The sequence below is a fragment of the Stomoxys calcitrans genome, chromosome 4, assembly GCF_963082655.1.
Source record: "Stomoxys calcitrans chromosome 4, idStoCalc2.1, whole genome shotgun sequence".
NCBI classification, from domain to species: domain Eukaryota; kingdom Metazoa; phylum Arthropoda; class Insecta; order Diptera; family Muscidae; genus Stomoxys; species Stomoxys calcitrans.
The window spans coordinates 75846448-75907395 of NC_081555.1; the positions used below are offsets into that span (position 1 = coordinate 75846448).

The window sequence follows — 60948 nt, forward strand, 5'->3', positions numbered from 1 at the left end:
ATTTGCCAATTTGACCATGAACATTCCATTAAAGAATATAGAGAAACTTCTCACATATCGATGAGTGGTGTCCGATTCATGTTTAAGTTCTATGATATGGAACCAACTTTTATATCCGAACGGCGTGCTGCGGTGGGACACCTCCTTCGGGAGAAATGTTTTGTTGCTTAAAGACTCCAAAACTTGTGACCTGATTTTCTCCAAATTTTTGTAGGCGATGAAATAAAATTTTGTGGTTGATACAGGCAACGCAACCACATCTCTACAACCTTTAAACTACACTGCCACTCACTTGATTAGAAAGTGCTCAATTAATACACTAATCTTATTATACTCTCCACCATAGGATGGGGGTATTATAATTTCGTCATTATGTTTGTAACATCTCGAAATATGCGTCTAAAACCCCACAAAGCATATATATTTTTGATCGTCATGTGATTTTAAGTCGATCTAGCCGTGTCCGTCCGCAATTCTCAACCGATTTGTCTAAAATTTTGCACGTGGTGTTTTGGTATCACTTTTAACAACTGTTCTAAGTATGTTTCAAATCGGTCCATAACCTGATTGAGCCATATAAACCGATCTGGGGTCTTGACTTCTTGAGCCTCTAGAGGGCGCAATTCTCATCCGGCTTGACAGAAATTTTGTACAACGGCTACTCTCATGACCTTCAATATACGTGTCTAATATGGTCTGAATCGATCAATAGCTTGATACAGCTCCCATATAAACCTATCTCCCGATTATGCTTCTTGAGCCCCTACAAGGTGCAATTCTTATCCGAATGAACTGAAACATTACATAATGACTTCTACAATAATCAGCATTCATTTATGGTCCGAATCTGACTATAACTTGATATAGCTCCAATAGCATAACAGTTCTTATTCAATATTTTTGTTTGCCTAAAAAGAGATACCGCGCAAAGAACTCGACAAATGCGATCCATGGTGGAGGGTATATAAGATTCGGCCCGACCGAACTTATCACGCTCTTACTTGCTATTTTCTCAAAATGGATTTAGCTGCCGAAATCAAGCAAAATTTCTGATATGTCACATTTAAAACGAATGTAAATATATGTTAAATCACCCTGAGATTATCTTTGCTGCGATCGTCTTCGATTTTTTTGTGTTAATGTGTTAAGTTAGGCTAGGTTAGGTTAGGTTAATAAGAGGGTGCTGATATTAATCCTCCCCATGCCACTATGGGCCTACGCCTAAGCCAGTTATCGGATTGTTGTACGCTCTAAATACTAAAAAGTAACCTCGAAAAAAAAAATCAAAGTTGGGAATTCCGAGCTATTTATAAAATCCTTAATTGTTTTCCATACCACGCCCCTAAGTTGGTTCATGTACGGTATCTAAGTACCGGTGTCTGTTGGCCACGAAAGCTGGGCAATGAAATAGAAAATGCTATCACTTGCCGCACCGATTTTACATAAGTAAGCTCGCAGTCCTGTTATGATACCGAAAGTTATAATGACCTTCTGCTTGCTTCCTTTCATTAATAGCCTAGTTTTCTCACGATCCAGATCTCCCCATAGGATTTTCACCGTCCTACCGACCGTTTCGCTATTACACAGTGTTACATTAGTGAGCTCGCAGTCCTGTTATGATACCGAAAGCTATAATGACCTTCTGCTTGCTTCCTTTCAGTAATAGCCTAGTTTTTTCACGATCCAGATCTCCCCATAGGATTTTCGCCGTCCTACCGACCGTTTCGCTATTACACAGTGTTACATGTGCGCTCGTAGCCCATGCCCTTAATTTGAATATACGTGTCAAATATGGTCTGAATCGCTCTATAGCCTGATACAGCTCCCCTACAAACTGATCTCCCTATTTTATTTTTTGAGCCCCTATATTTAATTTCGTTATGATCCGAATCGGACTATAACTTGACATAGCTCCAATAACTTAGCAATTCTTCTGTTTCATCCTCTGTTTGCTCAAAAATAGATACCGGGAGAAGAACTCGACAAATGCGATCCATGGTGGAGGCTTTATACAAGATTCGGCTTGGCCGAACTAAGAATGCTTTTACTTGTATTACCTTAACGTTGCACTTCTTCTCCATAGCACTCCACCAAACTACTGAGGCGTAACGAAGTATTGGTCTAATCTCGCTTCTATAGAGCAGTGGACTTTAGGCCTCATTTTGAGCCTATGTCCCGTCCACATAACGCCCAACATCTGTGAGTCTTCTCGGTACGCTCCTGAATATGACACTTCCACTTCAGTTTCCTGTCTAAGATCACTCCTTAGTATTTGACCTTTTCTGATGTCGAAAACGTTCTATTAGGGAAAAGTGGTGTGTTAAATTGGCCAACCTTTTTCCTTCTCGCGAACAAGCAAATTTCGGTCTACACTGGGTACGTCGTCTGCAAGACCTTTTCGGCCCTTCTGCAAAGCTGCTTCGGATCCTTACCCCTTCAAAGTATTAAAACATCATCTGCGTAGCAGGCGTGTTCAAATCTCTTCTCAATCAGTGGGTTGTCCTCCATAGCAGTGACGATAAAATGCCCCGCTGTGCACTTTTTCCCTTATATTTATGTCATGGGACCTATAATTTATCCAACTGTTTATTGGCACCCGCTACTGGTCTAAGGATCAGTGTTCGGACATTGTTAAAAGCTTCTTCGATGTCAATGCATACCGCCAATGTGTACGTCTCAAACGCGTCGAAGGATTCTTCTATTTTATGCACAACCTCGTACAAAGCATTTTCCACCGACCTCCCCTTGGCATGGGCATGCTAAAGGGTGATTTTTTTGAGGTTAGGATTTTCATGCATTAGTATTTGACAGATCACGTGGGATTTCAGACATGGTGTCAAAGAGAAAGATGCTCAGTATGCTTTGACATTTCATCATGAATAGACTTACTAACGAGCAACGCTTGCAAATCATTGAATTTTATTACCAAAATCAGTGTTCGGTTCGAAATGTGTTCATTCACCGTAACGTTGCGTCCAACAGCATCTTTGAAAAAATACGGTCCAATGATTCCACCAGCGTACAAACCACACCAAACAGTGCATTTTTCGGGATGCATGGGCAGTTCTTGAACGGCTTCTGGTTGCTCTTCACTCCAAATGCGACAATTTTGCTTATTTACGTAGCCATTCAACCAGAAATGAGCCTCATCGCTGAACAAAATTTGTCAAAATTTTAACACATTTCGAACCGAACACTGATTTTGGTAATAAAATTCAATGATTTGCAAGCCTTGCTCGTTAGTAAGCCTATTCATGATGAAATGTCAAAGCATACTGAGCATCTTTCTCTTTGACACCATGTCTGAAATCCCACGTGATCTGTCAAATACTAATGCATGAAAATCCTAACCTCAAAAAAATCACCCTATATTTGAATTTGAGAAGATTGCTGGATGTCCCACTCTTTATCATGGTGTCCACAATATGTTCAATGGTTTTGAGTAGAAAGGACGTATGGATTATAGGCCTTTTGGTTTTTGGTGTTGCTGTTTATATTTTTGGGCTTAAAAATATTGTATTATAGAGTCTTGATGACTTTATTTATTAAATCCGCAATCGTCGAAAGGAAAATCACTTTATTAGATTTGGGGTGAAAATTTCAGCACGAAAATTCTTCTTTACATATGGCTTTCGTCGTCAAATCTTGGATGTAACACCAAAATGTTGCGATTTTGAAGTGACCACAGTATTTTCCTGATTTAAATATTATGGAAAAAGTATAGTGGTTGTTGCCACTTATACGTTTTAAGTCAGAAAAAATCTTATTTAAAAAATTACTTTTTGAAGGAAAAAAACAATTCTAGTTTAGCATAAAAGCCGATTTTCTAAGAAAGTCAAAATATTTTATATCAACAAGTAAAAAGGCCGGGCCGAACTTTGGATACCCCCCACCTCGGGTATATATGTAAACCACCTTCCACCAAAATCCCGCGAAAATTGCATGCCTTATGTCCCATAGCAGTTATATAGAAATATGTTCACGATCCAGATCTCCCCATAGGATTTTCACCGTCCTACCGACCGTTTCGCTATTACACAGTGTTACATTAGTGAGCTCGCAGTCCTGTTATGATACCGAAAGTTATAATGACCTTCTGCTTGCTTCCTTTCAGTAATAGCCTAGTTTTTTCACGATCCAGATCTCCCCATAGGATTTTCGCCGTCCTACCGACCGTTTCGCTATTACACAGTGTTACATGTGCGCTCGTAGCCCATGCCCTTAATTTGAATATACGTGTCAAATATGGTCTGAATCGCTCTATAGCCTGATACAGCTCCTGATTTAAATATTATGGAAAAAGTATAGTGGTTGTTGCCACTTATACGTTTTAAGTCAGAAAAAATCTTATTTAAAAAATTACTTTTTGAAGGAAAAAAACAATACTAGTTTAGCATAAAAGCCGATTTTCTAAGAAAGTCAAAATATTTTATATCAACAAGTAAAAAGGCCGGGCCGAACTTTGGATACCCCCCACCTCGGGTATATATGTAAACCACCTTCCACCAAAATCCCGCGAAAATTGCATGCCTTATGTCCCATAGCAGTTATATAGAAATATGTTCCGATTTGGACCAATTACTAAAAAATACAAGTCATTGTTCAATTGTGTATACCAAAATATTGGTATTTTTAGTAGCTATATAGCTAATACAACTCACTGTCCAAATTTCAGCAAAATCGGATAATAAATGTGGCTTTTATGGGCCTAAGACCCTAAATCGGAGGATCGGTCTATATGACAGCTATATCCAAATCTGGACCGATCGGAGCCAAATTGACGAACGATGTCGAACGGCCCAACACAACTCACTGTCCCAAATTTCAACAAAATCGGATAATAAATGTGGCATTTATGTGCCTAAGATCCTAAATCGGAGATCTTAGATCCTAGATATGGACAAAAAAAGAACCTGTGCAAAATTTCAGATCAATATCTCTATTCTTGAAGACTGTAGCGTGATTTCAACAGACAGACGGACGGACATGTCTAGATCGTCTTAGATTTTTACGCTGATCAAGAATATATATACTTTGTAGGGTCGGAAATGGATATTTCGATGTGTTGCAAACGGAATGACAAAATGAATATGCCCCCATCCTTCGGTGGTGGGTATAAAAATGTACCACTTTTGGAATATGAGGAAAAAACTTCGCACTCTACAATGCTACAATGATAATATTAGACTTTAACTTTCATGTCTATACCAATTTAACTTAGCATGTTCTATTCAAGTGCCCCAAATATATTACTTTGCGGCGCGTTCAGCGTCATATGCGGACATGCTAACCTCTACCCAACGGTGGCCTCAAAGTTTTGAAGATAACGATATAATTTACTTACACTTTCTACTACAATTTTGGGAAAATAATTAAGGTTATTTAAGCGTATAGACCAGTGATGGATTAAAAGTGATAGGCGTATGGTAAACTCGGTAATTGACAATTTTTAGGGTTTCACCACAAGTACGTCCAATGACAAAAATTACTGCAGCAGTATGAAGGCTTTTAATATAATTGTGTATCATAACATCGAAATAAATCATAGTATATTCTGAAAAAGTTTGAATTACAAACTTAGATCTGGTTGTAATTGGTAATAAATTGAGTTAGAATCTTATATATAACAATCAATTTGTGTTTGTTTGTTTGTGTGTTCCTTATAGACTCAGAAACGGCTGAACCGATTTTCTTGAAATTTTCACAGATTGTGCATAATGATCCCGTGGTTAAAATAGGGTACTACATTTTTTGATATCTGAAGGGGCGGCGGACCCTCCCCTTACCCTAATTTTCAGAAACGCCAGATCTCGGAGATGGGTGGTGCGATTTAAGCGAAATTTTGTGTGGTCTCATATAGTACCCTAAAAATAAAAACTTGGTATCCAAATTTCGGATGGGGTACCTAGGGGGGCCGCCCCACCCTAAAACCTACCAAACATTTATTTAGACCAATCACGACAATATGGGATTCAAATGAAAGGTATTTAGGATAAGAAAACGTATCTGATATCCAATTGTCTGACCATGTGCCATCCAAAGCCCCAAAACACCCCTAAATCGGACATATTTACCGACCATGTCAATATGGGACTCAAATGAAATGCATTTGCAAGTAGAATACGAATCTGATATCCAAATGTGGGACCACGTTTCTGGGGGTCCACCCCTTCCCCAAAACACCCCCCAAACTGGACTTATTTACTGACCTTGGGAATATGGGGCTTAAATAAAAGTTATTTGAATGTAGAATACGAATCTGATTTCCAAATATGGGACGAACCAAAAACATCCCCCAAGGGGGACAAATTTGCGACTATAGCAATATGGGGCTCAAATGAAAGGTCTTTGGGAGTAAAGCACGAATTTGATATCAATATTCGGGAAAAGTGTCTATGGGGCCACCCCACCCCCACAACACCACCTAAATAGGAAGTATTTGCCGACTATTGCAATATGAGGCCCAAATAAGGGGTTTTTTAGGGTAGAACACGAATCCGATATATATATTCAAGGCCAAGTCACTGAGTGGCCGCCCATCCCCCAAAAACACCTCCCAAGCCGGTCATGTTTGCCGACTATGGAAATATGGGGCTCAAATTAATGGTATTTGGGAGTAGACCACGTATCTGATATCAACATTAGGAACCAACTGTCTAGGGGACGCCCCGCCACCATAACAACCCCCAAATAAGACATATTCGCTCACCAAGACATTTTGGGTCTTAAAGAGAGCGTAACTTACAAAAACACCCCCAAAGGGTAACAATTTTTCGACCATGCCAATATGTGGCTTAAATGAAAGGTATTTGAGATTAGAAAACGAATTTGATACCCAATTTTTGGACCATGTGTTTGGGGGGCGCCACATAGTGCTAAGCCAATGGCAATATGGTGTTTAAATAAATAATTTTTGAAAGAAGAGCACGACGCTGATATTTTTTGCAGTGCCAAGTGCCTAGGGGACCACCTAACCCCCGAAAAAAAAACCCCTAAATCAGATATCATGAGAGTAGCGGGCTGAAATAAAGTATTTTAAGAATGGAGTACACCTTTCATCCAAACTTAAATTCGTATACCAATAAAGATCATATGGGATTCGGACAAAGGCACTTATATTGTTAAGCAATTAGTCAAGCGATATACTAATATGTTCGTAGCATGGTATTTCACTAAAAGCTCTTTAATTGTCGCAAATAAATATTCCAAGGAAACTTTTGTTCCATATAAAGTAAAAGAAGGCGCAGCAGAGCGGGCCCGGGTCAGCTAGTTGTGTTATAAAATTAAATTGAAATCTGCCAAATCTGGCCCGATCTGGGGAAAATTTAACAACGATGTCGAAAAGCCATACATTACTTACTGGCCCAAATTTCAGCAAAATTTTACAATAAATTCGCCTTTAATGGGCCCAAGACCTTAAGTCGAGAGATCGGCCAATACGACATCTGTATCTAAATCAGGACCGATCTAGGCAGTATTGCACAAAGATGTAAAGAAGGCCTGACACTAATCACTGTAACTGCACTACACCACCACTGTGGTTCAGGGTATTATAAGTTAGTGCATTTGTTTGAAACACCCAGAAGAAAAAGAGATAGACCCATCAATAAGTATACCGATCGACTTAGATTCGATTTGATTTAGATATGGCCTTTTGACTGTCTTTCTGTCCGTCTGTCCATGTTAATTTGTGTACAAACTATAGGCCAAAATTTACATCCGATCGTCTTCAAATTTGGCACATACATTTATTTTGGCTAGGAGACAAAGCCTATTGAAATTGGAAAAATCGGTAAAGATTTGGATAAAGCTCCCATATATAAGTTCGTCCGATTTAGACTATTTTAGAAGTGAAAATCGGGCTTAATACGAGGGTTGCCTTTTATATTTCGGGGTTAGAGAACACAAAAACAAGTAAAAGGGTGATAAGTTCGGCCGAGCCGAATCATGGTAACCCACCACCATAATATTCATTTTCAACAGATGAATACAAAGTAAATTTATTTGAGAGACATAATTTTATTCTACATACCAAACTTCTGTCAAACCAGTAAAAATTAAAGCTTCTAGGAAATGAACAAGGATGATCGAGAGACTGCTTCATATGGGAGCTATATCAGGCTAAAGACTAATTTGGACCGTATTTGGCACAATTGTTGAAAGTCGTAACAGAACACCGCATGCAATATTTCAGCCAAATCGGACAAAAATTGAGGCTTCCAGGGGCTCAAGAAGTCAAATCGGGAGATCGGTTTATATGGGACCTATATCTACATCCGAACCGGTAGGCCCATTTGCAATCTCCATCGACCTACTTCAATATTGAGTACCCGCGCAAAATTTCAAGCTTCTGGCTTCAATATAAAGTATCCGCGCAAAATTTCAAGCTGCTGGCTTTACGCGTTCGACCGCTATCGTAATTTCGACAGACGGACGTACGGATGGACATGGCTAGATCGACTCAGAGTTTCGAGGCGATCAATAATACATATACTTCATGGGGTCTTGGACGAATATTTCGAGGTGTTACAAACGGAATGACTAGATTAGGATACCCCCATGCTGTGGTGGGTATAAAAAGAATATACATATACATTATCATGACGTTAAATTGATTTATATGGAAAAAGAAAACTAGTTGAAGGTTAGGATAGTTGAAGTTAGGATAGAAGTGACAGTCTGCCATCAGACTCACTTAGACGTTTTCATCCATTGGCATACCACAGGTACAGAGGAGGAAAAATTCCTTCTAGTTCCTACCCTTGAACCATCCAGATCGCTTTAAGAAGTCCAACAACTTGCGAATGTTCACATCCGCTAAATCAGACAGGATCTCAAGGAAAAGAGAACCTAAAGTGGAACTTCTACTGACTACTAGTGCGGGACACACACACAGAAGGTGTTCTATAGCCTCTTCTTCTTCGATGTCCTCACAGCTTCTGGTAAAAGTCGTTGTTGGCAAACTTCTTGTCACCCAAAGGATTTGTTCTGAGCCTTTCTTAGCTCGCCCTTATATTTTCTTAGCTCAGCCTTATAGATGTTCCAATCGTGGTGATGGTGCTCTTGTGGCTTTTGCTCTGTTTTTTGCAGTCCTTCCTTAGACCAATCAGCTCTGGGGTTCACCATGGCGGACGCTGTTTGCCCCTTAAACCCCAGGCTTGGCACTAGCGCCACAAGCGAGTCATTCAGGGCCTTCGTGATGCGCTTGACCATTTTGTCAATATCCTCCAGAGATTCCACTTCCCTTTTTGGTCTGGAAGGGCTGGACGTGCAGAATTTGTGCCGAAATTTACCCCAATCAGCCTTTCTTCTGTTCAGCTGAGGGACTACTTCTGCAGTATTTTCTCCAAGGTTGAAACTAATAAATCGATGATCAGAGAAGCTATAGTTATCCAGCACTTCCCTTTCGCATATTCTTGAGCTTATATTTTCCGATACAAAAGAAATAACTAATACCTCCTGTCTATTCCTGGTAATAAAGGTCATTTTATCCCCTTTAGTACAAATCGCCAGGTTGCAACTTATAATATATTTTATAAGCAGCTCACCCCTTTCGTTGACATCCGAACTTCTTCATATCTGGTGATGTGCATTAGCATCACTTCCTACAATGAGGCTCTTCTTCCCTACAGAACTATCTATCAAGAAATTATCGCAAAAAACGTAAATTCAACGTTTTTTAGAAAAGAAGTTTACTTGGCAAAATTTTCTTTTATTTGAATCGAGCTATTTTTTGCGTGTAAACTCGAAAAAATAAAAAATCACAATAATGACAATGTGGAACTCTAATGAAGGGTTTTTTGGAGAACACAACTAATCTGATATTAATAATAGGGACCAAGTTCCTCGGAGCCTCCCAGAAACGACCTAAACAAACATATAGATTGGTCGGGATAATATGGGACATAAAATGAAGGTATTTGCACAATTAATAATGTGTCATAAATCTTTTAATATGTTGGAGGCTCCCCCTCATCAGCTCTTCAAATTGGACATGAGAACATAGAGGGTACAGGCAAAAAGTAATTCACTAGCCATAAACGAAATTTTCAACAAGTAATCTTCTTGTGTAAAAATGTTGGGTCTTTGTTAACGACAAAATTTCATGTTTTATGATAAATTCATGCAAGAATTTGTGGTGAATGCATAGCATGTCAAAACAATACTATTGTAATTATTCCTGATAAAAAAAGACATATTACTAATAATTTCATCTAGTTTTTCTTTATATATACTAAGACCATCATCGACTGTCCCAATAATGGGAAGACTAGGATAACCGAAGATCCTGCGGTGTCGAGAGACTCACCACAACCTAACGAACAGTGACCTAACGATGGAACCATCACCGACTTTCTCAACATTCGGAAGACTAGGATAGGGTAAGATCCTTATATTGAAACTCACTGGCAGTGAAGTGACAGATATATAAATGCAGCCTAACGAACAGGGAGTCGACGATGAGACCATCACTTACTCCCAAGAAGCTCATTTACTTAAGATTTGAAAGACTGGGATAGGCAATGAACCTAATATTGGAACATCACGCAGTGCAGGGGCAGGAGACTCAATGCAGCTTTACAAACAGGGAGCGGACGATGAGACAATCACCCACTCCCAAGAAGCCGATTTACAGGAGGACCAATGATTGACATCATCCAGATAAACCTCCACCGGAGCGGGATAGCTAAATACTCTCTGATGGAGAAAATCAGCAAGAGCCATGGATCCATCCAATAAACTTCCGTAATAAATCGAAAACCAGCTGGGCAAAATTCGGAAAACTACTCACAAGAAGGCTTGGGCAAGATAAATTGGATTGGTTAAGCATAGAAGATATTGACGACAATGTCAAAAGCATTACGACTGCACTAGTGGGGTGTTTCAAGATAGTTGTCGTCTTCGAGAAAGGAAATCAGCCAAAGAAAAACCCTGAATGACCGGGGAGATACGTAATATTGGGAAAGAGGTCCGCAGATTTTATAACAGTGTTGTCTTTTCATGCATTCGTCAGACAAAAATAGTTAAAGTTAATATATAACTCAAAAATTTGAACAGATGTATATTTGAGTGTAAGATAGAAAAGAGTGAAGTATGGTTCAAATCGGTCTATATCCTGATGTAGCTCCCATATAATCTGATCTCCCGACTTGACTTCCTGATCTCCTGGAAGTCGCAATTACTATTCGATTCCGCTGAATTTTGCACGATGCCCTCTGCTATTAGTCGAAACAATTACAACTAGTATAGCTAAAATCGGTTTATAACCTCACATAGCTTTCAAATAAACCTATCTCCCAATGTAACATCTTAAACCTCCAAAGGGTGTAATTATTATCCGATTTGGCGACTTTATCCCTTAATTGTGTTTTCCGTTTCACTGAATTCCGGCGTTTATGTTACATTTTGGGTTTTGGTGAAGTCAGTGGACGAACATTTTTGTAGAATGTTTTGATATGCTAAAATCCCATTTTAAAGGAGTTTTTAAATATAACACAACATACAAAAATGGGGCGGGTATGGACTGCTGATTGCCCAACGATATTCTAGAAGAGTTTTTTACGACTCATAGGGACGATTATAATACAACGAGTTGTACAACATACGTCGTGAAGAGTCGATAAAACTTCTGCTCACGCAATGGATTGCCTAATGATATTGTAGAACAGTATTGCACGACTCATATGGACGATTATAATACAATGAGTTGTATAAGGATCGATGCGAAGAGTTTGAAGTGTTTTTTTAAAAGATTATGAAAAAATTGCACAATAGTTTTTAGTTTTGATTTTTATCCACCGTGTATGATAAAAAAGCGTAAGTTTTTTTCTAGGAATATGTCGTCTTGCAGACGACATACGACTCGACTAAACCTAAGAGTCACAATGTTAACCCAGAGAAGACTGAAACCTGCTTGTTCAAGAGGAAGACGAAAGTGGGCCATTTTGACGCACCACGTTTCCTCAATACAACGATTTCTTGGACAGGAAAGTGAATTGGAAGTGTCACATTCAGGAGCTTACCGAGAGTTCTACAGGAGCATGGTTAGACCAACACTTACTTACGCCTCAGTAGTTTGGTAGACTGCGATGGAGAAAAAATGCAAATAAGGATAATACAACAGGTTCAGAGAAAATATTTATATTGACCCATAGACAAACAAATTAAGTGTGAGGCAGCCACTGTGGTTATGAGACTTAAGGGAAAAAATAGATAAAAAATCTAGTAAAAATATGCCGTGTGAGAACGGGACAGAGCTAAGGTATTAGCTAGATTGTTTGCAAAACTTCAAGGGCCTAATTGTCCGGTGCGTTTTGGCAGGCCCTAAAATTGCTCACCTCGGTATTTCAAAAATTTATTGGGGCTGCCAAATCTCCATTTATGGTCTGATTTTCAAAATTCTTTTCTTCTCTTTTTTGCTGGTTAGTACTCAAAAATCCCTACAAAAAGTCCGCTTGAGGAGGTAAATTTTACAATTTACGAAATATTGTATATATTGTGCACCAAAAGCGGATCATTTCGCAACACTATCCAAAAAAAAATTTTTTTTTTGAAAATCGAACCATAAATGAAAATTTTGCAGCCCGAACAATTTTTCGAAATGCCGAGGTGACTAAACTGCCAAGGGACGCCCGGACAACCTAAGGCCTTGAAATTTTACACACAATATATCTCTAACCGTTCTCACGCGGTGTATATGTTACTAGTTTTTTTTCGATTTTCTCCCACTGTGCGTTGGGAGAATGGATAGAGAATAAGAGCTGGTCATACCATCGCGATGTAATCGAGACGACGATTGGAAACTTGGAGGGAACGGAGGAGGTTTCCGATCAGATACCTGAGATGACACTTGAGGTCGAGTGCGAGGCATTGCTACAAGCGGTACAGTCGTGGATTGAAGAAACTCTGATATTGTCATCTGGAAGATCAAGCTACGCAGCTGGAGGACAGAGTGAGCCTGGGGACAGTAAACTGGTCATCAGTTCATGAACAACCATGACGGGACACATAGTTAGGACGACGAAAATCTTATGGGGTAATCCAAATTGTGAGAATACGAGTTTATTACTGAAAGGAAGTAAGCAGGAGGTCAGTATAGTTTTCGAAGTCTTAACAGATCAAATAGGACTACTAAGCACTACAAAATCGTTGCGGCAATTAACAGCGTGTGTAGGGCATGTGGGGAGGATAATAAGACGGTGGACCATTTCTTATGTCATTGCCCAGATTTTGCGGCTAGCAGACATAGGCACATAGGTGGGGGTTAAAACCATACATGAACCAATCAGTCCATGCTTTGATGTAGCTGCAATATAAACCGATCCTTGATCTTGAATTCTTGAGCCGTCGTTCTTTGTTATGACTTTCAACAATTATGCCAAGTATGATCTAAATCGGTTCATTGCTTCCACAGCCTAATATAGCTCTGATTGCAGAGCAATTTTTATACCCACTACCGAAGGATGGGGTATATTCATTTTGTCATTCCGTTTGCAACATATCAAAATACCCATTTCCGACCCTATAAAACATATATATTCTTGATCAGCTTAAAAATCTAAGACGATCTAGATATGTCCGTCCGTCTGTCTGTTGAAATCACGCTACAGTCTTTAAAAATAGAGATATTGAGCTAAAACTTTACACAGATTCTTTTTTTGTCTATAAGCAGGTTAAGTTCGAAGATGGGCAATATCGGACTATATCTTGATATAGCCCACATATAGACCGATTTTGTCGAAATTTGGGACAGTGAATTGTGTTAGGCCCTTCGACATCGTTCGTTAATTTGGCTAAGATCGGTGCAGATTTGGATATAGCTGCCATATAGACCGATCCTCCGATTTAAGGTCTTAGGCCCATACAAGCCACATTAATAATCCGATTTTGCTGAAACTTGGAACAGTGAGTTGTCTTAGGCCCTTCGACATCCTTCGTCAATTTGCCTCAGATCGGCCCAGATTTGGATATAGCTGCCATATAGACCGATCCTCCGATTTAGGGTCTTAGGCCCATAAAAGCCACATTTATTATCCGATTTTGCTGAAATTTGGGAGAGTGAGTTGTGTTAGGCCCTTCGACATCCTTCCTTAATTTGGCCCAGATCGGTCCAAAATTGGATATGGTTGCCATATAGAACGATCCTCCGATTTAGGGTCTTAGGCTAATAAAAGCCACATTTATTATCCGATTTTGCTGAAATTTGGGACATTGAGTTGCGTCAGGCCCTTCGAAATCCTTCGCCAATTAGGCTCAGATCGGCCCAGATTTGGATATAGCTGCCATATAGACCTATCTCTCGATTTAAGGACTTGGGGCCATAAAAGGCGCATATTATTGTCCGAGTTCGCCATAATTCGGGACAGTGAGTTGTGTTAGGCACTTCAACATTCGTCTTCAATTTGGCTCAGATCGGTCCATAAATAGACCGATATCTCGATTTCAGGTTTTGTGACCATAAAATGCGCATTTATTGTCCAATTTCCCCGAAATTTGGGACAGTGAGTTGTGTTGGGATCTTTAACATTTTTCTGCAACTTGGCCCAAACGGTCCTGATTCGAATATAGCTGCCATATAGACCGATCTCTCTATTTAATATTTTGGGCCCTTAAAAGGCGCATTTATCGTCCGATTTCACTGAAGTTTGACACATTGACTTATGCTAAGCTTTTCGACATCCATGATGTATACGGTTCAGATCGGTTTATTTTTGGATATAGCTACTAAAAAGACTAATATTTTTTGTTATATACAATTGAACAATGACTTGTACTTATTAGTATTTGGTCCAAAACGGGTCATATTTCGATATAACTGCTATGGGACATAAGGTATGCAATTTTCACCGGATTTTGATGAAAGGTGGTTTACATATATACTCGAGGTGGTGGGTATCCAAAGTTCGTCCCGACCGAACTTAACGCCTTTTTACTTGTTATCCATTATCCTTTTTTTTTGCCTATAAAGAGATATAAGGCATAAATCTTAACAAATACGATCCATGGTGGAGGGTATATAAGATTCGTCCCGGCCGAACTTAGCACGCTTTAAGTTGTAAATATTTAGAACGCACAACAAGCCGATTTTTGGCTAGGTGTATGTCCATAGTGGCATGTGGCGAATAAATATCAGTGCCCTCTTTTCACCCTATCCTTATCTAACCAAGGTTTGAAATAAGTCATCGGAACTACTAGATAAGTTCGGCTGGGATATTTACTACAATATATACATACATACTTTATCTAGGTCTTGGCATACCGAGTTCACGAGCCAGGGAAACTTTTAAGTATTTCGAAAGCAAAGGCTTTACAATTATGCACATAATTTTTAATTAAATAATTTACAATTTTTTACACTTGTGTTGTACAATTGCAATTTTGTCCACTAAAACTCCATTAAGAATCATGGAGCAAATTTCTCACACATCGAGTGCTATTCGATTCAAGTTTAAGCTAAATGAGAAGTGAGCTCCTTTTTAAAACCGAGTCTGAGCGCCTGTCGCAGTCCGACCCCTCGACGGATAGAAGATTTCACATGGCTGACATACCATATTTTCAAATGACACAGTACCTCACAAATGTCGGCAGCATTAGAAGATTTTTCAAATTTTCTCGCCAGGACTCGAACCCAGGCGTACGGCATCGTAGGAGAACACGAATACCTCTGTGACACGGTGGCAATCAAGCATTTTTATTGTAATTTAAAAAAAAAAATTACGAAAATTAAATATATGGCGGGAAAATCCATGAAAGGACCATTACATAATATCTGAATAACTTCTTACTAGAAAATGTCAAAGTAACAAATTTTACGGACTATGTAATTTAGATTGTACCTAATGTGTAGCGGGAGTCAAAACAAAAATTCACATACAAAATTTCATCTAATTGGAATGATTTCATCTAATGTCAAATATAGCTGCTAAAGAACGGCTTATTACAAAGAAGTACCCGGATTGATTCGTACATTACATAGCTTAGATTTTGAAAATCATAATATATCCAAACATGCAAAATATCAGGCAAACCCGATAGAAATTGGCAGGTGTTCAAGAAAGCAATAGGGATCCGGAATACGTGAGCTATATCAGAATATTTACCAATTTGAAGTTCTAAGAGAATTTAACCCAGGAGACCACCATGGCGCAGAGGTTAACATGTCCGCCTATGACGCCGAACGCCTGTGTTTTAAGTTTTAAGAGAACTTTACTCTGGAGGACACCATGGCGCAGAGGCCTGTTTTTATCGTTAACATCCATACATTTTTCAGCAGTGATTATTTCCTTACTTGTGCTGGCTACAATTGTTAGGTATCCTGCCATGTTAAAACTTCTCTTCTATGTGGTGTCGCTATGCGGCACGCCGTTCGAATTCGGGCATAAAAAGGATGCCACTTTTCACTAAGCTTAAAAATTAATCGGACTGCACTCATGGAATGTTTATGGGAAATTTAGTATGAGGAACCCCTTCAAATTGCATAAAATATATGCGTTCCAAGTGTTAACAAGTAAAAAGGCGTTAAGTTCGGCCGGGCCGAACTTTGGATACCCACCACCTTGGGTATATATGTAAACCACCATTTCAAACCTTATGTCCCATAGCAGTTATAAAGAAATATTCCGATTTGGACCAAATACTAATAAGTACAAGTCATTGTTCAATTGTATCTAAAATAAACCGATCTGAACCATATACAACATGGATGTCGAAAAGCCTAACATAAGTCATTGTGTCAAATTTCAGTGAAATCGGATTATAAATGCGTCTTTTTTAGGGCCAAGACTTTAAATCGAGATATCGGTCTATATGGCAGCTACATGCAAATCATAATCGATTTAGACCAAATTGCAGAAATATGTGGAGGGGCTTAACTTAACACCCTGTCCCAAATTCAGGCAACATCGGACAAGAAATGCGCCTTTTATTTCCCCAAAACATTAAATCGAGAGATCGATCTATATGGCAGCTATATCCAAATCTGGACCGATCTAAGCCAAATTGAACAAGGATGTAGAAGGGCGTTACACAACTCACTGTTATAAATTTCGGCGACATCGGACAATAAATGCGCCTTTTATGGCCCCAAAACCTAAAACCAAGAGGTCGGTCTACATGGCAGCTATATCCAAATCTGGACCGATTTATGCCATATTGCAGAAGTATGTCAAGGGGCTTAACCTAACTCACTGTCCCTAATTTTGGGGAAATCTGACAATAAATGCGCCTTTTATGGGCCCAACACCTTAATTCGAGGGATGTTTGTTTGTTTGTTTATTGATACCAGACATCACAAGATAAAAATCTTATAAGTGACGATGCCGGTTTAAGGAATGGATTACATCGAATATGTGTTAAGAAAAATATAAATAAAAAAGTAATTATATTATAAAATTTATCATAAGAGAAATTTTTTTAGGAATTATACTTTAAATATAGTGTTTGAAGATTGTTTTCTTGAAAAGAGTAGCATTACTTATGGTTTGGATGTTGGATGGCAAATTGTTCCAAAGACGAATACTGTTGATTAAAAATTGTTTTTCGGAGTTTGAGGTTCGGAAGCGTGGTAGAATGATTTTTAGTCCTCTGCCAGATCGAGCAAAATGGAGATGATCATAGAGATATTTTGGCTGCTTAAGATAGATTATTTTTTGCAGTAAAATAACGCATTTCGCTTTGAGGAGGTTTTCGAAACTAATGTCGAATATTTTGTGGGCGAATTGAGAAATTCGGTCTCTCCTTTTCTTATTAAATATGTAGCGAGCAATGTTATTGTAGCTTACTTTTAGTTTGTTGAAGTCTCTCGAATCACAATTTGCGAAAATTTCACATCCATAAAGTAGAGTAGGTATAAGGTAAGATTTCGCTAAAAGCATACGTACTTGAAAAGGTGTAGAAGTCCGCACAGACCACAAACTTCGCAGCATTCCTTGAACTTTACCAACAGCTTTGTTTATATGATTAGTCCAAGTCAGTTTGGAATTGAATATTACACCAAGGTTGCAGGATGTATCAACAGTTTCTATTACCGAGTTGTTCAAAGTAGCTCTTACAGGAGGAATCTGGGTGGTTGATCGTTTTAAAATTTTCATCAGTTTAGTTTTTGACGGATTTAGACAGAGACTATTTTTACTCGCCCAGTTCTGGATTTCATTCAGATCGCAATTAATATTATTTATACATGATTGTACGCAATTTGGTTTAGCGCTGGAGAAAAGCTGAACATCGTCAGCGTACATTTGCACATTACAATGCATTGGAATATCAGGTAGATCATTTATGTATACAGAAAAAAGTAAGGGACCAAGGATAGAGCCCTGCGGAACACCTCTAGGTACATCAAGTGCCGCAGATGTTGTATCACCGACATTGACGGATTGACGGCGTCCGGTAATGTATGATGAAATCAGTTTACAGGCCGGTTTGGAGAAAAAGAAAAGTCTGTCAAGCTTCGAGATAAGAATATCATGGTTCACTGTGTCAAAGGCTTTACTGTGGTCCAGTAAAACCAGAAATGATACCATATTATTATCCATATTTTGTCTCAATTCTTCCACAACGTCAATTAATACAGTAGAGCAGTTTCTTTTTGTTCGAAAACCAGATTGTCTATCATTCAAAAGACCTCTGAAACTCAGGAAGGCATCTATTTGAGTATTTATAATACGTTCCAAAGCTTTAGAGAAAAACGGCAGGATAGCAATCGGACGAAACTCTGAATTCTGTTTGGGTATCGGTATAGTTTTTGCCAATTTCCAGTCTGTTGGGAACGTTGACTTTGTAAGAATGTTGTTATAAATGTGTGTAACAAATGGAAGTATTTTCGGCAGTACCAATTTGGCAAATCTAGGATGTATGCCATCAAATCCCATTGCGTCAGACTTTATGGTTGCAAAACTTTGAAAGACTTCTTCGGGACTAACACATCTAAACGAGAATGTGTCTTCAATCTGTGCTGTAGAAATATTAGAATAAGTGTTTGTGCCAGGGTCCACAGTATTTATTTTCAAAAAGTTTTCATTTATCTCATCTAGGTCAGAGATAGAAAGACAATCAGTGTTGGTATTGGATTTCGATCCAATTCCGATGTTCCTTATTTCTTTCCATTTTCGCTTACTATCAATTGCATTTTCGAATTTCCTTTTATAGTACTGCTTTTTGGACTCGTTAGTCTTTTTGAGCACATCTCTTCTAGCGGATTTAAACGTGTCATACAGTGTAGGCAGTCTATAACGTTTCCATCTTTTATATGCCAAATTTCGAACGCTGATCAAGTGCTTGATTTCAGGAGTAAACCATGGCTGCCGTTTTCTGTTAGTATAAATGACTTTGACAGGAACGCATGTGTCGTAAATTGAGCAAAGGTTATGATTTAGGAAGGAAACTTGTTCGTCAACACCTTCCATATAGAAAATCTCTTCCCAAGGTACTTCATCTAAACTTTGATGCAGAAGTGGCCAGTCAATGTTTTTGAAGTCGCGATATGTCGATGTACAAACAGTGGGATTAATTTCGAAGTGGTATGTGACGAAAAGCAAATCATGCTTGGAGAATGCGGGGGCATCTAGCTGATTGTAGAGAGATATTTTGGACAAATGGCTGACAAAGAACATATCTAGCAGACTCGCGTTACTTCTTGTGAAGTGAGTTGGTGCGGAATCATTCACAGGAAGTAGCCCTAGGGTTTGCATTGAGTCGGCAAGACAGCGCTCAACAAGCAAGTTGCTATTAAAATCACCAGCTACGATTATATTGTCGTACTCGATGGAAATTATATCAATAGTTTCTATTAATTCTTCAAAATCTATTGATGAATTTGGTCTGTAGACGCAACCCAGCAGTAATCTTTTCTTGTCATCAGATAAAAGTTCCAGAAATAAGTATTCAATGCGGGAAGAGCGGTTTGACATACATTTGAGAGAGCAGCTTATACCATGTTTGATATATATAGCTACCCCGCCGCCATGAGTATGACGATCCGCTCTAAACAGTTTGTATCCCGTAACATGAAAAATGCTGCTATCGATTTCAGGATGAAACCACGTTTCAGATATACAAATGGCGTCGATGTCGGAGTTAATAAATGTATCGCGAAACTCATCCATTTTGTTATTAAGACTTTGGGCATTTATGTGCACCAGTTTTAGGCCTGTTTTTTGTTTTGATAGTATTCGTATCATGCATTTTAAGTTGTCTTTGGAACATTGTTTTGCTCTATCTAATATTATAAGAAAAATAAGTAATGCTACAAAGGTTTGTATAGTTACTTAGGACTACAATGTGAAATTTACTTAAAGTAAGTGGTGTAACATTTATTTTTTCTATGCAGGAAATCAGTGAGTAACAATTTATGTAAATAATAATAAAAAGTTCGAATAATTTATATATTGAGTCATGAAATATTTTAATTTTGATCATTATTATTGCTGGAATATTCTGCTGGCATGTTGATTGGTTCAGGACCGCCGCGAAAAAGATTGATTAATCTATATGGCAGCTATATCCAAATCTGATCCGATCAAGGACAAATTGATGAAAGATGTCCCAAATTTCCGCAAAATCGGATAATAAATGTGGCTTTTAGGGGCCTAAGACCCTAAATCGGAGGATCGGTCTATATAGCAGCTATAACCAAATCTGGACTGATCCGGGCCAAATTAACGAAGGATATCGAAGGGCCTAACACAACTCACTGTCCCGAATTTCAGCAAAATCGGATAATAAATGTGGCTTTTATGGGCCTAAGACCCTCAATCGGAGGATCGGTTTATATGGCAGCTATAACCAAATCTGGACCGATCCGGGCTTAATTAACGAAGGATATTGATGGGCCTAACACAACCCACTGTCCCAAATTTCAGCAAAATCGGCTAATAAATGTGGCTTTTATTGGCCTATGACACTAAATCGGCGGATCGGCCTATATGGGGCGGATCGGTCTATATAGTTCGATATAGCCCATCTTCGAACTTAACCTGCTTATGGACAAAAAAAGAACCTCTGCAAAATTTCAGCTCCATATCTCTATTTTTTAAGACTGTAGCGTGATTTCAACAGACAGACGGACGGACATGTCTAGATCGTCTTAGATTTATGAAAGGAAGTTGAAAGAAGTGACAAACATAATTTTAGACAAACAGGATAAGAATTGGGTTCTCCAGAGGCCCAAGAAAAGTCGGGAAATCGGGTTAGTGTCCTTCGCTTACAGTATTTGATTGCAAACTTTTTACAAGTTCGGTATATGCTGTGAAATTTAGTTATACTTAATAGGATGACTGATGCAACAACAATCGAATTAGTAGTAGTTATTAGTTTTCATGTTTGTGGAAATGTTAAAGCCAAAAATTTCCGGAATGTCTAGAATGAAGAATTTTTTTTTTAGTTTTTCTTGGTGTGGAAAAGGCCGGAGAAAGTAAAACCCTTATTATGTTCAATTTCTTTTTCAAATCAGATAAAAATGTGTCTTTTATAACCTAAAAGACTAGCGTAACTCCAACAGGCAAACGGACGATTATAACTTTATATTATAAAGCTCATATTTAAATTTTTTTATCATCAAGTATATATTGTATATACTTTGTGAGACTGGACATAGATATTTCAATATATTGCAAACGGAATGACAAAATGAGTACGAGGACTGCTGTATATATTTCTGTCGTAGGCAAAATTTTTGATGAAAACCAGTAAGGATCGGCAAAAGTCGGGCGGAGTCGACTACATAATACCCTACACCACCGAGTCAACATACATACTACTTTCAATATATGAAACCTATGTTGAAATATAGTCAGACCTTAATTTTGCGTACGTATTGAAAAACTGAAAAGAACCTTGTAAGATTTTCGATAGAACTTAATTGGTCGCTACTACAGACTTTAAGGACCATATCGGATGAAAGATATATCGGAGATATATCTAAATCTGGCCCGACTGGACTAAAGTTGTGGCTTCTACAATCTTAATAGATCAAATCGGATGAGAGATATGAATGAGTCCTATATCTAAATCTGATCCGAATTGATTAAGTTTTGCATATTAAGACGTCACACGAAACATCTCATCCTAAATTTTGTAAGGATAAAATAAAAGATCTTATCGGATGAAAGGTATATATGGGAGCTATATCTAAATCTGATCCGATTTTGATGAAATATTGCACACATATTGGGACGTCAAAAAAGCACTTCGCGTCACATTTGGCAAAGATCAGACCAAAATTGTGGTTCCTCCAGCTTTAAAAGGCAGGTCTATCTAAATCTGATCCGATTTTTTGCAAATATTTCTGAACGTCACAAAAAGCACTTCATGCCACATTTGGAAAAGATTGAACCAAAATAGTGGTTCATAGTTCATCCAAATCGGATGAAATATACATATGGGAGCTATATCTACATCTGACCTGATTTTGATGAAATTTTCCACACGTTTGTAAGGTTTGTAAGGGTCGAACAAAAATTGTGGATACATAAGACTTACAAGGCCACATCAGACAAAAGATAAATATGATGAAATATTGGGACGTCAAAAACATACTTCGTGCCAAAATTGGTAATAAGCAGACCAAAATTGTGGCTTCTAGAGCTTTAAAAGTGCATATCGGATGAATAATATATATGGAAACCATATCTAAATCTGGAAAAGCAAAAGCGTTCGTTCTTAAACTAAAGAAGGGACTTGTGAAAAATTTTATGAAAATCGGAGAACAAGTGTGACCCGTACCTTGATTACAAGAATACATGGACAGACAGACATACAGACGAAGCGAAATTGAATCAGAAGTGCTTCTAAGCCGATCGGTATACTTATCAATGTGTCTAGTTCTTCTCCTTCTTCGTGTTGCAATCAAATGCACAAACTTATAATACCCTGTACCACAGTGGTGGTGTAGGGTGTAAGTACCACTATGGTGGTGTAGGGTATAAAAACATAAATTTAATGAAGTGCTAGAAAACAAATTTTTATTCCCACCAGCGTAGGATGGGGGTATACTAATCTAGTTCTTCCGTTTGTAACACCTCGAAATATTCGTCTAAGACCCCATTATGTACATATATTCTTGATCGTCTCGACACTCTGAGTCGATCTAGCCATGTCCGTCCGTCTGTCGAAATCACATAGCGGTCGAACGCGTAAAGCTAGCCGCTTGAAATTTTGCACAGATACTTAATGGTTAGTCGTTGGGGATTGCAAATGGGCCATATCGGTTTAGATTTAGATATAGCTCTCGTATAAACCGACCTCCCGATTTGACATCTTGAGTCCTTACAAACCACAATTTTTGTCCGATTTGGCATGCGGTGTTCGGTTGCTTCCAACAACTGTGCCAAATAGGATTCAAATAAGTCTATAACCTGATATAGCTACCATGTAAAGCGGTCTCTCGACCTTCCCTGTTCGGTTCCTAGAAGCTTTAATTTTTGCTGGTTTGACAGAAGTTTGGTATGTAGAATAAAATTATGCCCTTCCATGGTGTTGGGTTTGTAAAGTTTTTATACCCTACACAGGGTATTATAGATTTGTGCATTTGTTTGCAACGCCAAGAAGGAGAAGAGCTTGACCCATTGATAGGTATACCGATCCACTCAGAATCACTTTCTGATTCGATTTAGCCATGTCCGTCTGTGAGTCCATGTATTCTTGCAATCAAAGTGCAGGTCGTATTTATTGGCCGATAGTTACGAAATTTCGCAGATGTCACTTTTTTAGCCCAAGGACAAACGCAATTCGTTTTAAAAAAATCGGGTCAGATTTAGATATAGCTCCCATATATATCTTTCATCCGATATGGACTTTTAAGGCTGTAGAAGCCACAGTTTTAGTCCCATCTTTACAAAATTTTGCGCGAGGTGTTTTATTTGACGTCCTAATATGTGTGGAAAATTTCATGGCAATCGGTCCAGATTTAGATATAGCTCCCATATATATCTTTCATCCGACATGGGCCTTTAAGGCTGTAGAAGCCACAGTTTTAGTCCCATCTTTACAAAATTTTGCGCGAGGTGTTTTATTTGACGTCCTAATATGTGTGGAAAATTTCATGATAATCGGTCCAGATTTAGATATAGCTCCAATATATATCTTTCATCCGATATGGTCGTTTAAGGCTGTAGAAGCCACAATTTTTTACCGATCTTTACAAAATTTGGCATGGGTGTTTTATTTTACGTCCTCATATGAGTGCAAAATTTTATAAAAATCGGTTGAGATTTAGATATAGCTCCCATATATATGTATCGCCCTATTTAGACTTCAATGGTCGTAGAAGCTCCAATTTTCCACTGATCTGCACAAAATTTGACTCGGACTGTTTTGTTTTTGATCTTAACATTTCTGGAAAATTTCATCAAAATTGGTCCAGATTTAGATATAGCTCCCATATATATATAGAAGCCACAATTTTGGTCTGATCTTTACAAAATTTAGCATGGAGTGTTTTATTTAACGTCCTCATATGAGTGCAAAATTTTATAAAAATCGGTTGAGATTTAGATATAGCTCTCACATATATCTTTCATCCGATATGGCCGTTTAAGGCTGTAGAAGCCACAATTTTGGTCCGATCTTTACAAAATTTTGCATGAGGTGCTTTATTTGACGTCTTCATAGGAGTGCAAAATTGAATAAAAATCGGTTCAGATTAAGATATAGCTCCCTTACATATCTTTCATCCGATGTGGCCTTTTAAGGCTGTAGAAGCCACAATTTTCGTCCGATCTTTACAAAATACAGCATGAGGGTTTAATTTAACATCCTCATATGTGTAGATTTAGATATAGCTCCCATATATATCGCTCATCCGATATGGCCTTTTATAGCTATAGCAGCCACGTTTAAATTGACGTTCCAATACGTGCACAAAATTTCATTAAATCGGTCCTAATTGAAATATAGGTCCAATGTGTATATTTCATCCGATATGGACTTTTAAGGCAGTAAAATCTAAAATCACATCTTAGGCAGTAAAATCTAAAAATCACATCTCTACAATATAGGGCGTGAGATGTTCTATTTCATGTCCCAGTATGTGTCATTAAAATTGACACAGGTTTCGATATAACTCCCATATAATCTTTTATCCGATTTGGCCTTTTAAAGATGTGGAAATCCACATTTTTTGTACTATGGTAGGAAATTTTACAAGATTCTAAATTGCTATTTCAATTGTTATCCAAATTAAAGTCTAACTAGATTTCGAGATAAGTTATACGCATAAAAAGTACTTCATACACTAGTTTATATCTCACTAGCTGACCCGAGCCCGCTCCGTTGCGCCTTCTTTTACTTTGTATGGAACAAAAGTTTCCTTGGAATATTTATTTTCGATAATTAAACAGCTTTAAGTGAAATATCATGATACGAAAATATTTTGTTTATCGCTTGACAACCAGTTTAACAATATAAGTGTCTTTATCTGAATTCCATATGATCTTTATTGGTCTACGAATTTAAGTTTAGATGTAAGGTGTATTTCATTCTTAAATTACTTTATTTCAGCTCGATATTCTCTTGCTATATGATTTAGGGTGTCTTCGGGGGTGAGGTCCTCCAGACACTTGGGCCTAAAAAAATATCAGCATCGTGCACTTCTTCCAAATACCATTTATTTAAACCCCAATTTACACGATGAGGTGTCCCCCAAACACATGGCCCAAAAAGTTTATCAAATTCGTTTTCAAATCTTAAATACCTTTCATTTGATCCACATATTAGCATAGTCGAAAAATGTTTGCCCTTTGCGGGGTGTTTTGGGTTAGGGGTGATGCCCTAAATACATGGTCCTACATTTGGATATCAAATTCGTATTCTACTCCCAAATACCTTTATTTGAGCCCAATTTTGCGATGGTAAAAAAATTGCTGCTTGTGGGGTATTTTGGGAAAGGGGTTGACCCCCAAAAAATTGGTCTCGAAAGTGGGTATCAATTCTTGCTCTACCCCCAAAAACCTTTCATTTAAGCTTCACATTGACATGGTCGGTAAATATGGCCGATTTAGGGGTGTTTTGGGTGGTCGCCCAAACACTAAGCCCGGAAAATATATCAGCAACGTGCTCTATTCTCGTATATCTATATATAATTTTTTGAACCCCATTTTGCCAATGGCCTCAAAATTGGATATCAAATTCTCTTTCAAATCACATTAAAACTCCTTATTGCAAAAGTCAGCATAAATGTCCGGTTTGGGACATTGGCCCTAAAAACTAAAAATTGATAGTTCCACTCTCTTTACGACCCAAATTGTCTTGGTGAGCAAATACGGCCTATTTGAGGGTTGTTATGGTGGTAGGATGTCCCTAGATAGTTGGTCCCTAATGTTGATATCAGATGCGTGGTCTACTCCCACATACCTTTAATTTGAGCCCCATATTTCCATAGTCGGCAAACATTACCGGCTTGGGAGGTGTTTTGGGAGATGGGCGGCCACTCAGTGAGTTGGCCTTGAAAATATATATCGGATTCGAGTTCCACTCTAAAAACCCTCTTATTTGAGCCTCATATTGCAGATTTAGGGGTGTTTTGGGTGTTGGGATGGTCCCCCTAGCACTTGGTTCGACAATTGGATATCAGATACGTTTTCTTATCCTAAATACCTTTCATTCGAGTCGCATATTGTCGTGATTGATCTTAATATATGTTTGGTAGGTTTTGGGGTGGGGCGGCCCCCCTAGGTACCCCATCCGAAATTTGGATACCAAGTTTTTATTTTTAGGGTACTATATGAGACCACACAAAATTTCGCTTAAATCGCACCACCCATCACCGAGATCTGGCGTTTCTGAAAATTAGGGTAAGGGGGAGGGTCCGCCCCCCTCCTTCAGATATCAAAAAATTTAGTACCCTATTTTCACCACGGGATAATTATGCACCATCTGTGAAAATTTCAAGAAAATAGGTTCAGCCGTTTCTGAGTCTATAAAGAACACACAAACATACAAACAAACAAACAAACAATCAAACAAACACAAATTGATTTTTATATATAAGATGTTTGGGTGATTTCTGTCAGGCGTTCTGGGTTTGCGGTTGGTTTTTATATCCTACACCACTACTGTGGTACAGGGTATTATAACTTAGTGCGTTTGTTTGTAACACCCAAAATGAAGAGAGATAGACTCATTGATAAGTATACCGATCGTCTCAGAATCACTTTCTGATTCGATTTAGCTAAATCTGTCTGTGTCTGTCTGTGTACAAACTACAGGTCGCAGTTTTCATCCGATCGTCTTCAAATTTAGTATGGGCATGTTTTTCGGCCTAGAGACGAAGCCTATTGATTGAAAAAAATCGGTTCAGATTTAGATATAGCCGTCATATATATGTTCGTCCGATTTGCAGTAATACAGCAATGAAATGGTCATTTGTTAACCGATTCTCTCGAAATTTGGCAAGAAGGGTTTTCTCATAAATTTCGATATCGACCAATCTTCCCAAAATTTTGTGCAACGCTTTCCTCGACGACTTCCACAATATCCATAAAGTTTGGTCGAAATCGGTTCAAATTTAGATATAGTTCCCATGTATATGTTCGCCAGATTTCGAGCAACTTGTTGACATTTGTCAACCGTAGTTATTACATAACCTAATAACCTCTCTGAATACATCCGCCAAGGTCCATCAAAATTGGTTCAGAAATATTTATAGGGTAGGTGTAGGGTATTATAAAGTCGGCACCGCCCGTCTTTTGCCTTTCCTTACTGGTTTTTAAGTTTAAAGGTATGTGCATTGCTGATACCCTACAATACATATGGACGTGTGTTCGAAAGACACATGAAGCTTATAAAAAAGCCATTCAGAAACCAAGCTTCGTCGACTAAGAGGTACAACTATTTTTCCTCTGTTGGGTCTAGCGAATGGGATTCTATAAAGAAGTATTCGTCCAATAATAATTCCATGAAAAAAATTGTAAAGATCTCAATTTGAGAAGGGAATTGGTATAATTGAAGACATATTGGATTCTTCTGAAGCCATAGACACTTCGTATTATGGCATTAAATGCAACATTTTATTTATGCCGACTCAGTGAGTCACAATTCCCAGAGAACTCACAACCATATAACAGCTATGGAACCAAGATGGTTTTAGCCAAAAGACCTCGTATTCTAAGTGGTGTGAATGAATGCGTGAGCCACCTAAACAATTTCATTGTGATTTTCTTATTCTTGTGTATTATTAAAAACTTTGATTTGCTAGGGTTTAAGAAGAGACCATTCGTCCGGGCCCATTAACACGCATTACGCAAATCAATATTGAGATACACGATGGACAGATTAATATACTTCAGTTAGCTACTCAAGTAAATTTGAACGTCGCCTGAATACATATGCACTCGACTGTGAGTCAATTGATCAGGAAGATCATAAGCATACATTGAAAAAAAGTCGATCCTTGATGAACTTGTTTTTTTTACTGCCAATTGTTGCGATCTCGATTTCCCTACGTGCACCGATTGTGATCTATTATTGAGGTAGGTCATTAGAAGTCTAGTGGACGTAGTAGAAAAACCGATAAAATTAGGTAGTTTGAAGAATATATTCTGGTGGCCAACGCTTTTTCTAGTAACTATATTCTCCTCTGCACCACTTTTATGGTACAGGGTATTATCTGTATAACCAAAATATTCCCTATTCTTATCATATTATCCAACCAATGCTGTTTAGCCTGATGGCCAAGTTTCAATTGTAATGAACTTATTAGGCCATGCAACATGGTCATATGGTCTAATTTTTAAAAACACCAAAACAAAATCTTTTTTGTATAACAACAGACGTTAGACGAAATTTATTCACTAACATAACAACACAACTTTCGAAGAAACAAAGTTGCTTATAATTCACTACTAAAGGATTCAATACAGTTTAAATATCACATAGTCACTAAGCATTAGCATTGTATTTTGCATGGCCATTGGTGGTCATTGGATGAGAAAATCACCAGCCACCACCACCTCCAGCGGACCAACCGCCACCGCCACCACCTCCAGCGGCCCAACCACCGGCACCACCGCCGCCATAACCACCACCGCCGCCGGCGCCTCCTTCGGAAATAACCTTGATGATTTTAACATGGCCACCCGATGAACCACCGCCATGACCACCGCCATAGCCGCCGCCATGACCACCGCCATAGCCACCTCCATGGCCACCACCATGACCGCCGCCATGGCCGCCGCCGGAAGATCCTTGGGAGATGACCTTGATAATTTTAACTTCACCACCAGCTCCACCATCTCCTCCACCATAGCCGCCTCCACCGCCATAACCACCACCACCTCCTGCAGCCCATCCACCGCCTCCGGCGCCGCCGCCATAACCGCCACCACCGCCGCCTCCACCTTCATGGATTACTTTAATAACAGTAGCAGCACCACCTGCACCGCCTCCGCCATAGCCTCCTCCGCCACCGCCACCATAGCCGCCACCACCACCACCACCGGACCAGCCGCCATGACCTCCAGATCCACCGCCTCCGTAGCCGCCACCTCCACCACCACCACCGCCACCTCCACCACCAAACAAGAAGCCAGCATTGGCAACGGCACAAACTGCCAACAAGCAAACAAATACCTAAAATTTTTTAAATAATTTTATAGGATTAGTATCTTTTCCAAAAGGTTTGTCCAAAGGAGTACTCAGCAGACTATAAAGAAGAATTATGCCCATAATCCACGGTGCTGGGTTAATAATTTCCCACTTTATAGACTTTATAATACTCCTCTTTGCAATTTTACACACCTTCATCTTAGACTGTGACCCAAATGAGTTGTTTGTTCAAATCCAATGAAATCTAAACCGAGATTGATGCTGATCCCAAATACTCATCGTCTTTATATACCAACCATCGGAGCTAAGAAAACCTAAAAAGCATGGTTAATTGCTTTTTTTCTCTTTATGGCCTAAACTAGGGGAGAAAAGGCCTGATAGAAAACGCATCCAAAAGCAGAAGCCAAATAGATTATGATTTTTTTTTATTGTGGTGCGTGAATGCTATTTTTCTTTTTTATTAACTTCGTTATAAACTATGAGCAAGTTTTAAAGTAGTTTGAAAATGACACCGGCATGATTAAGCGATTTTACAGCCGCGAATTTTTTAAAAACTTTTTTTTGAAATAGAGGGCTTACATTTTGTGGGCTAGTACACTAATGATATACAAAAAAATGAGTTAAATCAAATCTGCTGACAGATGTACCTGGACATTGAAACATATATTTTTAATAGGTTTAAGATTGACTTAAGCTCTTCCACTCAAACATGCTTCTCCGAAAGGAATATTACCAAGCTCTTTAAAAAACTAGATAACCTTCATTTAACTGTATGTTATTTTTAAGCCCCACACATTTTGTTATTTACATATTTTAAATATATCTTGGCTTGAAACAAACAATGCGTATAAATAAAATTTAAAATGTAAAATGATTTTACAATACAATACCACTCTTCAAAGCATAACAAAAAAATAACAAAAATTCAGTAAATTTCCTATACAGAACTAGAAAAAAAATAGTTCAGAATAGTTTCCACATTATGACGACATAGAGCAAATATTAGCTATAAACTATATTCTCAGAAAAAAGTATTCCACAAAGTTATTAAACTTGCCCATAGTCCTACCCCCGATTACTGGCTTGTTGTGCTGATCCAAATAATCAACAAGAAAAGCGTGTTAAGTTCGGCCGGGCCGAATCTTATATACCCTCCACCATGGATCGCATTTGTCGAGTTCTTTTCCCGACATCTCTTCTTAGGCAAAACAAGTAAAAGCGTGCTAAGTTCGGCCGGGCCGAATCTTATATACCCTCCACCATGGATCGCATTTGTCGAGTTCTTTTCATGGCATCTCTTCTTAGGCAAAAAATGATATAAGAAAAGAGTTGCTCTGCTATTGAAACGATATCAAGATATGGTCCGGTTCGGACCACAATTAAATTATATGTTGGAGACCTGTGTAAAATTTCAGCCAATTCGTATAAAAATTGAGCCCATTGGGGCTCACGAAGTAAAATAGAGAGAGTACGATTTATATGGGATCTATATCGGGCTATAGACCGATTCAGACCATAATAAACACGTTTGTTGATGGTCATGAGAGGATCCGTCGTACAAAATTTCAGGCATATCGGATAATATTTGCGACCTCTAGGGGTCAAGAAGTAGAGATCCCAGATCGGTTTATATGGCAGCTATATCAGATTTGAACCTTATTTGACACAGTTGTTGAAAGTTAAAATAAAATACGTCATGCAAAATTTCAGCCAAATCTGATAGGAATTGCGCCCTCTAGAAGCTCAAGAAGTCAAATCCCCAGATCTGTTTATATGACAGCTATATCAGGTTATGAACCGATTTCAAAAATACTTGGCACAGTTGTTAGATATCATAACGAAATACTTCGTGCAAACATTCATTCAAATCGGATAAGAATTATGCCCACTAGAGGCTCAAGAAGTCAAGACCCAAGATCGGTTTATATGGCAGCTATATCAGGTTATGGACCGATTTAAACCATACTTGGTACAGTTGTTGGGTATCATAACAAAACACGTCGTGCGAAATTCCATTCCAATCGGATAAGAATTGCGCACTCTAGAGGCTCAAGAAGTCAAGACCCAAGATCGGTTTATATGGCAGCTATATCAGGTTATGGGCCAATTTAAACCATACTTGGCACAGTTGTTGGATATAATAACAAAACACATCGTGCAAAATTTCATTCCAATCGGATAAGAATTGCGCACTCTAGAGGCTCAAGAAGTCAAGACCCAAGATCGGTTTATATGGCAGCTATATCAGGTTATAGACCGATTTAAACCATACTTGGCACAGTTGTTGGATATCATAACAAAACACGTCGTGCAAAATTTCATTCTGATCGGATAAGAATTGCGCACGCTAGAGGCTCAAGAAGTCAAGACCCAAGATCGGTTTATATGGCAGCTATATCAAAACATGGACCGATATGGCCCATTTACAATACCAACCGATCTACACTAATAAGAAGTATTTGTGCAAAATTTCAAGCGGCTAGCTTTACTTCTTCGGAAGTTAGCGTGCTTTCGACAGACAGACGGACGGACGGACGGACAGACGGACGGACATGGCTAGATCGACATAAAATGTCACGACGATCAAGAATATATATACTTTATGGGGTCTCAGACGAATATTTCGAGTAGTTACAAACAGAATGACGAAATTAGTATACCCCCCATCTTATGGTGGAGGGTATAAAAAGATATAAGAAAAGATTTGCTCTGCTATTAGAGCGATATCAAGATATGGTCCGGTTTGGACCACAATTATATTATATGTTGGAGACCTGTGTAAAATGTCAGCCAATTCGAATAAGAATTGCGCACCGAAAAGAAGAAGTAAAATAGAGAGATCGATTTATATGGGAGCTGTATCGGGCTATAGACCGTTTCGGACCATAATAAACACGTATGTTGATGGTCATGAGAGGATCCGTCGTACAAAATTTCAGGCAAATCGGATAATAATTGCGACCTCTAGAGGCTCAAGAAGTCAAGATCCCAGATCGGTTTGTATGGCAGCTATATCAGGTTATTAACCGATTTGAGCCTTATTTGACACAGTTGTTGAAAGTAATAATAAAATACGTGTTGCAAAATTTCAACCAAATCGGATAGGAATTGCGCCCTCTAGAAGCTCAAGAAATCAAGTCCCCAGATCTGTTTACATGATAACTATATCAGGTTATGGACCGATTTGAACCATACTTAGCACAGTTGTTGGATATCATAACAAAATACTTCGTGCAAAAATGCATTCAAATCGGATAATAATTGCGCACTCTAGAGGCTCAAGAAGTCATGACCCAAGATCGGTTTATATGGCAGCTATATCAGGTCATGGACCGATTTGAACCATACTTAGCACAGTTGTTGGATATCATAACAAAACACGTCGTGCAAAATTTCATCCCAATCGGATAAGAATTGCGCACTCTAGAGGCTCAAGAAGTCAAGACCCAAGATCGATTTATATGGCAGCTATATCAAAACATGGACCGATATGGCCCATTTACAATACCAACCGACCTACACTAATAAGAAGTATTTGTGCAAAATTTCAAGCGGCTAGCTTTATTCCTTCGGAAGTTAGCGTGCTTCGACAGACAGACAGACGGACATGGCTAGATCGACATAAAATTTCACGACGATCATGAATATATATACTTTATGGGGTCTCAGACGAACATTTCGAGTAGTTACAAACAGAATGACGAAATTAGTATACCCCCCATCCTGTGGTGGAGGATCACACAATTGCTATTATTTCACAAGTCCATGGGCCTGCTTGGGATATCTTGTATACGTACACAATAATTTGAGTGAGTATTTTTGCCAACCACTGGTATATACGCTCAAATACACAAACTTTATCTCTATGAGGAGAGACACAAGAGAATAATTATTTGTCCAGTACACGAATAATCGTTTGCAGCAAAATGCAAATTTGGCCATGAACATTCCATTTAGGAACTTGGGCAAACTTCTCACAAATCATTAAGTGCTGTTCGATTTTATTTTAAGCTCAATGATAAGGGACCTACTTTTTATAGCCGAGTCCAAACTGCTTTCCGCAGAGCGACACCTCTTTGGGGAGGAGTTTTTGCATGGCAAAGTACCTCACAAATATCGCCAGCATTGAGAGGGGATAACCACTATTGAAAATTTTTCTGATGGTCCTGCCAGGATTTGAACGCAGGCGTTCAACGTCATAGACGGACATGTTAACCTCTACGCTGACCTCCAATCGTTTGCGGCTATCAAAATAATTGAAAAAGTTTTTATTTTTACAACAAAAGAAAGGTTATTTTGCCGTAGACGAAGCTGCTAAATGGTTCACAATAAACAAAGTAAGTTACGTTCAATAACGCAACGTTTAAGGTTAGTTTGATATGTTGAAGTGAAACGTTACTCGGTTACAATAAAATAAAAACTTCGTTATAAAAGTAATTTGTTTGTCGTTAAAAAAGACCCAAATGTTTTATTTGTTTGTGTATGGTTTCGAAGAAATGTGATACGTAGTGTTAAATAATGCCATTCAATCCATGGTGGTGGGTTCCCAAGATTTGGCCCAGCCGAACAAATTTTTTCTTGTTTTAATCACATGTGTTGACCAATTTTTGGTTTTTATACCCTCCACCATAGGATGGGAGTATATTAAATTCGTCTATCTGTTCGTAACACACCGAAATATTGATCTGAGAGCCAACAAGGTATACATATTCTTAATCGTCTTGATATTCTAAATCGATTAAGCTATGTCCGTCCGTTTTGATGATTTTCGAAAACACTCTAATTCTTGATGCTTGCAATTTTATAGAAATATTATATGGGTTCGAATCCTGGTAAGAGCATAAAAAAAAATTATCAGCGGTGGTTTCCCCTCCTAAAGCTAATGAGCTATCGCAGAGCGGCACGCCTTTCGGACTTGACTATAAAAGTAGGCCCTTTATCATTGAGCTTAAATTTGAATCGGACAGAAGTGAGAAGTTTGCCCCAATTCCTTAGCGGAATGTGCATGGCAATTTGCATTTATTTCCTATCAGTGTAGGTCGATTGGCATTGTAAATGGGCCATATGTGGTTCTACAATAATAGATACATAACCTGATATAGCTCTCATATAAACCGATCGGCCAATTTGATGTCTTGAACCTTCAAAAGGCGCAATGCGGGAAGCCCTACGTGCAACAGCGATTAGACGACCGAAAATGGTCTAGGCATAAATCCGTGCAAGACGAAAGTAGTTCTTTTCAGCAAGAGATACAATTTGCCTACAGTGGAACCTGTCTCCTTGGGAGGAGAGAATATTCCATTTGCAGAAAGCGCAAAATATTAGGGTGGACAGGAAATTGAACTTCAAATCCAACAGATTGGAAATGTCAAGAACGGAAACTATTGCCTTATACACCTGCAAGAGAGCCATCGGCAAAAGTTGGGGGTTAGACCGCGTGTCATGCATTGGGTATAAACTGCAGTTGTCAGACCAATAATGCTATATGGTGTTGTGGTCTGGTGGACGGCGACTCAACGGACACTATGTTATCCTTGATACAATATCCGATGTTCCAGGGAGTGTGGATTACACCCTACCTGAGCCGCTTTTTGATAAAAATTATTGTACCACTATTCCTGATAGAACCGATTGGAACTACGATATCTCTGGTAACAGAAGTTACATAGACTTCTTTACGGATGGTTCCTGGTCATATCGAAAATGTTACTCGACCTTCCTTGCAATTAAGGAAGTGACGGAAGAACTACTCTACACATAATGGATAGAAGAACCACTGGAATCTGTGGGAATGCCTCCAGCAACATGTATGCTAAGTTTTCAGGACCAGGCCCGAAAGATAACGAATGATAGTTGGATAGTCTCAATCAATATGTCCGTCATAACAGGTCACTGCATAATCGGAAAACATGCTGACAGACTGAAGGTTGCCAGCAACGACTTTTGCAGAAGCTGTGGGGACATCGAAGAAGCAGAGACTATAGAACACCCTCTGTGTGTGTGTCCCGCACTAGCAGTCAGAAGGAGTTCCACTTTAGGTTCTCATTTCTTTGAGAACCTGTCCGATTAAGCGGATGTGAATAATCGCAAGTTATTGGGCTTTTTTAAGCGATCAGGATGAATCAACTGTAGAAACTAGAAGGCATCTTCCTTCTTCTGTTCTTGTGGTATCACAATGGATGGAAACGTCTAAGTGAGTCTGATGGCAGACTGCCACTTAAACCTAACCTAACATAAAAGACGCAATTACTATACGGTTTGGCACATTGACTTCTCCAATAATTTTCAACAAACGTGCCAGGTATGGCCTGAATTGGTCTATAAACTGATGCAGATCCCATACAAACCCACCTTCCGTTTGCATTTCTTGAGCCCATGGAAAGCGCAATTCTTATCCGATTTGGCTGAAATCCATTATCTTTGGTTTGCCTTTAAACAGATGAAAGATCCTTAACTCTTAAGAGGCGTTTTATATACCCTCCACCATAGGATGGAGGTATACTATTTTCGTCATTCTGTTTGTAACTGCTCGAAATATTCGTCTAAGGCATCATAAAGTATATATATTCTTGATCGTCATGACATTTTAAATCGAACTAGCCATGTCCGTCCGTCTGTCCCTCCGTCCAATCGTCTGTCTGTCGAAAGCACGCTTTTTATTAGTGTAGGTCGGTTGGGATTGTAAATGGGCTATATCGGTCCACGTTTTGATATAGCTGCCATATAAACCGATCTGGGATCTTGACTGCTTGAGCCGCTAGAGGGCACAATTCTTATCCGATTTGGCTGAAATTTTGCATGAGATGACATCCAACAAACGTGTTGAGTATATGTGAAATCGGTCCATAACCTGATATAGCTGTCACATAAACCTATCTGGGGTCTTGACATCTTTAGCGTCTAGAGCGCGCAATTCCTATCCGATTTGGCTGAAATTTTGCAAGACGTGTTTTGTTTTGACTTCCAACAACTGTGTTACGAATAGTTCAAATCGGTCCATAACCTGAAATAGCTGCCATATAAACCCATCTGGGGTCTTGACTTCTTGAGCCATTATAGGACGCAATTATTATCCGATTTGGCTGAAATTTTGCATGAGGTGTTTTGTTATAACTTTCAAAAACTGTGCAAAGAATAGTTTAAATCGGTCCATAAACTGATATAGCTGCCATATAAGCCGATCTGTGGTCTTGACTTTTTGAGCCTTTACAGGGAGCAATTCCTATCCGATTTGGCTGAAATTTTGCACGACGTGTTTTGTTATGATTTCCAACAACTGTATTGAGAATGGTTCAAATCGGTCCATAACCTTATATAGCTGCCATATAAACCGATCTTGAGTCTTGACTTCTTGAGTCACTGGAGGGTGCAACTATTATCCGATTTAGCTGAAATTTTGCATGAGGTGTTTTGTTATAACTTTCAACAACAGTGCTAAGAATAGTTCAAATATAGCTGCCATATATACCAATATGGGATCTTGACTTCTTGAGCCTCTAGAGGTCGCAAGTATTATCCGATTTGGCTGAAATTTTGTACAACGGCTTTTCTCATGACCTTTAACAAACGTGTCGAATACGGCATGAATCGGTTTATAGCCTAATACAGCTCCCCTATAAACCGATTTCCCTATTTTCCTTCTTCAGCCCCAATACACAATGACTTCTACTATGGTCTCCAATATTCCGTTCAATTATGATCTGAAATGAACCATAACTTGATATTGTTCCAATAACATAACAATTATTTTCTTTCATCCTTTGTTTGCCCAAAAAGAGATACCGTGGCAAGAGCTCGACAAATGCGATCCATGGTGGAGGGTATATAAGATTCAGCCCGGCAGAACTTAGCACGCTTTTACTTGTTTATATTCGTTTTTGGCAAAAATTTTGAATAATTGGACGTCTTGTCTTGGTCTCAATAAAGACAAATTTCTTATCGGCTTTCACTGATCGGCATTACAGTGATTTGGTCCATACATACAAGAGTCCCTTTGAATCGTTAAGTGGAGCCCAAGTTTTGTTATTTTGCACCGCAAGAACTTTCTGCAATTCGTAACAGGTACTTATTTTCGGAAAAAAAATGGTGGAGCTGCTTCGCCAGGACAAGGTCGAACCTATTTTATCCTCGCATGCCCATAATTTGCTTAGGCCAACGGATTTCTCTGACAGTCCAATATGCTCTTTAAGAGATTGGAATAGTAAAATGCGCATCGCTCGCAGGTTTATTGAGGGGCTTGGCGCGAATGATCCTAAACCACTCACCATTAAAGAGAGGGGCTCTCTTAATTGCGCTCAGAGATTCGCTGCACATGCTACCCCAATGGCTACATGTCTATATTCAGAAACGGCTCCGCAATCAGCCAAAGGCTGCGGTCACATGCATGACATGCCATCTCCAAAAGAACTAAGGCGAACAGTACTAATATAGATTCAAGAACCTTATTTATTGTCGCTAAGGACAGCCCGGTGATGGAAGTTTTCGACAACGGAGAAAAACAGGGCTGCATACCTAGAAACAATTGGAGTGGGATAGTCAATGGAATGTCATCTGCATACTCCGATGAGGAATTCCAGAATTGCCTGGACCTTCCCCATTTTGGGAGCATGCAAGCTGGTATCGGGCAGATAAAAACCAAATGCTTTCGTGGATCAATTCTCTATTGAAATGTAAAAAAATTGCGAGATTTGGAGAGGCTAAAGATTTTCGTTCTGATAGAAACACATCAAAGGGCATCGAGAGAAAATCAATGTAGGCGACCATTGATTTTCTCTCTATGTCAAGGAATATACAGTGGTAGCATTTGACATTGAATGTGTTTTAAAAAACGTAAAACCGACGTCAACCATGAAGGAGCTGGAGTTTTTATGCATCAACACTTCCTCACGAAAGTTTATTAATAACTTACTTAAAGATGGATGCATTACGGCAGACTTTGAATCTGTTAATATGAAAATATTGCTAGCAGAGGATGGTGATACTGTCTGCTCTACCTTGGAGTATAGCCATTAACAATATTTATTGTCTCTGGAAAAAAAAGGTGTAAAAAAGGTCGCTTATGCTGATGACGTGGCTATTAAGGTTATGCGAAAGTTTCCTAACACTCTTACAGATATACTTTAGGCAGCATTACATTCGACAGCGAAATTGGCTACCGAAAGTGGTCTAGGTGTATATCTGTGTATGACCGGAGTAGTTATTGACTATGGTGAGACCCCAGTGGAAAGTAACATGGTGGTTCTAGTTTGGACTCAAATCGCGAGTAGAGTTCAACCGTGACCCATAGATCGGAAGGGGTTTTAGAAAGTGCTCCACTACTAACCAACGGGGAAAACACGTACACAGACGTCTCAGTCATTGGGCCCATCATAACGGATCATTGCCTGATCGGAAAACATGTTGACAGAGCAAGTAACGAATTTTACAGAAGCTGTGAGGACGTTGAGGAAGAAGAGAATAAAGAACATCTGCTGTATGTTTCCATACTTAAAGAACTTGTCTGTGTTAGCGGACGTAAATATTCGCAAGTTTTTGGGGTTTATAACGCGATCTGGATGGTTCAACGTTAGGAACTAGAATGCATCTATCTTTCTGCTCCTGCTCCTGTTCCTGAGGCATCACAATGGACGAAAACGTCTAAATGAGTGTGATTACAGACTGTCACTTAAACATAACCTAACTAACTAGAGACGTTCGCCTTGCATGTTACTGGGTTTTTCAAAGGTTATTGAACCATTTTTGCGTAAAAGGAAATTTCCCAAAGTTGTTTACAATATCCAAAATCTGCCATAATAACTTGTAACCCAAAGACAATCTTTTCTTTCCACCAATTCAAGATTTATTTTAATTTTTTATGCAAATTTGTAAATCGTGTTTTGTGTTTTTACGACTAAATACATATGAAGGGTTAAGTCGTTAATTACAAATGTGTCATACTTTTGTGCTGAATATTTATTCGTCAACACCTTTGGAAGAATTTAATACGCATATTCAATACAGCATATTTTAAACCCTAATGCATATATTTACCATCAAGTGCTCACATAAATATCTTTAAGACAATGCTATCAATGCTAAGTCAGCGCTCAAATGCTAAGCGGTTAAGTTTTTTTCGGATTAGAATTGAGCGTAGCAGTTGAGTGAAGCGGACGTGTTTTTATTTCCCTCCTCAAAGAAAAAAAATATATATATTCGAATCTCGGTATAGCTACTACCTATTACGAAAAAAATTTTAAAGCCTTTTGGAGTAGGCTAGAAATGGACTCCAAAGATTCAATATCTGCGATGGTGGTGTCAGACCGCAGCATGCTGTCCTCCTCTCCTTGTAGTCGAGAGTAATGCTTCAAGCGCACAACTAGGCGTCATACTAATAAATGAGGAAAAGACGGATAAACCAGAGGGATGCACAGTTCGTCCCCAGCCTTTAAGTAAAGGTGGAGTTTCTGACTCGGATTCAGACAGCGACTGTGTCAATGAAACAGTCATCGCAGTCATATCAAGAGATGAGGGCATCGGGATGACAGCAGAAGTGAGCGATGGCTTTGCTAAGCTCACAAGCAGACCGAGAAAGCGATCTGGTGCACGACGAATGAGACAGAGGAGTACGGCAGCGGAATCGGGCAAAAGTGCAGGATGCTGGAAGGGATAGAACTGACATTCCAAGCACTTCTACGGAAGCTGGAAAAAGAATCAGATCTCCCGAACAGCATAACACTGCTAAAATACTTAAGAAGAAAAAGATCTCCCCGCTTTCAAGTACTCTGGGAAATCCAAGCCAGCCATCCCGCAATGGAGACTCCAGACTGTGTCATGCGGAGGTGGACAAAGTTGGAACAGGAACGAAGGAAGCGCGCACGGCCCCTGAGTCATCATGGAGTATTGCGGAAGGGGAAGATGGTCGCTAAGAATGGTAAGGAGCCGCCCTCTTACGCCAGAGTGGCAAGGAAGCACAACAGAGATGAGCTGACTTATGCAGTCATCAATATCGGCTGTGCATCCGGTAGGATTCCACCAGATCATCGGTCCCAAGTGGAGGATCTGGTTAACGATCGGATTTTTGAACATGAGTGGAACTCTGTAGAGGGTCCATCTTTACGCTGCGTTTTGCTTCGGCGGAATGTATTGATGCCGTCAAAAAGCTCGTCAGAGGTATTCACGCTCCCTGGGAGGGCGCAAAGCTCGACCTTGTGAGAAAGGTGGGTATCCCCCAGCTTACAAAGGCTACGGTCTTCATCAAGGGATGGGGCAATAAATTTGCGACGGAACGCATGTTGGGATTCTTGGGCAAGCAAAACGAAGGTTTGGTCGCAGAGAAGTGGGAGGGTCTTCCACAGGGAGAAGAAGGAGGAAGAACTCTCTTTGTGGTTGGCATTGATCAAGTCTCCGTGACGAGTTTGGCTAAGACCAAAGGCATGGCGCACTACGGGAGCAAAGCTGTCTTTTTCAAGACTAAGAAGACTAGGATGGGCAGAAATTTTCATTCTGCGACACCAGGCCGTGCAGTGGCAGGTGACTCAACATCGCCCAACAAACGAGACAATCACGGCATCTCTCAATATTGGAAAGACTAGTAGAAGCAATGATCCTAATACTAAAATATCAGGCAGTGCAGTGGCGAGAGACCCAAAACAGCCTAACAAACAGGAACCCGACTTAAAGATTCGGAATACTGGGATAGGTAAAGATCCCAATTTTGAAACATTAGGCAGCGTAGCTACAGGAGACTCAATGTAACCCAACGAACAGGGAGACGCTGATGGTACCATCACCTACTCCCAAGAAACCCAATAAAGCTTAACGAACAGGGACCCGACGATGGAACTTTACGACTTTATAAAAAGTTGGAAGACTAGACTAGGCAATGAACCTAAAACGATGACATCAGGCAGTGCAGTAACAGGAAAGTCAATGCAGTCTAAAGGACAGGGAGCAGACGATGAGAACATCACCTACTCCCAAGATGCCCATTTACTGGAGGACCAATGATTGAGTTAATCCAGATAAACCACCACCGGAGCAAAACTGCTACACACGCTCTGATGGAGAAAATCAGCAAGGACAAGATTCATTTTGCTTTAATTCAGGAGCCATGGACGACCTGGAACAAAGTCTCTGGACTAAACCATATCAACTATCAATTATTCTATGCTATCACTGGTACTCGGCCGAGGACCTGCGTTATTTGTCATAGAAATTTGAATTATATATTTTCCCCAGAGTTGTCAACGTCGGATGCAACAGTGGTGAGACAGGGAGAAGGTGGAGCATACATGGGATCACTTTATCTGCCTTTCGACTTTCCGACTCCGCCACCAACGTCGGAGCTGCAACGGCTGGTGAGGAAAGCAAAACAGACAGGTGCTAATTTCGTGGGGTAGCACCAACACAATTAAGCGGGGCTAAGCCCTGGCAGAGTTCTTGAATACTAACGACCTAATAACACTTAATATTGGTAACATCGCTACCTTTGTAAATAGGAATAGGGCGGAGGTATTAGATGTGACGATATGTTCCGAAAATCTGATCGATGAGGTTCAGGATTGGAGGGTCTCCATGGAACACTCTTTCTCTGGCCATCGCTACATAAGGCTTAGAATAGCACGGCCAGCGCCGAATCCGATAAGTTTCCAGAATAAGTTGAAGACCATCTGGACAAAATTCGGAAGGTTACTTAGAAGAGGACTTGGGCAAGATAATGTAGATTGTCCAAGCATAGAAGAGATTGACGAGAATGTCAACAGGATTACGACTGCACTGGTGGGATCCTTCGAATATAGTTGTCCTCTTCGGGAAAGGAAATAAGCCCAAGAAAAACCCTGGATGACCGGGGAGATTCGCAATATTGGGAAAGAGGTGCGCAGACTTTTTAACAGAGCAAGTCGTAAAAAAGCGGAAGTTTATTGGGATGTGTATTACACACGGCTCAAGGAATACAATAGGATTACCAGAGCGGCAAAACGTGGCTCCTGGAAGCTTTTCTGCGAACAGGTCGATAGCGTCAATGACGCCGCCAAGATAAAAAAGTTTCTCTCAAAAACCCATGTCCAAACTGAAACTTTAGTAGACGATATGGGAGTGAGAGCAGAGACAACGGAGAACATGTTGAAGCTTTTGATGAAAACCCATTTTCCCCAAGATACGACGGGACACGCGGAGACACCGGAATCTTGGAATAATGACGTTGATCGAAGGTTTATAATAACGGAATTCATGGTGAAGGAATCCTTGAGGAGCTTCGCCTGGCCAAAATTTTCACAGAGTGCCTAAGACTTTTATATTCTCTGAAAGCCTGGCAGTAGGAAAGGGTGGTGTTTATACCTAAGCCCGGCAAGGCATGTTATGCGACACCAAAAGCCTACAGACCCATAAGCCTTACTTCCTTTCTACTCCAAACCATGGAACGTATTGTGGACAACATGATAAAGAGTGTGACATCCAGCGAACTGCTCAAATACAAACAGCATGCCTATGTCAAGGGAAGGTCGGTGGAGACTGCCCTGCACGAGGTTGTGCATAAAATAGAAGAACCCCTCGATGCCAAGTCGTTCACATTGGCGGATTGCATTGACATCGAGGGGGCGTTTAACAATGTGCGGACTGACACACTGATCCAATCCTTAGACCAGTACCGGGTGAACCCGGTCCTTAGAGACTGGATAAACCATATGCTAAGGAACAGGTGGATAATTTGTGTGTCCAATGGCATAAATATAAGGGAGATATTGGTACAGGCGCACCACTGGGGGGCATTTTATCGCCACTTCTATGGGTGACGACCATTAATGACCTATTACGAATGCTGACTGAGGAGGGATTTGAACCCGTCTGCTACGCAGAAAAGGTCTTGCATATGGCATATGACTGGGCTAGACCCAGAGGTCTCAATGTTAACCCAGTGAATACAGAAATATGCCTGTTCACGGGGAAAACGAAGGTGGACCAATTTAACGCACCACGTTTCCTCAATAAGACGATTTCGATATCTGACAAGGTCAAATACTTAGGTGTGATTTTGGACAGGACACTGAATTGGAAGTGTCGCATTCAGAAGCGTACTGAGAAGGCTCACAGATGTTGGGCACTATGTAGACGGGCCGTAGGCTCGAAATGGGGCCTGAATCCTAGGATAGTCCACTGGCTCTACAGGAGCAGTATAAGACCAATACTTACTTACGCCTCAGTAGTTTGGTGGACTGCTAAGGAGAAAAAGTGATACATAAGGACCATACAACAGGTTCAGAGAACATATTGTCTTGGCATAGGTGGAGCGATGAGGACCACGCCCATTAGGGATATTCTAGATATCCGACCCATTGACATACAGATTAAGTGTGAGGCAGCCACTACGGCTATAAGATTTAAGGCGATGGGAGAATGGATTGAGGATGGGAGCAGCTCATACCGCGGTATAATCGAGGCGACGGTAGGAAACCTGGAAGGAAGGGGAGAGGTTTCCGACCGGCTACCTGAGATGAACCTTTAAGTCAAGTGCCATCTGGAAGATCATGTTACACGGATGGATCAAAGCTAGAGGACAGAGTGGGCCGGGGGTTTACATAAGAGCAATAACAACCAGGACGGTATGGTCACGAATAATCTTGCAGTGTAAGAGGAGATTAACGGCTTCTCTGAGGATGGGAAAATCCGCATCGTTTGGGTGCTGGGAAATAACGGAGAAAGGGGAAATGAAAGTGCAGACGATTTGGCGGTAAAGGCCAGAGGACTGCCATCAATAAACTTGGAAGCCTTTCGGGTCGACGCAGTCCGAGTTAAGGTAGTGGGCGACGAATGCGCACACAACATTGTGGAAAGTTGAGAATTCTTGAACAAGAACATTGGGTTTATACGAGGGTTGCCTTTTATATTTCGGAATTGGACAACCCTTGTGTTGCAATCTCCCAACTGACAGCTCTATCGCAAAGCTTGATGTTTTGAGGTTATACATACTCAAAACGTTTTGACATAAGAGCGCTATTTGTGTTGTTTACAATAACTTAAAAGATTCATCTCGCCCAAAAAATGGAATCAAATCGTAAACATTTTCGTGCCATTATTTTTTACAATTTTTGACGTAGATTACCTCAACAACAGTGCATCGATGAACTTAATTAAATTTTTGGCAATGAAGCTCTATCAAGAAAAAGTGTTTTTCGATGGTATGATGAATTCAAATGAGGTCATCTTTCACCCCAATACGAATTTCGTAAATGTCGTCCAAAATCAGTTGTTGTTCCAAAAACCATTGATGCTGTGCGCCAACTGAGATCGTCAAGTGACCTATCGTGAGATTGAGACAACCTTAGACATGAGTGGAACCAGCATACATTCGATATTGTATGAACATTTTACCGTCAAAAAAAATAATTCGCTAAGGATCCCACACAATTTGTCAATCGCTCAAAAAAAGGCTCGATTGGTCAAAAGAAATCCGCCGTATAGTCCTGACTTGGCACCGAATGACTTCTTTTTATTCCCGTACGTAAAAAATAAAATAAGAGGTCAACGTTGTTCGACACCTGAAGCAGCGGTTGATACGTTCAGAATGCATGCTTTTGGAATATCTCTATCAGAGTGGCAAAAGTGCCTTGACAATTGGTTCAAAAACATGCAAAAGTGTATAGATCTTAATGGGGAATATTTAGATAAACAATAAAGCAATTTTCGATGATTAATATTTATTTTTGGTGTTCTCTATTCCCGAGATATAAATGGGAACCCTCGTAGAAGAATTCTGGTGGCACGCAAAAAAGTAAAAAGTTTGGAATATCTTTGCTACACACAATTACCTGTTTTATTGGTAAATACTGCTTTTATAGTAACTGTGTAACATTTCCCTCTCCCGTTCACCGTTTTGGTGTTTAAGTCTCTTCGGTTATGGTAAAACTTTTATTAATTTCGTCTTTGATAAAGGATGGCTCTTTTGTACAAAAATTCTTTTAAGCTAAAATGCTTCGTTTAGAGCAGAATAAGACTAGTCCCTAAAAACTGCATTTTTCAACCGATAAATTTAATGCAATGGGTTGTGTTATACCCTTACATAAATAAAGCTGCTATGGCCTCATAAATTATGGATTTTCACAGTATTATGATGCTATATATATATATTCTTGGTCGTTATGACATTTCAAGCGATCTAGCCATGTCCGTCCGTCTGTCTGTCGAAAGCACGCTAACTTCCGAAGGAGGAAAGCTAGCCGCTTGAAATTTTGCACAAATACTTTTTATTAGTATAGGTCGGTTGGGATTGTAAATGGGCTATATCCTTCCACGTTTTGATATAGCTGCCATATAAATCGATCTGGGGTCTTGACTTCTTGAGCCACTAGAGGGTGCAAGTATCATCCGATTTGGCTGAAAGTTTGTACAACGGCTTCTCCCATGACCTTTAACATACGTGTCGAATATGGTATGAATCGTGTTGTAGCCTAAGCTCACCTATAAACCGATTTCCCTATTTTATTTCTTCAGCCCCCTTACTAGACTTGGCTGAAATTGTTTTAATAACATAGCCAGTATTTTCTTTTATCCTTTGTTTGCCCAAAAAGAGATACCGTCGAAAGAGCTCGACAAATGCGATCAATGGTGGAGGGTATATAAGATTCGGCCCCGCCGAACTTAGTACGCTTTAACTTGTTTTTATACCCTCCACCATAAGATGGGGGGTATACTAATTTCGTCATTCTGTTTGTAACTACTCGAAATATTCGTCTGAGACCCCATAAAGTATATATATTCTTGATCGTCGCGACATTTTATGTCGATCTAGCCATGTCCGTCCGTCTGTCCGTCCGTCCGTCCGTCCGTCCGTCCGTCCGTCCGTCCGTCCGTCCGTCCGTCCGCCCGTCTGTCTGTCGAAAGCACGCTAACTTCCGAAGGAGTAAAGCTAGCCGCTTGAAATTTTGCACAAATACTTCTTATTAGTGTAGGTCGGTTGGTATTGTAAATGGGCCATATCGGTCCATGTTTTGATATAGCTGCCATATAAACCGATCTTGGGTCTTGACTTCTTGAGCCTGTAGAGTGCGCAATTCTTATCCGATTGGAATGAAATTTTGCATGACGTGTTTTGCTATGATATCCAACAACTGTGCCAAGTATGGTTGAAATCGGTTCATAACCTGATATAGCTGCCATATATACCGATCTTGGGTCTTGACTTCTTGAGCCTCTAGCGTGCGCAATTCTTATCCGATCAGAATGAAATTTTGCACGACGTGTTTTGTTATGATATCCAACAAGTGTGCCAAGTATGGTTCAAATCGGTCCATAACCTGATATAGCTGCCATATAACCCGATCTTGGGTCTTGACTTCTTGAGCCTGTAGAGTGCGCAATTCTTATCCGATTGGAATGAAATTTTGCATGACGTGTTTTGCTATGATATCCAACAACAGCGCCAAGTATGGTTCAAATCGGTCCATAACATGATATAGCTAGCATATAAACCGATCTTGGGTCTTGACTTCTTGACCCTCTAGAGGGCGCAATTCTTATCCGATTGGAATGGAATTTCGCACGACGTGTTTTGTTATGATACCCAACAACTGTGCCAAGTATGGTTCAAATCGGTCCATAACCTGATATAGCTACCATATAAACCGATCTTGGGTCTTGACTTCTTGACCCTCTAGAGGGCACAATTCTTATCCGATTTGAATGAATTTTTGCACGAAGTATTTCGTTATGATATCCAACAACTGTGCCAAGTATGGTTCAAATCGGTTCATAACCTGATATAGCTGTCATATAAACAGATCTGGGGATTTGACTTCTTGAGCTTCTAGAGGGCGCAATTCCTATCCGATTTGGCTGAAATTTTGCATGACGTATTTTATTTTTACTTTCAACAACTGTGTCAAATAAGGTTCAAATCGGTTCATAACCTGATATAGCTGCCATATAAACCGATCTGGGATCTTGACTTCTTGACCCCTAGAGGTCGCAATTATTATCCGATATGCCTGAAATTTTGTACGATGGATACTCTCATGACCATCAACAAACGTTTTTATTATGGTCTGAATCGGTCTATAGCCCGATACAGATTCCATATAAATCGTTCTCTCTATTTTACTTCGTAAGCCCCAATTCTTATACGAATTAGCTAAAATTTTACACAGGTCTCCAACATATAATTTAATTGTGGTCCGAACCGGACCATATCTTGATATCGTTTTAATAGCAGAGCAACTCTTTTCTTATATCCTTTTTTGCCTAAGAAGAGATGCCAGGAAAAGAACTCGACAAATGCGATCCATGGTGGAGGGTATATAAGATTCGGCCCGGCCGAACTTAGCACGCTTTTACTTGTTTTTTTTCATTTGGTAAAGCTTAGTCTGCCAGTAGTTAGTATTGAAAGGTTCGCGTGCGGATGTTAGCATCGTTGGATAAGTTGGATTTGAATAAGGTAAGTAAGATTTGATTTGTTTTCTACTGCGATTATGAAACAAGTCGTCTTAAAGAGCCCTGATCAAATTGAGATGTGCGCTTTACAACTTACTCTAGTTTGAATGGTTGTAAAGCACCATGATCCATTAGACATCTCCAGCTGATGATTTTTCTTGGTCGAAAATGAAATCGCGATACAGGAAACCAGTCAAATGGTTCTAGCAGCAACACTATTTTTGCTGACTTTTAAATGTTTTTATACCCTCCACCATAAGATGGGGGGTATACTAATTTCGTCATTCTGTTTGTAACTACTCGAAATATTCGTCTGAGACCCCATAAAGTATATATATTCTTGATCGTCGTGAAATTTTATGTCGATCTAGCCATGTCCGTCCGTCTGTCCGTCCGTCCGTCCGTCCGTCCGTCCGTCCGTCCGTCCGTCCGTCTGTCTGTCGAAAGCACGCTAACTTCCGAAGGAGTAAAGCTAGCCGCTTGAAATTTTGCACAAATACTTCTTATTAGTGTAGGTCGGTTGGTATTGTAAATGGGCCATATCGGTCCATGTTTTGATATAGCTGCCATATAACCCGATCTTGGGTCTTGACTTCTTGAGCCTCTAGAGTGCTCAATTCTTATCCGATTGGAATGAATTTTTGCACGACGTGTTTTGTTATGATATCCAACAACTGCGCCAAGTATAGTTCAAATCGGTCCATAACCTGATATAGCTGCCATATAAACCGATCTTGGGTCTTGACTTCTTGAGCCTCTAGCGTGCGCAATTCTTACCCGATCAGAATGAAATTTTGCATGTCGTGTTTTATTATTATATCCAACAAGTGTGCCAAGTATGGTTCAAATCGGTCCATAACCTGATATAGCTGCCATATAAACCGATCTTGGGTCTTGACTTCTTGAGCCTCTAGAGTGCGCAATTCTTATCCGATAGGAATGAAATTTTGCACGACGTGTTTTGTTATGATATCCAACAACTGTGCCAAGTATGGTTTAAATCGGTCCATAACCTGATATAGCTACCATATAAACCGATCTTGGGTCTTGACTTCTTGAGCCTCTAGCGTGCACAATTCTTATCCGATCAGAATGAAATTGTGCACGACATGTTTTGTTATGATATCCAACAACTGTGCCAAGTATGGTTCAAATCGGCTCATAACCTGATATAGCTGCCATATAAACCGATCTTGGGTCTTGACTTCTTGAGCCTCTAGAGTGCACAATTCTTATCCGATTGGAATGAATTTTTGCACGAAGTATTTCGTTATGATATCCAACAACTGTGCTAAGTATGGTTGAAATCGGTCCATAACCTGATATAGCTGTCATATAAACCGATCTGGGGATTTGACTTCTTGAGCTTTTAGAGGGCGCAATTCCTATCCGATTTGGCTGAAATTTTGCATGACGTATTTTATTTTTACTTTCAACAACTGTGTCAAATAAGGTTCAAATCGGTTCATAACCTGATATAGCTGCCATATAAACCGATCTGGGATCTTGACTACTTGATCCCTAGAGGTCGCAATTATTATCCGATATGCCTGAAATTTTGTACGACGAATCCTCTCATGACCATCAACAAACGTGTTTATAATGGTCTGAATCGTTCTATAGCCCGATACAGATCCCGTATAAATCGTTCTCTCTATTTTACTTCGTGAGCCCCAATGGACGCAATTCTTATACGAATTGGCTGAAATTTTACACAGGTCTCCAACATATAATTTAATTGTGGTCCAAACCGGACCATATCTTGATATCGTTTTAATAGCAGAGCAACTCTTTTCTTATATCCTTTTTTGCCTAAGAAGAGATGCCGGGAAAAGAACTCGACAAATGCGATCCATGGTGGAGGGTATATAAGATTCGGCCCGGCCGAACTTAGCACGCTTTTACTTGTTTACTATAATATTCTTTGAATAGAAAGCATTAAACAATGGTCTAAAGCCGGACAATATCCCGCAATGGAATCTCAATTTAAATTTTTACTTTATGAGAAATACTGCACGCATTTACAATACCGTAAACAGAAAATCCCACCCCAAACGGAGCCAGGCTTAAGGCAATAGGTTTGGTTAGGTAAGAGGGGCAGTCCTTTACAGACTCACTTAAACAATTTTAAGTTCATTGTGATATCACAGTAGCAACAGACCAAGGCTTTTGGTGGGAATTGAACCCACGACCCTTGCACTGGTATTTCAAGCACGCTACCAACTCGGCTACCGGGGCGCCCTTGTAGGGGAGGCAACAAGAATGTCTACAGTGTATAGACTGTTTGATAATATGTTGCGCCAGAAAAAAATATCGTAAAAAGAAGAAGTTAACTTGTCGAAAAGTTCGTTTATGGCTAATGCACTTTTTTTTGTGAAGGGGAAAAGACTCTATACTGTCATTTAATGAAATAGTTTCGGTCAACTTTTGTAATTTAAGTAACCATTAAAATTTTTATTGAAATCTAATGATGGTATAGCCAATCCTCAAAGCAAACTATACCTTTTATTTTTAGAAACAGCAACGTAAAAAAAACGCGGGCAGAGAGATAGCCAAGGGCCATACACAATTTTAGGGTAGTGAAGAGTAAACAGACATATTTCAGAAGGTTACAAATAAAATCCTAATGATCTGAAGACTGGTTTCAAAAGGTTAGTCATCGATGTTTCGGTACTTTCCGTATATTTTGGTGTAATAAAAATAGATTTTGAGCAATCAATTGTTTATTCAAAAAAAAAACTATAATTTTAAGATAAACTTTGAATTATGGTTTAATCAATCAAAAACGATTTGTGGCTTTGTGGTTTGAGTCGTTTTATGTTAACAATGCCTCATACGTAACATAACTCTTTTCAACAGTTATTGTATTACCATTTTTATTATGTTTTTGGTTTTGTTTTGCTTCTTTGATTCTCCGCTTTCGTTGAAGCAGGGTCTTTTGATTTATGTGGTCAAATGTTAAATGGCCATCGCAACACGTAAGATGGCCCAGGGGGTATTGAAATGCGATCATAATTTGATATGAAAGAGCATCAAACAGCAAAGGGAAATATTAATGTCAAAGATTGAACAAAAAATCAAAATGTATAAACACACAATCGGCAATTCGTTGCAAGTGCTTTAGCCAGAAAACCTATAACCGACTGCAGAAAATAAGTACCATTAACCCAACCAAAGAGAGTCTTAAATAAAGCGAGAGACGACACTTCAGCATAATGACAAAGTGATTTTTGTTTTTTTTTTTTTTTTTTTGCAATGGTTAAGGCCAAAGACATACAGGTTCAGGTTTCTTGGAGGGTCAATTAATAGTAATTCAGTCATTATGCGTCGACCCACATGTGCGCACTTTAGGAGGCGCTACCCCGTAACCAGTTTCGTCATAGCTCATTCGATAATAATTACACGCAAATACACTTCAATAGCTTATAGTTGACTGTTTGTTTTTTGTCTGGTCTATAGTGTTTTGATACGAATTGTTGATTTTATCGCGAATTAACAAAACAAAAAAGACAAAACAGAGTATATTATTCGCCAAAAAACGTCTATCATTAATTTCATACCACCTTTCAATTCAATTAATTTAGTGTGTGTGTGTGTGTGAGTAATATCAAATTGCAAGTAGTAAATATCAGTGATTTGAACCAATTTTTTAACAAAGGACTTTTTTATTTGATAGGGGAATTACCTTTCAGTGTGTTTCCGATACGTGATATAAAATGATTCCGGAGGTTAAAAGTATATTTACAAATACAAAGTACTTAGAGTGAAAGAAATTTTGATAAAATATAAAAAAAAGAGTTAATAACAATGTTTAATAGGCAGGCAAGCTCTGCTTTTGAAAGGAATGGAAAGTGGAAAAATTGTCAAAATCTTCTTTTACATTGAAATTAGTAAAGATACCTCGTATATTTCATTGGAAATTGTGGTCGCTATATCCAAATTGGTAAAGATACCTCACATAATTCATTGAAAATTATGGTCGCTACTGGATGCAGGAACTGCACCATCTGCGGCGATATTTAGTCATAGAGTCAGAGCCAGATTTTATACAGGCTGCCAATACACTATTTATAGAATGATCCTTAATTTTCGGTGAGTCAGCTTCAGAATTTTGATGAATTTTATTTTATGCTCATTTTAAATTACTCTTAAACTAGTTTTTTTATGACTTCAACAGGTTATTGTTGGTGTCGGTCAATTGGTTTTGAATGACTTTTATTTCCATAAAATTTTATGCAAACAAACTGAAGACATAAAGCAACTATAAGAGCTATTATGCTTAAATCATGTCGCTACTTTGAACTTTTTTAAAATCGATCGAAGATCGGTTTTTATACCCACTACCGAAGGATGGAGATATATTAATTTTGTCATTCCGTTTGCAACACATCTAAATATCCATTTCCGACCCTATAAAGTATATATATTCTTGATCGGCGTAAAAGCAGGGTCTTTTGATTTTGATTTCGTCAATTTGTCCCAGATCGGTCCAGATTTGGATATAGCTGCCATATAGACCGATATCTCGATTAAAAGTCTTGGCCCCATAAAGGCGCATTGATAATCCGATTTCGATGAAATTTAACGCAGTGACTTATGTTAGGCTTTTCGACATCCATGTCGTGTAAAATTCGGATCGGTTTATTTTTAGATATAGCTAGATATTGAACGATGACTTGTACTTATCAGTATTTGGTCCAAATCGAAACATATTTCGATCTAGCTGCATTATGCAGTTATGCATTTTTCACCTGATTTTGACTTGAAGGAGGTTTACATATATACCCGAGGTGGTGGGTATCCAAAGTTCAGCCCGGCCGAACTTAACGCCTTTTTACTTGTTTTTTTTTTCTTATGAAAAAGAAGTCCGGCCATATAGACCGATCTGGCGATTTAGGGTCTTAAGCCTATAACAGGCGAATGTATTACCCGATTTCACTGAAATTTGGAATAGTATGTTGTATTAAGACTCCCAACATCTGTTCCGAAAATGATCCAGACCGGACTGCATTTAGATAGATATTAGCTGCCATAGAGACCAATCTTCAGCTTCAAGGCCTAAACACAACAAAAGGCGCATTTATCAGGCTATATACCGATTCATAGTTGACATGTATATTGGAGGTCATGGGAGAAGCCGGTGTACAAAATTTTATATAAATCGGATAATAATTGCTCCGTCTAGAGGCTCAGGAATTCACGATCCAGATCAGTTTATATGACAGCTATATCGAGATCGCCTTAAAATATCATGAAGATCAATAATATATATACTTTATGGGGTCTTAAAGTATAGGAGGAGTTATAAAGAGAATGACAAAATAAGAATACCCCCATCCTATGGTTTTAGAAGCTATAAATAAAAACAAAACGATCTGAACCATATGCGACACGGATGTCGAAAAGCCTAACACAACGAACTGTGCCAAATCTCGACGAAATCGGAAAAGAAATGCGCCTTTTATGGCCCCAAAACCTAAAACCGAGAGATCGGTCTATATGGCAGCTATATCCAAATCTGGACCGATCTGGGCCAAATTGAAGAAGGACGTCGAAGAGCCTAACTAAACTCACTGTCCCAAATTTCAGCAAAATCGGATAATAAATGTGGCTTTTATGGGCCTAAGACCCTATATCGGTCTTAGGCATCTATTGTATATCCAAATCTGGACCGATTTGGGCCAAATTGATGAAGGACGTCGAAGAGATTAACGCAACTCACTGTCTCAAATTTCGTCAAAATCAGAAAATTAATGCGCCTATTATGGCCCCAAAACCAAAAACCGAGAGATCGGTCTATATGGCAGCTATATCCAAATCTGGACCGAACTGGGCCAAATTGACAAAAGATTTCGAAGGGCCCAACACAACTCACTGTCCCAAATTTCAGCAAAATCGGATAATAAATTTGGCTTTTATTGGCCTAAGACCCCAAATCGGAGGATCGGTCTATATGGCAGCTATATCGAAATCTGAACCGATCTGGGTTCAGAACGAAGGATGTCGAAGGGCCTAACACAACCCACTGCCCCAAATTTCAGTAAAATCTATTAATAAATGCAGCTTTTATGGGCCTAAGACCCTAAATCGGCGGATCGGTCTATATGGGGGCTATATCAAGATACAGTCCGACATAGCCCATCTTTGAACTTAACCTGTTTATGGACAGAAAAAGGATCTGTGCAAAGTTTCAGCTCAATATCTTTATTTTTAAAGACTGTAGCGTGATTTCAACAGACAGACGGATGGACATGTCTAGATCGTTTTAGATTTTTACGCTGATCAAGAATATATATACTTTATAGGGTCGGAAATGGATGTTGGGTGGTGGGTGTTGCAAACGGAATGACAAAATGAATATACCCCCATCTTTCGGTGGTGGGTATAAAAATAACTGCTGACTGATAGCATTATCAAAAATCTTTCTTTTTTTTGACACATTTCCTTTCTTAGGGAGTTTGAAATTTTTTTTGTTAACACGGAATCTGACTCGACAAATATCATTGACGTTTTTCGTACATAACACTTAGGGAAATCATTATTCGCAAACTATTTGCATTGCAAAAAGATTTTTTTGAAAGTAAATCAAACAAATAAAAAGGCGTTAAGTTCGGCCGGGCCGAACTTTCGATACCCACCACCCCGGATATATATGTAAACCACCTTTCATCAAAATCTGGTGCAAAACTCATACCTATATATATATATATATATATATATATATATATATATATATATATATATAGCTATATCAATATATGTTCCGATTTGGACCTAATACTAATAAGTAAAAGTCATTGTTCAATTGTATAAAACAAAATATTGGTCTTTTTAGTAGGTATATCTAAAAATAACCCGATTTGAACTATATACGACACGGATGTCGAAAAGCATAAAGTAAGTCAGTGTGTCAAATTTCAGTGCAATCGGATTAAAAAAGCGCCTTTTATGGGGCCAAGACTTTAAAATGAGAGATCGGTCTATATGGCAGCTATATGCAAATCTTGATCGATCTAGACCAAATTGCAGACATATGTGGAGGGGCTTAACTTAACTCTTTATCCCAAATTTCGGCAACATCGGACAATAAATGATCGGACTATATGGCAGCTATATCCAAATCTGGACCGATTTCAGCCAAATTGACGGAGGATGTTGAAGGGGATAACACACTGTCCCAAATTTCCGAAAAATTGGATAATAAATATGGCTTTTATGGGCCTAAGACCCTAAATGGCAGCTATACTCAAATCTAAACCGATCTAAGCCATATTGACGGAGAATGTCGAGGGGCTTAAGACAACGTACTGTCCCAAATTTCCGAAAAATTGGATAATAAATGTGGCTTTTATGGGCCTAAGACCCTAAATAGCAGCTATACTCAAATCTAAACCGATCTAAGCCATATTGACGGAGAATGTCGAGGGGCTTAAGACAACGTACTGTCCCAAATTTCCGAAAAATTGGATAATAAATGTGGCTTTTATGGGCCTAAGACCCTAAATGGCAGCTATACTCAAATCTAAACCGATCTAAGCCATATTGACGGAAAATGTCGAGGGGCTTAAGACAACGTACTGTCCCAAATTTCAGCAAAATCGGATAATAAATGTGGCTTTTATGGGCCTAGGACCCTAAATCGGAGGATCGGTCTATATGGCAGCTATATCCAAATCTGAACCGATCTGAGTCATATGGACGGTGGATGTCGAAGGGTCTAAGACAACTCACTTTTCCTAATTTCAGCAAAATCGGATAATAAATATGGCTTTTATGGGCCTAGGACCCTAAATCGGAGGATCGGTCTATATGACAGCTATACTAAAATCTGAACCGATCTAAGCCATATTGACGGAGAATGTCGAGGGGCTTAAGACAACGTACTGTCCCAAATTTCAGCAAAATCGGATTATAAATGTAGCTTTTATGGGCCTATGACACTAAATCGGAGGATCGGTCTATATGGGAGGTATATCCAAATCTGAACCGATCGGAGCCAAATTGACGGAGGATGTCGAAGGGCCTAACACAACTCACTGTCCCAAATTTCAGCAAAATCGGATAATAAATGTGGCTTTTATTGGCTTAAGACCCTAAATCGGCGGATCGGTCTATATGGGGGCTATATCAAGATATAGTCCGATATAGCCTATCTTCGAACTTAACCTGCTTATGGACAAAAAAGGAATCTGTGCAAAATTTCAGCTCAATATCTCTATTTTTGAAGACTGTAGCGTGATTTCAACATACAGACGGACGGACATGTCTAAATCGTCTTAGATTTTTACGCTGATCAAGAATATATATACTTTATAGGGTCGGAAATGGATATTTCGATGTGTTGCAAACGGAATGACAAAATGAATATACCCCCATCCGTCGGTGGTGGGTAATAGCCTCGTCCTCTCGTGATCCGGATCCCCCCATAGGATTTTCGTCGTCCTACCATCTGTTTAGCTGTACCACAGTGTTACATGTTCGTCGTCCACGCCCTTAACTCGGACTGCTTCAACACGAAAGAATTCTGGCTAACCAAGTTTATTGACGGCAGTCCTCGGCCTTCAAAGCCATATCTTTTGCCCTTTTGTTCCCCCTTACTCCGTTATAGCCCTGCACCCAAACGATGCGGATTGTGCTATCCTCAGAGAGAGCGTTAACCTTCTTCTTACACTGCAATGCTGTCCAGGTTGTTATTGCCCTTATGGCCACTTCACTTTCCGTAAAGATGTTCTCACTCGATGACCTCGAGCTAGTACCACACCACCTCACGCATTCCGTGACCGCCCGGATCTCCGCCTGCAGGACCGTATTATGGTCGGATAGTCTAAACAGATCTCAGTCCCTGGGTTCTCAATGTAAGCCCCCAGGCCCATTCTGTCCCTAATTTTGATTCATCCGTGTAACATGATTTTCCAGATGACAATACCATGGTTCTGTCAGTCCAAGATTGTGCCGCTGGCAGCAGTTTCTCGCGCTCGACCTCAAGTGTCGTCTCAGGTATCCGATCGGAAACTTCTTCCATTCCTTCCAGGTTTCCTTTCGTCACCTCAATTATACCGCTATGCTATGAGCTGCTCCCATCCTCAATTCATTTTCCCATCGCCTTAAATCTCATAGCCGCAGTGGCTGACTCACACTTAATCTGTTTGACAATGGGTCGTATATACTGAACAGTCTCCAGTGCCCTAGTGGGCGTGCTCATCGCCCATTATCTGTTGTATGGTCCTTATGTTGCACTTATTCTCCATAACAGTTTACCAAACTATTGAGGCGTAAGGAAGTATTGGTCTAATCACGCTCCTGTAGACTATCTTCTAATTCAGGCCCCATTTCGAACCTACGGCCCGTCTACATAGCGCCCAACATCTGTGAGCGTTCTCAGTACGCTACTGAATGTGACACTTCCAATTAAGTTTCCTGTCCAATCTCTTTCCTAAGTATTTGACCTTGTCAGATATCGAAAGCGCTTTGTTAGGGAAATGTGGTGCGTCAAATTGGCCCATCTTCGTTTTGCCCGTGAACAGGCATATTTTAGTCGTTTCTGGTTTCACATTGAAACCCTGGGTCTAGCATAGTCCCATGCCATATGCAAGACCCTTTCGGCCTCGGATCCATACTGCCTCGGATCCATACCACTAAAAAGTATTATAACATCATAACTCTGTCCACTTTCTGCCTTATATTTATGCCATGGGACCCTGAATTTATCCCCCTGTTTCGTAGCATATGGTTCATCCCGTCTCTAAGGACCAGGTTCACCCGGCACTGGACTAAGGGTTGGATCAATGTGTCGGTCCGCACACATAGCAGTCTCCACCGTCCTTCCCTTGACATACACATGATGTTTGTATTTGAGCAGTTCGCATGGTGTCCACAATGCGTTCCATGGTTTTGAGTAAAAATGATGTAAGGCTTATAGGACAGTAGGCCTTTGGTGTCGCATAACTTGCTTTGCCGGGCTTGGATATAAATACCACCATTGCTTCCTGCAGGTTTTCGGAGTATATGCAGGTCCTAGGCACGCTGTGGAAATAGTGGCCAGATGAAGCGCCAGATAGTCGGCCTCCTTTTGTAGTAACGCCGGAAATATTCCATAAGGCTTCCTTGGCCATAAATTCCGTCGTGATAAACTTTCGATCAATACCATTATTCCAAGATCCCTGTGTCTCCGTGAGTACAGTCATATCCTGTGGACAATGCGTTTTCATCAAAAGCTTTAACATGTCCTCCGTTTCTCTGCTCTCATTCCCATGTCGTCTACTTACACTTCAGTTTGAACATGGGTTTTTTAGGGAATTTTTTTATCTTGGCGGCGTCATTAACGCTATCGGCCTGTTCGCAGAAAACCTTTCAGGACGCACGTTTTGCCGCTTTGTTAATTGACATTTTCGTCAACTTGGACAATCCAAATTAACTTGCCCAAGTTTTCTTCTGAGTAGTCTTCCGAATTTTCTCCAGTTGGTTTTCAACTTATTCCGTAAGCTTATCGGATTTGGCGCTAGCTGTGCATTCTAAACCTAATGAAGCGATGGTCTGAGAATGAATGCTCCATGGAGACCCTCCAATCCTGAACATCATCGATTATATTTTCCAAAAATATTGTCACATCTAAAAACTCATCCCTAATTCTATTACCAATATTAAGTGCTATTAGGTCGTTAGTAATCAGGAATTCTGCCAAAGCTTGGCCCCGCTTATTAATGTGGGTACTACTCCACGAAATGTGGTGAGAATTCGTAGCGCACCCTATTAGTATCTCATTTCCTGTCTGTTTTACTTTTCTCACCAACCGTTATTCCTCTTTCCTCACCAACCGTTATTATTGTGGGTACTACCCCACGAAATGTTGTGAGAGTTCGCATCGCACCTTATTAGTACTTTGAGTTTCCCGTCCCTGCACTGCCTCATGTTCCGACATTAAGATCTTTGCCTATACTAGTCTTCCAAATCTTGAATAAATGGGCTTTTTGGGAGCAAGTTATGGTTTCATCGTCAGCTCCCTGTACGTTAGGCGACATTGAGTTCTCTGTCGTCGGGTCCCTGTTCGTCAGCCTGTGTTGGGTCTTTCGCCCCCGCACTGCCTGACGATTCAGTATTACGATCTTTGCTTATCCTAGTCTTCCCACTGTCTGTGAGATCGGGTAGAGATATCTCTTTCAAATTCGGAATGGTTGAAGCTAAGGTGCTACCGAGAACGTGTGCAAAAAGCCCTAGGTTTTCCGGGCTCCTCTTGGCAGGCCCCTAAATTTGGTTACCGCGGTATTTCAAAAATTTGCTACGACTGCCAAATCTTCGTTTGAGGTCCGATTTCCAAATTAGTTTTTTTGCTGGGTAGAGATCATCCATAAAATCAATACAAAATATTCTGTATGAGGTTACAATATCTCTACTCGTTTAAGGAATATTCGACTTCTATTTTTTTTGCAATTTTGACCGAGATTTTCTTTATATTTTGCACATTTCGAAAGCATTTGTCGTTCGATTTTAATTTTTATGCATGATTTGGATTTGTGACAAAAATTTTTCACACCTGATAATTCTTATAAAAGTTTGGAAGTCAAATATGTGAAAAGGTGTATTTTTTGCATTGTTGGTCAAAGAAATAATGTCATTATTAAGAAAACTTGCTTAATTACCTTCATTTTTTTTGTTTCTTGAGAAGAAGAGATATTGTATTGGTTATTGGAAACCATCTCCACATTCACTATGTTTAGTATAGATATCTTTATCCGTACAAATGTTATAGAACTATTATATAGAAGACTTGCTGGGCAGGGCCCGCTCCGCTGCGCCATCTTTCACTCTCTTATTTTATCTGACCACTATATCGGCACAGTCAGGATATAAGTCCTATTTGGGGGTGGTACGGCCTTTCCGATATTTCGCCCCTAATGTGGATATCAAATTAGTGCTCTTCTCCCAAATACCTTTCATTTTAGCCTCATTTTGCTATGTTTGGTAAATATGTCCGGTATGGGGGTATCTTGGGAGTAAGACAGAATATGTCCAGTTTGAGGGTATGCAGGGAATAGAGCTGCCACCCACACACCTAAAAAATGTCAGCTTCGTGCTCTACTCTCGAAATTCCTTTTATTTGTGCCCCAATTGCCCCTAGACACTTGGTACCGAATGTTTATATCAGATTCATGCTCGACTCTCAAATATCTTTTATTTGAAGTCAGGTTTGGGGAATGGGGCGGCCACTCAGTCACTTGGCCCTGAAAAATGTACCAGATTCGTGCTCTCTATTGGGGCTGATGTGGATCCCTTGAAACTTGATCCCAAAAGTAGGTATCAATTTCGTGCTCCACCCCCAAGTACCTTTCAGTTGAGCTCCATATTGCCATGGTCGTTAAATATGTTCGATTTAGAGGTGTTTTGGGGGGAGGGGTGGTCCCCCAAACACTTAGTCACACAATTGGATATCATATACGTTTTCTACTCTTAAATACCTTTCATTTGAGTTCCATATTGTCTTGATTGGTCTGCATATATTTAAAGGGTTTTAGGGGTTGGCCGGCACCCCTAGGTACCCCATCCGAAATGTCAATATCAATTTTTTGTTTTTAGGTTACTATAGGAGCATACAAAATTTTGCTTAAATCTTATAACCATTCTCCGAGATCTTATGTTTCTGAAAATTAGTGTTAGGGGAAGGACTCATTGAGAGGCTAGTTCCGTGAACATATTATTTCACGTTTGGGACCAGCTGCCTCAATCGTGAGATTTAGCACCTAAAGAAAATTTTTTGAGGGACTATGTTAAAGCTCATTTCTATACAGACAATTGACGCATTGGAAGAAAACATTGAAGAATTTAGTCGTGAGATACCGGCCGAAATGTTGGAAAGCGTATGCCAAAATTGGACTAAACAGATGATTTAGGCGCAGTCACGGTTACCATTTGCATGAAATAATCTTCAAACATTAAATTATATGGACCGTACTATCGTTTCAAATAAAGATTTTATGCATTTTTCTGAATTTCATGTGTTTTTTTAAACTTTCC

At 39.6% G+C, this 60948-nt stretch overlaps 1 protein-coding gene across 1 annotated transcript; it reads right to left on the minus strand.

Annotated features, from left to right (window-relative positions):
* Nucleotides 1-28799: 28799 nt before the first annotated feature.
* On the minus strand, nucleotides 28800-51913 carry LOC106090249 (uncharacterized). The gene is made up of 3 exons (XM_013256382.2): nucleotides 51841-51913; nucleotides 29731-29852; nucleotides 28800-29562 (listed from the first exon to the last, which is right to left on the minus strand). The coding sequence occupies exons 2-3, from the start codon at nucleotides 29734-29736 to the stop codon at nucleotides 28927-28929; spliced, it is 642 nt and encodes a 213-aa protein (XP_013111836.2). The 5' UTR covers nucleotides 29737-29852; nucleotides 51841-51913; the 3' UTR covers nucleotides 28800-28926.
* Nucleotides 51914-60948: the final 9035 nt, after the last annotated feature.